This window comes from Amblyomma maculatum, unplaced genomic scaffold, assembly GCF_055883805.1.
Source record: "Amblyomma maculatum isolate TAMU_Amacu unplaced genomic scaffold, ASM5588380v1 scaffold_19, whole genome shotgun sequence".
Lineage (NCBI taxonomy): Eukaryota > Metazoa > Arthropoda > Arachnida > Ixodida > Ixodidae > Amblyomma > Amblyomma maculatum.
In genome coordinates, this window is record NW_028146744.1 from 9,039,002 (window position 1) to 9,108,733 (window position 69,732).

Consider the following 69,732-nt stretch of genomic DNA (forward strand, 5'->3'; position numbering starts at 1 on the left):
TGTGCAAGTGGCAGGTGCTTCCCCTTGAGAAAAAGCTAGAAATACTAAGCACAGTCAACAGGCAGCCAGTGTGGAAAAGGGTCTGCCACCCTCTATGCTTAACATCATCTCTAAGCGCGCTGAAATAGAAGGGAATGTCACACCCTTTGGCCCGAAAGCTAAGCAGGCTTGAGGTGCCAAGTATGCAAACCTCAACAAGGCTCTCGTTAACTGGTTCAAACAAGCTCGCGCTGCCGGTGTCAACTTCGACAGGAGCATTCTGCATGCAAAAGCGATAGAGATCGCCGACAAACTCGGCATAACTAACTTCACGGCGTCAAATGGCTGGATCGACAGTTTCCGGATAAGGCACAACATCGCCTGTAGTGTAAGGAAGGGGGACCGGTTCCAGGGACAGCAGCAACCCATGGGGGAACCAGAGCCAGGGAGAAGCCAAGAGGGTGAGCTTAGCGGCAAATCAAACCCAGGCTGAAATTCAGAGCCATACAGCTAGAGAAAGACAATGAATCACTTAGAAACCCAGTCATACCCTCACTAAGGAAGTTGAAAACCTAACAAGCGTGTCAAACTTACAGGCCTCTCAGGGTGTTTCCGTGAGTAAGGCAATAGCTAAGAACCTCACAGCTGCCAATTCACAAGGCACCGAAGGCGCGGCAGAGGCACAACAGCCAGACCACCCCCACAAAAGAGAAAGACCAATGACATAAATCCAGTAATGACTACGGTGAACACTCTTGAAGGAAAGCTTCAGAACATGGAAACAGCGATAGAAGACATGGTCAAAAATATAACAAATGCTGGAGGCATTAAATAATGAAATGGACACACTGCAGAACCTAGTGACCAGGAGGGTCCCGGGTCAAGAGGGAACAGGAGTTGAAATCCATGCCAGGGAAAAAGCAATCAAATCCGGAAAAAAAGCCAGATAACGTGCTGTGGCACTGGAACTGCAGAAGCCTGAACAGGAAAAGAGCACTACTGTAACGCTTTATAAAATTGCGGGATGAAGCACCAATAGCAACAGCCCTGCAGGAAGTGCCTACTTATAAGGCCGAGCTCACGGGGTACAAAAATTATAACGGAAAGGAGGGATCTAGAGTAGTAACCGTCATTAGCTGTGATCATACAGGAGACGGGGATTGAACAACAAGACCTCACGGAGGTTGTTACAGGCAGAAGAGACAAAAAGCCTCTTCATACTCAACATATACAGTCAGCCTCCGGACAACGGAGACTTTGGGCCCCTTTTCAAAAAGCTAGAAAGATCGCAGATGAAAACCCATTAGTAATAGTAATAGACATGAGGAATAGGGCTATCCAGATTCTAAAACCGAAGGGGAAAAACTGTGGAACGCCATTCAAAGCCAAGCATTTACCCTCCATAACGACCTGGACTCCTTCACCAGGGGTGGACATTCAGGGAGCTTAGACACCTCTCTGAACCTGACAATCACTAAGAACATAGGCAGAACCAGGTGGACTAACACCGGGGAAAACCTAAGAAGCGACAACTACATAATAAGCTTAACTTTGGGTAGACGTTGCAGGCTAAGGAAGATAAAAAACCCAGAAATAACAGAATGGGACCAGTTCAGAACACTCAGGCAATCCGAATGCACAGAAAGCATCAGCCGTATTGAGACCTTGATGGAAAAGTTAAGGGAGCACATAGAAGCCACAACAGTGGAAAAGCATGACAAAAAACCCGTATTGTAGACTCCTGCCTTCTCATACTACTCAGAAAAAAGGAGAAGCTGGAAGAAAAAAGAAAAATGGCAGAGAAACACAGTAAGCTGACAAGCAGAATAAGGAAATTGTGCATAGAGATCAAAAGATACGCCGGAGACTTAGTGGAAGAAAATTGGTTAACAGCATGTGACAAAGCGAATGGCAGCATGGGGGTAGCAAAAACATGGAACATTCTGCGGAATATGCTTGACCCAGAGTCAACAAAACGAGAATCCAACATTAGACACGCTAAAGCCAGGCATATTTTCAAAGGCACAGACAAAAAGCTGTGCAAAAAGTTGGCAGAGACATACACCAGTCAGCACCCAAAAGATAAAGTAAAGGAAAACTACGGGAGCAAAAACAGAGCTTGATCAGCCCTTCACAGAAGCTGAGGTCAGGGCTGTCCTAAGCAACTTGAAAACCAACACAGCGACAGGAATAGATCAAATCGACAACAAAGCACTTAGAAATTTAGACAATATTTCAGTCAGACACCTCAAATACTTCAACGAAGTATGGCAAACCGGAAAAATGCCGAAACCCTGGAAACGGGCGGAGGTTGTCTTCATACCAAAACCAGGTAAACCTATGAAGACAACTTGAGGCCAATATCACTTGCAGCTTGTGTCGGGAAGGCCATACAGCACGTCGTGCTTAACAGGCTTTGCAGAAACATGGAAGAATTTAGAAAATGGCCAGACGGGATGGTGGGTTTTCATACCGGTCTCCGCATACGAGATGTCATGTTAAGACTGAAAAATGATATTATCAAAGGTTACAATAGGAAACGAGAGGGTCATTTTAGGACTAGACGTAAAAAAAAAAAAAAGACCGAAAATATGAAACAAAGCCGTTATGGGGGGCATCAAGGAAGCAGGCCTGGGCAATGCCTACAGATACCTGAAAAGCTACTGGAAGACAGGGAAGTAACTCTCAAATTCCAAAACATCAGATCAGAATCAATCAAGATAGGAGGAGTAGGCAAGAGTAGGAGGAGAGAACTTCAACTACAGCATCTATGCAGATGATATCAATCTATGGGTTAGTGAATTTACCACCTTCATGGCAATGTCAAAATTACAAGAGGTGGCAAACATAACTGTCGAATACAGTTGAACCCGGACATATCGAACTCGAAGGGGATCGCGAAATAGTTCGATTTATCGATATACAGAAATCGGCTTGGGACGGCACTTATGATGCGAAAAAAACGATACTGTATTTGTTGCGTAATCAACTCACTCGCATAATGGACCCACCCTCCCCTTTTGCACTCGAGAATTCGGCAAAAAAAAAAAAAAAGTGTGAAGGCCAGCTCGCTCACATGCAAGTGATCTCAGCGACAGAGAAAAAAAATTTCCAACTTGTTGGAACTGTGTCCCTCTGCCGTACGAGTCACCCCGGCAGCTCAAAACAAGGTTTCTGTGTCGCCGTGGCGGAAATCGCCAACATTATCGCTTGCATGTCGCATTCAGTTTCGGTCGTCTCATCCACAGCTCATTTCTTGGCAGCTTGCCAAGATGCTGCGCAGTGCAGCGATTACATCACGGCGTGTTTATCTTTTGATAGCTCCTGCTGCGGCGGGGAGCGAACTTGGCAGACTGCCCGTGATGGCTTGACTGCACAAGCCTGGTTCGATTTATCCCGCCGCGTTTGGGGCGGGCGTAGTCTACTGCCACAAAATCATTGGAAAGCGTGTTAAAGTAGCTGCAAATGCTGCTTGAAGCGAAAAATGCTAAAAGCCGGTGTCATGATCACAGCTGACTGCATGCTTTCGTTGATTCATACATACGTAAAAAAAAAAAAGAGCCGCTTCGTAACGCCATATCTTACGGTATGCCGCGTGTACAGCACAACGATAAGAACAAACGACTTGCAAAAAAAAAAAGAAAAAAAAAAGATCTGTCACTTTTTAACTTCCGCAGGCGTCATAGCCACGTCAGCCGCCGAGCGCAGAGGGTTCGCAACACACGCTGGAGAAAGCGTCAGACGTTCTGTCTGAAAACGGGCTGAGCTGGCTTGGCGCATGCGTAGCGCGTGCTACTGCGAACGAAGGCCGGGAAGGGGAAGGAGAGAGATAGCTCGGCAAAAGAATGGGCACTTCGCTCTATCGCGTTTTTCCCCCTCTCATTCCCACCGGTTCTCTCTGGTTCATTCACGCACATGGCTTGCAAACGTCACGTGCTGGCGCGCGGGAAACGATAACCGCAGATGCGCGCCTTTGGGGAATGGGCGCGGCGCTGCCCTAGCCGAACTGTACCCTCTCATTCCTTCCACGCGTGGCTTGAAAACATCACGCGGCAAACGGCCGAGGGTGAAGCGATCGACTTTGGGGAAGGCACACTTTCCAGTGCGTGGTGCAGAGTTCAATATATCGAACGACCGGTGAAATTGAGTTCGATATATGACGTGGCTTTCCTATACTTTTACATGGGATTTTCAAGGGGATATTCCGCGAGTTCGATATAACCAAAATTCGATATATCCGGGTTCGACTGTATGCCAAAAAAAAGAAAAAAGAGGACCAGAGTGCTCACCACTCAAGTCTGAACTCCTAATATACGACAAAGGGAGACGTGCCCCACGGCTGCCAATTAGCATAACAGTGGGTGGATGGGAGGTCCCAAAAGTTAGTGAGATCGGAATACTAGGATTCTTTCTCCAGGAAACACAAAAATGCAAACACCCTAAAGAAACTGGAAGCAGGAGCCACTAGAGTCGCAGGCATAGCGAGAAGAATTTCCCTCAAGGGGCATGGCATGAAGGAGAGGAACCTTCTCCGGATCATGCAAGCCTTCGTAATGAGCAGAACCAGCTACACCACCCCATATATGGAATGCAGGTAGAAATTCAAAAACTAGACATAATAATTGGAGATTGTACGAAGAAGGCACTTAAACTCTCGGTCCAAGCATCAACTCAAAGACTAGAGGAGTTAGGAGTCCATAATAGATGGACAGAAATTAGAGAAGAAGATGGAGGCTCAGTAGCATCGAAGCAGGCAGGACCATCCTAAGGATGGTGGGCCCAGAACTGGTCAGAGAAAACAAAAAAGTCGGCCTGGACTTACTCAGGATCCTCCCAATACCTAAAAAGATGCACCCAAAATTTAATAAGCAAAGACAAAATCGAAATCAAAGGGCCAGAACCCTGGAAAAAAAAGATCAGCGCAAATGCCGACAAAAGACATCACTTACATGGATACTACAGTAGGCAAGGACAGAGCTGCTATAGGGGCAGTACGGGGAAGGCAATCCAGTCATCACTGCATCTATCCAGGATGTCGAAATCACAGAAGTTGCAGTGGTGCTGGCCTGTAGAGGAACTCGTGCAAGAGATAATCAGCGACAGCAAAACAGTACTACGAGACTACAGCTAAGGCTGCATCTCTAAGGAGGCAGAATGCACCATGAGAGGTCTGGATAGAGATGGAACCAGAACATGAATATGGGAACATGAAAACGTGAATGAAGCAGAGCACATCCTTGCCCGAGCAACTTACCCCCGGCAACAATGAAGCAACCAGCATGCAAAAATCTAAGAGAAGCACCGGTAACATACCGAGGAATCACGGAGGGCTACAGACTCAATAGAAGAAAATTACCACCCCTCAAACAAATCGCTTTCACTAAAAGAAGCCTGGAGGAAGATGCAAATAAACACCTATTTTTCGCCAGCGATCCTAGGTATATACAATCAGCACAAGGTAGAGGACAGGGTATGTAAATACTGTGAAGCTGAAGGTACTTTAGCATACGTAACTGTACAACTTGTGGTAGCTCCCCTCGGTCTGTGGAGTTCAATAATGAAACAGCCTCGGACGATTTGCTGCAAAGCAAGGATCCCGCTACACAGAGAAAACTCATGAACCTGGCGGCCAAGGCTATGACCGTCCCGGCCCGGTAGCCCAATCCTGGGACTTCGGCTTAGGCAGAGCCCACGGGGGTGCAAGCTACCACCCATTGGCTAAATAAAGTTGATTGACTGACTGCAGAGGTTGTAGCGAATTTGTTCATGAGTGAAGCTGCTGACTGCAATAACGCGGAGCACGAGCTACACGGCTCTGGGGAGTTGGCAGAACTGAGCTTTGGAAAAGCCGTCGCGGCTGTGGGCCTCCTCTACAGGCATGTCTCACCTCAAAGCAATGCTGACACCAATGCAGCCTTCCAGACACGCATGGTGCTTTCCAGCAAGCGAAAGCAACGGTAATCAACTTTTTTTTTATGTTTTTAAGCTCAGTAAATTGCTTCAAGTCAGCTGCACTATTTTCATTCATTTTCGGAACTTTCCTCACTGCTGAGTTTTTCCGGCTGTTATTTGAGTGTACGCAAAGTGAAAGGCAAAAACACTGAACAGATGTAAATTCATTCAAAAGGTTCAGAAACAGTGCAGTTGAAAACAGTAACAAACACTTGGAAAAAGCTGTCATGAAAAGGTTAAAATATATATAAAGCGAACTAGTAGCATGCAATAACTCTATGGAGAGGAGAGCAGTCAATAGCTTATGGTGAATGGTACAATGATTGAGAGGCTGTTCCATTTTCTTACTGTGAGTGGGAAATTAGCCGATTTAAGAGCAGACATCCGACAGGCAATTTCGAGTGTTTTACGGCTATGGTATGTGGGAGGTGCAAGGTAAGCGTCAAGTTCAATGCCAACTTTTTTGTTCAAAACGTTGATAAAGAAGACTAATCTCAGAAGGTATACGATGGAGCTGTAGGGAATCCCATCCTAAATGCTTTTTTAGCATGCTGACAATGCTGTGACGATCATAAGTGTTTAAAATGAGACATGCTGCATGACTCTCTAGTTTTTTTGATAAGGGTTTTAGTAGCTGGACCCCACACTGCCGTTGCCTATTCTAAAACTGAACACACGTTTGAGATATATAAAGCTTCTTTCAGGTCACTTGGTACATTACGAAAATTTCTTTTAATAAAATTAAGTATGCGACCAGCCTTCATTGCTATGTAATTAACATGCTTGTTCCAGGTTAAATTATGGGACAAATAAGCGCCTAGGTACTTTACATCTTGATACGTGGCTATTTAATGACTATTTAAAAAGTAACTATTCGAGATGTTTATCTTTTTTGGCTGAAACGAATATGGCAGCATTTTTTAGGATTTAGTCACATTCCATTTACAGCACCATGCTATAATCCAGTTAAGGTCTGTTTCTGTATCTTTCCCAGTTTTTATGTTTCAATACAGTATGCAATCATTTGAATATAGTATAATTTTAGCAGTTATATCCAAACTGATATCATTTATAAAAGTTAAGAAGCCTAGCACGAACCCCTGCGGTACGGCAGATGTAACCGGTACACAGTGCGACTTTACGCCACTGATGACTACTTTTTGACTGCGGTCGTGAAGGTAGTCTTTTACCCAGTGTAAGATGTACAGCAAACCTAGGCAAGAAAGCGTAAACAGCAGTAAAGAGTGGGACACCGTGTCAAAAGTCTTCTGAAAGTCCAGCAGTATGCAGTCAACCCGTTTGCCACAATCAAGAGAAAAAAATGTGAAAATTTAAAAAGCTGGGTCACACAATTCAGCTCTGAAGCCATGTTGAAAATTGACAAAAAATTGGTGATCCTGCAAATGACGAAATATGAAATATGAAGTGATGAAAAATTTGGGTCAAACAACAATCCAGCTATGAAGCCATATTGAAAATTGACAAAAAATTGGTGGTCTTGCAAATGACGAAATATGAAATATGAAGTGATGAAATACTTGGGTCACACGACAATCCAGCTGTGAAGCCATGTTGGAAATTGACAAAAAAATTGGTGATCCAGCAAATTTCGAATATTCACACACCCCTACTTTAAACACGCTCACAGTCAACCATTCTCAGCAAGGCTACCACAAATGGATTCTCAAGGGCCACACTTCCCAACACACTATTTTATTCAGGAGAACGACTTCTAAGGACACTGCCTCACCATTTTTCAGACACACTGCACTGCTGGTTTCAGAGGCCACTGCCACGACAGCAGCGACTCCTCTCCCAAGCAATTTGGACATCAGGTAAAACAGTCTGCTGCCAGGGCTGCTTGGCCACAAACTTACTCCCCCATCAAGAAAGAGGAGCCCTCAGGAGCCTGGTGAGTGTAGTTGGTTGGCTCTTGCAATGCATGTATGCAAAGCAGGACCCAATGGTCATACAGACACAACTTGTGCAAATTACACATTCCACTACAACCGAAGTAAGCGGGACTGCCATAAATTATTGCAGAACCTCACCTACCCTATTAAAAGGGTGCGCTATCTCTGTCGACACTGCGCTCGTTTGTTGATGATCAAGAGCAGCATTCAGGCCTTCACACTTTAAACAGCAGGAACTGCAAGAGGCTGTCTGCTACATGTGTGGCATATGCAAGCATTGACGACACTTATGTAATGGCTGGGTTAAACTTGCTTAGAACCTTGCGGCCGTACCCTGCTAACTCTCGGCAACTGTGCAAGTTCGCACTGCACGCATGCCCCGTCTTTGTGCACTTAAACAGTCATGCGACTGCTGCCATTACACACATCAGTTGCCATCTGTAAAGTCTAATATAGGTTGTCTGGTTCAGAAGCCACCATCAGTTGCAAAAGAAGCTCGTATCAAAACGAGTCTCCAAAAGGCTCCTCTCGTTTACAATGCCACCAAGTATTTCTAGCTGCAAGGATTATTACAAAGACTATGTGGCCTTGTATGGGCTGCCAGAAGATTCCGTTAGAGATAGGCGGCCCTTGTGCTAATGTTAAATGCTTGAAATGAAAAAAATAAGTTTGTTGCCATCTGCCATAAAGATAACAAGGCGTTTAGCCCTAAAGGCCGGAATACATGCGGCGCTTTTTCCACGATTTTCGCGCGTCGAAAACTGCTGCGCCGATGCGCCGCCCAGCTCAAGATACATGGAACGACGAAGCAGCGTGAGCGCCGCGGCGGATGACTCGATGCGAAAGAAAATATATCAGCGAGCGGAAATAACAGCAGAGCGAGGTACGAGAGAAGCGATGTCGTCCCTTGAGTTAAAATCACGAAAGGGCTCATTCCACGCTACTGTGCTAAATGTAGAAAGCGTACATATGTAGCGCAAGGATTTGGCTGGCTGGAATGAACGAAGGTATACCTCTGAATACCCGCTCGGATACCAGCGGCACGTTTTTTTTTTTTTTTTTTACAAATTTCACTCCAGGGAGCAAACAAACACATAACGATCCGAGAGTAGGTCGTATGCTCACAAAAAAGCGACATTCTGTGCTTGATTAAGCGTTTATTTTTACGATAATCACATTTCTGCGGCCAAACTGCCGCATACCTCGTCAGTCATGGCGGCCATGTTGACATCGGCTGCTCAAACCGGAAATGCCAGCTTTCCGCGCTCCTATTGACTCGCGTCGGCAGTAGCTTCCGGTTCGATAGGACGCTGCGCCGCCCACGCGTCAAATATCTGGCAGGGCCAGATCGGCGACGGCACTCGTTTTTTTATGACGCGGGGCGTCGAGTGCGCGCCGTCGGGCGTAAAACGCCGGTTTGACGTGGTAAAAACGCTCCATGTATTCCGGCCTTTAGAGTGTCAGCAATTTTAAAATAGGCTTTTAAGTTACAGGAGCACTATCTTCAGCATAGCATTGTCAGCAGCCATGTGCGTCAAATACAGCAACATGTTCACTAACATGTTGCTTAACTTTTATTTTAGTAAACCTTTTCACCTATTAAGCTCTTTCTTTACTTATGACAGGCTTGAAGGCTGCGATATCATTTTCCACGCACCTGTTATCACACTGTAGGGCTAGAAATTCTGGGGCCGTACTCGGGTGGCCGCAGACAGCGCCAGCCAAGCCTACAAGCACGCTTCAAACAGCAGTGGGCTGTTCCCGTCTTCTTCCTCAACGCTGTTATTCCAGTGTGCCTATTCAGAGTTCTGTTGAAGCATGTTACAGGTGCATCAATGTGTCACACACATTCACAGGCGTGGCCGGCACTGTCTGTGGCTGCTCGGTTTCCCTTGCCCCCAAGTGCAGTCTCAAAATTCCCAGTGTTCCAGCAGCGACGAGAATGGTGCATTTGAAAACCTAAAAACTGATATGGGCTACAAACCTTTTCATAAACAATGCACGTAACAGTCATAGTTGAACAGTTAACTATGCAATATTAGCTAACCACCCTGCTAGTTAACACCTACGGACTGTATTTGGATGCACGCATGACTGCTGATAACGCTATGGCAGACAATGTGGTCTTCCAAACTCACAAAATCTTATTTTTAAATATTGCTGACAGTGTTGGATGAAACATCCTTAACAATGTAAAACATCAGAACATCAGCCCTACACACACCAGGGTGAGGGCAACAGTGTAGAACATCAGTCCTTTACACACCTGGGTGAGAGCAAAAGTGTAAAACATCGCCCCTTCACACAGGAACTGAAGCTTTGACCAGAAAATTTATGTGGCCATCAAACTGGCTGCACAGATTGGTGACAGGCTTGAAAGCAGTCACCTCCGCCTTGACTTGCCAACCTGCACATTGTTAGACTTGGGTGTATCCAGACGAGAAGCACGCTTGCGTTTGGGTACACCCTCCTGTGGCTCCTCCTTTCCCTGCCTGCCCTTGGCTGCAAAAGAGGAAGCAGAGGAGATTCACAAGACAGCTCAGTATGATGGAAACGGAATCTATATCATTGGACACTCGGTTAAAAGTTTTTGATTTCTTCACCTAAAGCTCTCTAGGCTGCAGCTCAATCTAATGAGACTGCCAGTATGAGCAACAGCTGCCACACTATGTAGTGATGGATGATGCATCTCTCCAATTGGCAACTAGACATTTAGGGAAGAAAGCGTCAGTGTTGAAGTTTTGTACCCGACATTGAAAACTGCCGCCCATAAAATGAAGGCTCAGCCTTTTCAAACGAAATGATGGTTGGCCCAATATTTAATGAACAGAGCAGTGACTGCTCCTCATAAGGTGAGCTACGAAAATAAAAGGGTGGCAGAAAGTTATGACTAAATTTGTGGTGGCCATAACTGCTGCAGGACAGGGCTAATCAGAGATCAATGGGAGAGGATGTCACCATGTGGTAATGATAGGTGTGTGCCACTTCATCATTTCAACGCTGTTAATGCCTTTCAACTGGATGTTTCTGCACATTTTAGTTAAGACAAATTGTCTATGTGCTCAAAACCTCCTGCAGGAGGCTTTACAATTCAACCACGTTTTTCCCGCCACCCTTTGCAATTGCAATAGTGAAGTATGAAATAGCGGCATGAAAAACTACCGGTCGTGCAATTTGGCAGACTCAGCAGGGAGAGGATGTCACCATGTGGTAATGATAAGTGTGTACCACTTCATCATTTCAACACTATCAATCCCTTTGTGTCCACATTAATGGGGTCCACTGCAGTACAAGTAGGGTTGTTCATTTTCGGGTAAAACCCGATTTTACCCGATTTTTGCACCCCGAGCATGTTCCTAAAATATCGGGTAAAACCCGATTTTTCCCAATTTCTGAAACAACTGTGCCCACGGAATTGCTGTGCCTTCAGTTGGTGCGCAACCGAGAAGCGGCCAAAGCGGCCGACAGACAATCGTTAATTGCAGGCCCCGTGGCGCCATCTAACGTTGGAGTCCCGAACACAGCGCCGGTAGCTTGGGTATGCGCAGCGGCGATATTTACACATCGTGCATTCGCAGCACTGCTGGCTAGCGTTCAAGATGGGAAGAAAACGAAAGACATTGGATGATCGGTGCAAAGAACACGAGGATTTGCAGACTACAACAAAAGACTCTGAAGGCAGCCGCGCGCTGGTGTGCAAGTACTGCAACACCGAGATGGTCACCGATCCAGCGAAGAAGCCCTACGACCGAATTCGCGAGCATCTCACGTCATCGCGTCATAAGAAGTTTAAGATGGCGGTCCAAGAAGCTGAAAAGGCGGGAACATCTCAGCCAACGCTCTTCGATGTTTCCTGTAGGCAGCGTGCGAAAGAAAATGAAGCGGATGGCGTGATTCACGACTTCGTTCGTGCCCTGGCGTACAGTGGAATCGGCATGCATCAGGCGGATGGACCTCTGGGGGATTTCGTACACAAATACTGCAAGGCCGTTAAAACTGTGCCGACTGGACAGCGACGTCGGATTAAATACCTGAAAGAGGCTTTTGACAAGGACATGGCGAAAATCCGTGATGATATGCAAGCCGTTAAAGTTAGTGTTATCATCGACGAATCCCCTGACAAAACCGGAGTGCCTACCATTAACACTCTGATGTGCTATTATAGTCAAACAGCAAAAAAGAAGCAGGTTTGTTTAGTCGACGTCGACAGAGTTAATGCTTCGAACAGCTACACAGTGGCCAGGGTAGTCGGCAAGGCTCTCCTTACTGTGGGCAAGACGTGGAAGGATGTTGTAGCCGTCGCCACAGATTCCGCGGAGTACATGCGAAAAATGGTACGCGAGATCTGCGAAGCTGAAGCGATCCACATCTTGCACGCAAAGGACTTAGCCCATTTGATCCATGTGAGCGTTGACCATGCGATTTCGTCACCTTGCGTGTCTGATGTTCGATCTGCAGTGATCAAGTTTGGAGCATTATTTAAGCACGCTAACAAGCTGCACCAAAAGTGCATCGAAATATGTGCCTCTAATAGTGTGTTTGGCGCTGATGCAAATAAGCCTCCTTCTGTAGTTCCGAACAGATGGCAAAGCTTCTACAAAGCACTTGTTGTCGTCATAGAAATGTGGAGCTCATTAACAGAACTTGTTGAATGCTCGCATGATAGCAACAAAGCGGAAGCTATTCGAGCGATACTTTCTGAAAAAGAGGTTCTTTATGCAAAGGCAGTCTTAATGAGAGATGCACTCGAGCCTCTTTTAGATGTCCAGAAAACGCTTGAAAGCGGAGAACTCCTCATGCCAAGCTTCGATCACCTCGTAAACGTCAAGCTACAGCAGACTGTCAACGAGCTTTCCACGACGATCGGTAAAAGTGATCGGGCGAAAGGTGTTTTGTCTATGTTGCCGCAGTGCCATATTAGTAAAAACTTGTTGTGAAGAGTTTTGCGCCAAAATCTCCACAAAATGGGGCTGCACTTTGAAACGGAACGTCTCAGACAAAGAAGAAAACCAGTTGACATTGTGGAAACTGGGAGTCGTACTCGATCCGTTCCAGAAGCGGCTGCTGAGTCAGTCGTTTGATGACTACCGGCTTCTCTCCGTGATGGACAATGTAGGCTCGCTTCGTGAGTTCAACCAGTACTTGCTGGAAGCAAGCCCCACGAATGAAGGGGTTGAAGTGGACTTTTGGAACGACGCAACTGTGCGTTACCCAAGGCTAGCATATGCAGCGTTATCATTGTTGTGCCTAGCTAATGGCAGCTGTGACGTTGAGCGAACATTCTCTCAGCTAAGGTACCTGCAGAGACCAGACAGGTCTCGTATGGAAACCGAGATGTTGCGCATGCAGATGATTATGTATGTTAATAAGGACGTGTAGAACGTCGATGACCAGCCCTCGTGAATAAAATGTTTCTTTTCTCAAAATTGACCGTCGCCTCCCACTGCGAGTAATAATTAATTACCAAAGAAACACCAAATTTTGCAATATTTTCTTGAAAGCAGCCGAAAATCTAGCCCTAATTGTTACCCATCGGTTAGAGCAAATCGAATAAATTATTAGTTTGCAAATTTAACCCGATAAAACCCAAATTGCGGAATTTTCCCACGAAAAACCAGATTTCTCCCCTATTATCAAGCCGAAAAATAACGCCCGATTTTTACACCCCGAATTTGAAAAAATATAAAATCCGAAAACGAATAACTCTAAGTATAAGGCATGAAAGACCACAATATTTAGGTAATAAAACACAATCCGAACCCAGATATTTCGTTGGCATCCTCTCTCCTTTACCATCACATATTAAAATCAGATTAAAACATAACTATGAGTGACGACACTATTCACAGTACTAATCCTCAGCAGTGAACAGAGTATTCACCAAGTTGTTTCTGAAAATGTAGCTTTCTCCTTTTTGCTGATGTGATTTCATCATCTGCAGTTACTCAGCAGAAGTAATCAAGTTGATCAGAATCTGAATAATTTGCTCCCTGCTATCTACAACTTCTGCACTGATCTCTCGTTGCGTGTTTTCTCTGTAATGATGCATAAAGCAACACTCTCACCTCATGTTACTTTCCTAAAAATGCTGAATAATTTATAACAAACTTTCTTTTCTGTTCGATGCAACGCCGGGGGGACACCACTGTTAATTATGCAATACACAGGTTGCACAGACGTCACTTCCGGTGAGTGCGGAAGGCGAGTCGGCCATGCTGGAGAACCGGATCGAACGCTTGTGCACCACTACGCAGCTCGAATTACTCCGTGTTTGAGTCTTTTAGCACCTACGAAATGGTTTTTTACGCTATATTTGGCTGCTTAAACCGAAGTGACAGTTCGAGGCGAAAGAAGAAGCCGACAAACACTTTCGCCTGCCGAGAATCATTGCATACATGTGCAAACAGACTAAGGCGCTGAGCACAAATCAGCACACGGTGTGGCTGGCTCATTAATCGAGCTGATCTGGACCCCAACAAGCCGAATTTACGAGTGTGCGGAGCTCACTTTGATGTGTCTTACATGTACTGTGAACTTGTTTTGCAAAGTGGACAGAAAAAGCTGAATAAATTAATGCTTTCACAGATTACTCTACTAGGACTCTCATAAATTTTGCTACGTTTGGACGCTGTCTGATGCGGCATGGCTTTGTAGGTGAAACAGGGATAGCGTATCTACTTTACATTTGATCCCATTTGAGCGCGCCTACTTTAACAACCGCCACATTTGTTTAACTGCGCAAATAATTTTTTTTTTTTTTTTTTCAGGGACGCTGTTAGGGCTGTCGCTGAGCCTTTGAGAGTGGTCGACTTACAAATAAAATTATTGAGCTTACACAAAGGAGCACTTTTCTTTTTGATCAAAATAGACACATGCACAGCAGATAAACTGGTCGTGGATGAAGCAAGTATCCACTGTCCAATGAAAAACTATCTTACAGAACTTTGCATTCAACATTGGATTTAAACCTCAGTACTTTTTCACAAAATGTTTTGTTAAGAGTAACCCTAAGCAGCTACTGTTTTTAGTCTTTTCCTCTCTCCAAAATCACCCCTGCTTCTTTTATGCTCAAAACTGCACCGAACTGGAACAACCCATCCTCCGTCATCTCCATCGAGGCTCCTCACACATCCAAGGATGCTTGTCTTCATGTACTGTAATTATTTTTTTTTAACGCCTGAGCAGCTTTGAAAGTAATAAATTCAAATAGCTATACAGGCGGACATGCAGGGCTTATATTTGTTAACTGCATGTTTCGCAGCCACAAATTTCGGCTCAAGGACGTCCGATACTTTGATACTTTCTCGTAACAGTAAGTGCTGCCGTCACAGCGAGAACTTTTTTTTTCTTCAAGCAGAGATTCATTCGCGTAAACCATTTCGTGCAATTTAACTTGAAAGCTTACATCTCCGAGCAGAAGCACTTTTTCATCTTGCAGGCGCTTCGCAGTCAGGCTTCTCACTCACACGATGATGAAATAGTTGTGCGCCTCTAATGATTGAATGCCTTCTAAAGTCACAAAGCTGGAGGAATAAACAAAATAGCTGACGATATCACCGTGGGTCACTAATACATCAGCGTCGGCCGTCGTGTCGACTCCCGGTCATAGTGCGTATGGATCCGTACCGCCGCACATTTGCACTTTTTCTTCATAGCGTACAACGCGCACCGATCCAACTAGTTCAGGGTAACAGTCTGCACACAACGGCTCATTACACTGAGGAGGAGGCATTGCGCCCAAAAGAACAAGAAAATAATGCCCCAAGCGCCTGTACAGTGGTCCGGCGTAACAGAGCTACCAGCGCGAAACACACACAGTCGGACGAGTGGTTCGGCAGTGGTTCACCAGCATGGCCGCTCGCGCTGGAAGTGACCTCATGTGCAAGGCATGTATAGCATTTCACACACACAATGTTTTTCACTTCTTTTCCTTTCATTCATTGTAGATTTTTGCGTTACAACTGACAACAATGCCAGCTTTTTTGCGCACACGGGGCCCTTGGGCTCTATCATAAAAAATCTTCCGATTATGATTTCGCCGGGTTGGCACTCAATGTCATTAAATCAGCTTCACTTGGTGATGTTCTGAAGGAGGAGCATCGGGTGTGGGAAATTTCCTTGTTGCTGAAACCCTAGCACAGGCTACTGAGGCCTCTGCAAATGGAAATAAAGCAGTGGGAATGCAGAGTGACCATGGCTCAAGCGCAAGCAGAAATATAAAGTATGCTTTCCTTGGACCACTAGTTGAAACAAGCTGTGATATCAGACTCTCAGCTGAAGTCTGAGCTTGCAAAGCAGTCTTTGCCACTGTTGTCGGCATGGATATGAAGTAGAAGCAGCACGCAAATGGTGTTGAATTCACCGTGTGTCCTACTGACAGCTGAATACCATTTTTGTTGACATTTCAAACCACTCTGCTACAAATAATTATTTCTACAATGCCTGCTGTAAAAAAACTGAACACTGAAACCGAAACTACAATTGCCGTGCTATTCACCTATGTAGGGAGAGAAATCGGCCGTTTCTTTAGGAATAAGCAGCTGGGAAACACAACTCAAGTATGATGGAAATTTAACTACAGCTTGCAACATGCAACCTTATATTCAATCAACAAAATTGCCACAGATGACAGCCTCTCATCTGCCATTGGCATACTTAGTTTTGTATTTTTCATCTTCAATTATGAGAAGCTTCCCTCCACAACTGAAATAGGCAATGAACAAGTTAATTAAGGCCATCCATATGACTGGAAAGTCATTTTTCAAGTTGTGCTAGAGATATTAAAAGGAGTGTGTTAACAAGAGCACAGCGGCAGGTACAGCCGCCCACAGACACGAATTACAAAGCATGGCTTGGACTGCTGCCCACGAGGTGATAGACATCGGATGTGAGATAATGCTCTGGGTATGTTTACGACGGCCAATATTGCGCAGCTCACTTTATTTCTCAACCGAGCACGTAGGCTTTTCTCCGTGTTTTGTTCGCATATGCAGCCGTGCACGCCCAGGCAACCAACGTGTTGCAGCTTGGGACATAATTTCATGCAACTGTATTACTTGTTATCAAACCTTACCGGTAGGTCAAGCTCACTTTTGCTCTGCGGCTTATTTTTTTGCCTTCATTGATTACGGCACAATATGTGTGACTTTCTGTGGAATACACTTGTCAGTGCATGACAATGGTTGTAATATTTACTTGTTTTAGATCCGCAGCTTTCAGACAGAACTCCGAGGCGCACGAGCTGTAGAAGCTAAGCACGCAATTTCGGGTTCTGGCGCTAAGAAAGCTGCAATCTGTTACCCAGGTGAGTGAGGCTACATTCACGAGCAAAATGCGGAAAACGCCTAGGTAACGAGCATGCTGTCTACGCAGCAATCGTGCACCGTAAAAAACGCGGTCAAAGCAAGCTGCAAACCAGCTGTCGTCAGCCATCGTAAACGTACTGAGAGCATTATCTTGCACCCGATGACAGTCACTTCGCGGCGCTGGTGGCAGTCCAAGCCATGCTTTCAATCATTGGTGTCAAGTCCATGGGCGGCTGTACAAACATTTCCCCACAGGGATGTTGATCCTTTCCATCAGCACATTTTTTTTTCCTTCAGGGCACTGTGGAGGAAAGCTTTCTATGGAAATTTGCGAAGTCATAAGGGAAACTGCCGAAATATGCGCAGCGCTCCATCGCCCACATTGCAGCAAAATATTGCTCCCCTGTGCCAAAGCACAGTCTCTCAGAGTGCCCATAAATCCACTCCTGCACTGGACTGACTAAAATGCTTTAAATAAATAATTTCTGGCTGCAAAGCAAGATCGTTTGGATTAATTTATTTTGGTGTATTCCTTTGGTGTTCACTATCAGTATGGGTTGCATTGGTAAATGTGTTTCTGAAACACAAGATCAGATGCACCCCAATTTTTTGTGCTAGTTCAATTTCTTGAAAACATCAGTGCTCTCCATTTGCCATATACTTTTCCTGTAATTTCATTCTTGTGGGTCACTGAAATCAAAAATAGTTTGTTATCCTGGTCCTGCTCTAATTACCTCCCAATTAGGTACTCTTAGAAGGACCAAGTTAAGCGTTAAATTGGATGACTGTGGAGTAGACATTTCTGGCTGGTAATGTAGAATATGTCTTGCACATTTATCATTATGACTTCCTTTATTACCAAATAACAGTGCTTCGACTGCGAACTGGCATAAAGAAAGTTTGATGTACCAATTATCTTTGTACATATGGGCAAAAGTTCTGCGAGAGAAACCGATACTATTGATGAGAGCATAACCCATTTCAGTTACTTACAGGCCAATGATATGGTAGCTAGGCTAACTCAGGTTGGTTTAGCCTTATTACAGAAATTAGACTTACTTTAACAGGGGCTTCTTTTTCGGTCCTTAATGAAGATTATGACCACACCACACATCGGGTCTTTAGGCGGGAACACAATCTTTGAGAGCAAAATAATCGCTAAAAAGTTTATTTCTGGAAGAGTATATATGCCAGTAGTATGCATTATAAATACCCTTTCTCTTATCAAAGCCTAATTTATTGTGACTGGCCATAAGGTTTTCTTGGCAGGAAATACTGGAGTGGGTTGCCATTACCTTCTCCAGTGAATCACATTTTGTCAGAACTCTCTGCCGTGACCTGTCATATCTTTGGTGGCCCTACACAGCAGAGCTCACGACGTCATCGAGTTTCGCAAGCCCCTCCGCCACGACAAGGCAGTGATCCATGAGACTCTTGAGAGTTCCTTGGACTGCCCGAAGATCAAATCAGTCAATATTGTCGACCATAAACCCTGACTGCTCATTGGATGGTCAAATTCTAAAGTTAAAGCTCAGCTACTTTGGTCATCTGATGAGAAGAGAGGAGTCGCTGGAGAAAGATTTGATGTTGGGAAAGGTTGAGGGTCACCGGAGAAGGGGTAGGCAGTGAACGCGATGGTTAGATGGCATCCTCGAGGCGCTGCAGATGAAGTTATGTGATGTTAGGAAGATAGAGACTGGAAAGCGTGGCGTGATATGGTCCACAGGGTCACGAAGAGTCGGACACGACTGAACTGAACTGAATTTATTGTAGAAATACTGGGAACTAATGATATAACAAGCCGCGGCATCCTCAGAGCCGCGAGCAAGAGCTGAAAATGGCCAAACTTGGTGTGCCCGCCAGTCCTATCTGGCTCAACCAAGCACTGCCACCACCAGCGGCAGCGATGGCAGAGCTGACGAAGCATGGCTTGCTGTGCGGGTTTGGCAGTGGCCTTCGAATTGCCTGCTCTCAAATTCAAGACCGTAATTGGACGAAACTCTCGAGAATGTGGGGGATTGGGCTATTGACTGCTCTAACATGGTGGTCTGTACCACCTGCCCCCGTCATCTGCTTTGGATCTTTTATTTGAGTCTCATTTCATACTTCCCCCACCACACCCGACATATCTATCCTATCTGCCATCTTTACGATCTCACATCAAACTCTCAGTTTAGTTTCATGAAATGTGTCTATCAGTGCGTGGTCAGTCATGATGTCTCAAGGTGCAACACATGTTTGGTGCACGCAAGCGTTCTATGAAGGCCGTCCACATGACCAAGCGCGCCGCCAGTGACTGCACCGACACTTAGAAAGCAAAGGAAATTTAGAAAAAGTGCCTCGTCTTGCCCCGACGCAATTATCCATGATTTATTATAATGAATTTCACAACACCAAAACATTTTGCAAATTCTCCAGGTCTGGGATAAAGGACGCATGTGACCAGGGTTCTCCCCACGGTGGACAGCACTGGCTTTGCCGCCCACCTCTCAGTTGCCCCCATTTTCAACTACACGCCCACCATCACCCACCTCTTGGGCCTCAAGTTTGCGTTACTTGGGGGCAACTTTCTGTGACAGTAATGTTTCAGATGCTACAGTGCGCGTCACTCGGGACGGCATCACCTTCTAACACCTACTCATATTTTCTCTTTTGCGTCCACATGCATCCACCGTTCGTCGAATATGCTGAACCATTGTGTTTTGAGGATGCTTGACCACTCACTGTCTATGAAGTGAAGTATCTCCGCGTTACGCAAAGGGGCGTCTGTAACGAGGCACCATTGCTATGGCATCGCACTGCAAAAAAGGCCACGGTGGTACTTGCGATTTTGAAGAAATTCTTCAATATTCCCAAAAATGTGCACAAAACAAGTAAATCCAGAAACAATTGTTGTCGCATAGCTTTCATCTCAAATGTATGCACAACCATATTCCAGGTGTTCACTATAAAATTACTGTGATACAAACAATTTTTCCCAAGGGACAAAAATACCAAGATTTTGCTGTATTCAAAAAGAAGAGCTGCACAGCCATCTGTGCTGTCATTTTATTTTCCTCAAGTCACCTACTGTGTTTCCTATTCATTTTATACTGCCACCCCCCCTCATGCCGTCAAGTGTCAACCTCTCAAAATTTTCTGGGGGAAAATCTGCATGAGAACCATTTTGACATGTTTTACTGCAACTTGAGAACCATCCAACACAGCTCTATAAAACTTGCTAGTAATAGAAATGGCAGTGCTATACACTGAAAATGCCATCAAGATATCTGGCAAAACAAAAAAAAAGCTCTCAACCTTCTAGGGTTGCTTTCTCAAAATCAGTGCAGCTTTTATGCGCCATTCAGCTGTCGAGTCGCGTTGCCATTGGCGCCATTCCCGGTGGAACCGAGCAAAAGCCACGAGACAGTCATGAGCCAAAAAGAATTTCTGGAAAGAGGAGAGAGCAAAGCTCGTGGCTATCCTTTCTCTTCTTCTGAGAAATTCTCTTTGGCTCAGAAGAAAAACAGAGAACTTTGCAACTGCACATACACACAAGCATCTCTCAAATACTATGCCTCTGTATATCACAAAACCCGTGCTCAAATTTTGCATTACAGAGTATCGCAATCGTCCTTTAATTTTTTTTTTTTGCGCCTAGTGGCGCTGCATCTTGGGAGCCGCTTACCAGATTTTCATGAAGTTGTTTTTATTTCATACCTAAATAAATTTACAATCCCATTTTCTCAGGACACTGTCTGGAATCAACAATAGACAATTAAAATTTGGTTCATGCAGATCTAACCAGACAAAATTTGAGACTGTGCTAAAATTTTTAAGGAAGGAAATTAGAAAACTGGACTTTGTCTTGCCCTGAGGTACTAATTATCCAGGAATGGACACACTGACTTCCACAGTGCCAGCACATTTTGCAAATTCTCCAGGCCTGTCCCACGGCACCTACGTAAACCATATTGATATACTTCTCCTCAAACCTGAGAACCAGTGAGCACAGCTCCAAGAAACTTGGTACGTAGTTATTCAAATGTTTGTACTATGAGCCTACCCTAAAAATTGCATCAAATATCTTGTGCTCAACCCCGTTTAATCTGAGACCATTTCCCATCACGCAAAAGCCAGCAGCACTGTCGGATACACAAGATGGCTACAAAAATGCATAACCCGTAGCTGCACAGCAAGAAAAATCAATGACACCATGACACACAAAGCAAGCCAGGCGTTCACAACGCAGCACTTGGAAGCATCCACACCAATTTGCAGCCAAGGCTACCACCACTTCGAATGAGCCCAAGCATGTCATTCGGCCTTATGGGCGAGTTCAGATAAGAACAGTGATCGACTATATTTTGTTTTCAGTGAAATTTTTAAATGTGATGGGCAAATGTGTCTAAACAAAGAAATCAATCTTAGTTTTCTAAGATATGCCTCGGTTCTTACGGGGCAGAAATAATCGCACATCAAAGGAGGTGGAAAGCTTCGTTTTTGCCATTTTGTAAAGTTGCAAGTGTGGAGCCCTGCTGCCCAAATTTTTCTAGCATATCAGCATTTACTCATTTATTCTATGCAACTAATGTTATAAAAATTTTTTTTTTGGTTTTGTTCTTGATTTTTAAAGAAGGAATAGCGAACTTTGTTCTAGGTGCGATAAGCTCCAGAAAAGCCAATTTTTAGCCTTACAAGCTGGCACGATGCACTTTGCACAGATTAATGAGTAAATACTGATGTGCGCAAAATTTTAGTTCTTCCCAAATTGGCAAAAACATTTTCAACCTCTCGTGACAAACTTTTTTTTTTTTTTTTTTCAGAAAACAAAGCCATATCTTACAAAACTAGGGTGCCTTCCTTAGCGCCGACATACCTGCCCGTAACAAAAATTTAATTGAAAACAAAAGATGGTTGCCATGCAACCTCAATTTCTGTCCTTTTCTGAACATGGCCATATATATATATATACATGTGGAACCAGTTTTCCCTACTCCCTCCCTAGATTTGGTTCTATAGGGTTTAATGTCCCAGTGACTCAGGCTATGAGGAATGCCGCCATGGAAGACCCTGGAAATTTCGACCACCTGCTGTTCTTTAATGTGCGCTAATCAGGGGGTGAAAGCAGGCTGAGCAGCTTTGAAGAAATCAAATGAGTTTTGGAGCATGTTTATAAATTCACACGCTTATAGTAATTGCGTTTTTCTCTTCCCAAGATGCAAAAAAGCATGCTTTTAGTTCTTTACATATTCAACAATTAATGCTCTGCATGCACCTCTGAAAAGACAAACAGCAAAAAACATGTACAGATGTTTAAAATAACACAGGTAACTTGAGCAACAATTCGGAACAGACTAGCAGCAAATCATATGCTTGATCCTTCACTTTGTATCCGAACATCAGGCCATCTAAAAGCATCTGCCCATTTTGATCTGCCACTTTGATGCACTCAAGTGCCGCCACTAGTTTGGAGCTCACATCAATAAGCAGCACATTTCTGCTCTCTTGCGCATGTCCCTTTCGATCATAAGCATATGCTTAACAGTTCCTGGGTACTAGACTGACAGAAGGGCAGCCTTTTCTTCAAGTTTGCTCCCGCCTGCCTCCTCATGTTTTTGCTTGAGCCATGCTGGGGCTCCCTCAGTTTCAACATGACGGCAATAGGCCCTGTTTGACTTTCCAACATCCTTGACAAGGTTTCTAGTATGTGGCACCATCAGTGCATCACCCCCCAAACACTTCAGGTATGCTTTCGTTTGAGGCAGGCATAACATGCCTGTTGTCAAGCCTATTACTGACAATGAGGCTTGACAGTGCAGCACCTGCTTGTTTTCAGAGCAGAAGCATTAGAGCAACCCCGCGTTCTCGTGAAGCGCATGCTTTGCTCAATCACAACCTTGAATTTAAGCGCGGGAAACTCAAAAACCGCTGCAAGACTCTCAATCGGAAGCAAGCCACGCCTGGACCGCGGTGCCTTTACCGCCGCCGAGGGTCGCAAAAGAAAGCTCAAGAATTCACAAACAAAACAAGATTAAGATGGCGGTGCTCAGTTCGGCGGGAGAGGAATGGCGCACACGAAGTTTGAGAATTTTCGGCGCTTGCTCGCTGCTCCGTTGCTGCCGCAGCTTGTTATATAATTAATTTCCAGTATTTCTATCGTGATTAGGGCATTGATAATTACGGACAGGGTAGTTCATAAGACATACTACCGGAATATATAATCTTCCAAAAATCGACTGCTTCACGATTTTTCGGTTTTCAAAGGTCGCGTCCCCCCTTAATCAAACTGCACTGAATCACACTTTTGTAGGCAATATTCTTAATGGCCCAGTGTGTGGCAAAAACACTGTTCTGCTAAATTTGCTGGCAATACACTGAGGCAGCAAACTTGGAGCAGTTTTGGAGCAATATTGCATTTTGTAGCAGGAAAGAGCAGGGAAGGAGCAAAATGGACTAGCACTTCCACCCCTGACTGACACTGCACAGCACACAGTCGCCATCAAAAAAGCAGCCGCCGTGGCCACAATCGAACCTCCATCCTTGAGCTCAGTAGTCGAGTGCCCTGAGCGGGTGTACCACAATTCTGATGCTTGTCGCACAGAATTCATGGTGGCACTGCACAATTTCTCGTTGCACATGCGCTAGCCGGAGGCTAGCTCACGACAGGGATTTGAGCCATTGACATTTGTACAGGGTCGTCCACTATAAGGTGACTATGCAAGAATGTGGTAGTTCTCGCAGTGTCGGTGCGTCCTGCCTGACTGTGCTGTAGCAGCCCACGCCAAGAAGCACCACCTACAGGTCCATCTGTGCCCGCGCTACCACATGCTTTCAAACTGAGGCTTTGGCAAATATGGTTCACAGGTTCTGCATGAAGCATGACAGTCTACGTGGAATATGCACACACACACAGTGAGTACAGTCCAAGAAGAAAGAACTCAGATGTCGAAGACCGTGCTTGAAAATATTTCACCCACTGCACCATAATGCTTTTGCATTCAGTGTTAAATACCGTATGTCAAATTTATTTCAAATCTTCCTACTTGGAAATGATCATAAGACAAACCAAGCCCAGCTTGCTGGGCGAGTTGCTTCGTACAACCCATCACTATAGCACAAGAAGCTGAGAAAAAGAATCAGCACTGTGTCTCATCTGCTACTGTGTGTACCGCCTGGAGTTCTGTAGCCATGGTTTGTCATTAGGGGAAATTTCTGTAGAAACAAACCATGCTTATAAATTACACCACATCAGTAAATCCAACCTCTCTCTCTAGAGCAGCCAGGCCATTGAACAGAACATTTGTCTACATCCATGCACAGAGGAACAATATTCACGCACAAACCCCCCCACAATCTTGTACTTCTTCAAAAATAAAATGGTTGCAATTTTTGTGCGGCCATTTTTTTTTCACCATTTCTGAATTAGAGCCACAGTCGAACCAGAATATATCGAACCCGGATATTTTTAATTTCGGTTCTATCAAAAAAGGAAAGTTGCGTCGTATATCGAACTCTAATTTCACCGGTCGTTCGATATATCGAACTTCGCATCACACACTGGAAGGTGTGGCTTCCCCAAAGACTATCACATCACTTTCGGCCATTTGCCACGCGACATTTTCAAGCTACGCATGGAAGGAATGTGAGAGAACAGTGCGGCAACGGCTGGTCTAAAGCAGCACCGCGCCCTTTTCCCAAAGGCGCACGCATCTGCAGCGATCGTTTGCCGTGCGCCGGCACTTGATGTTTGCAAGCCATGCACGTGATGAAACCAAAGGCAACCAGTCTGGCAACGGCCGGTACGGAGCAGATGCAGCCAATGAAGCAGTGGTGTTCAGGAGAGGGGAAACAATGCGATAGAGCAAATCGCAAGGGTGCGCCCATTCTTTCTCTCTTCCCTTCCTACGCATGCGCCGACACGCAGCCCGTGGCAGACTGAACGTCAGACGCTTTCTCCAGTGTGTGCTGCGGGTGACATGCCAAGCGCATCTTGTGTCGTGCTGAACGTGCGGCATAGCTTAAGCTATGGCGGCTGCGGAGGAGTGGCAAGTTTGTTTTTTGTTTGTTTGTTGTTGCTTTTTTTTGCGAGAGTCGTCCGCCCTTGTCGTCATGCTGAACGTGTGCTATAGTGTAAGCTATGGCGACTGCGGACTTTAAGAAGTGGCAGATTTTTTTTGTTTTTTTGTTCGTTAGTTAGTTATATGGAGTTTTTTGGCGCATAAGCAACTGTGGCTATCATGCGCCAACCGCAAGGTTAGACGATCAAGTGGCTACAGTAATGATGCTCAGATTTGGTTTAAAACATTGGCTTCCTTTAAAAATCCATAAACAAGTGAAAAATCAACAAGTGCTTCTTGGCCTAAAAGCAATGCGGGATGAAATGGGATGTGTTCTTTGTAAAATACAGTAAAATATTTTTTCCTGTGCTCCTCAAGTTGTGAGCATGAGATTAAAATATGATTTACTGTTAGCTCATGTCCACACATTTCACATACAGGTTTGCCTTTTTTCGTTAGTAGGAAGTTATGTGTTATGTGTGTATGGCCTATGCGCAGACGACATAAAATTACCTCAATGAAACGTTTCTGATGTTCACATGATTGCCACTCTCCTAATATGGGCTTTATGGAGTGAAGCTTGTTCTCTGCTTCGCTTCCCCATCAGCCTGCCATTTAGCTCGTAATTTCGTACGTACTAAGTTCATTCCGTCTCTGTGTGGCATGTTGATTTGCTTTATTTGTAAATTTTTCGCACTTGCTGCGCATACATCTGCTCGTTCATTACCCTTTATCCCAACATGACTGGGTACCCAGCAGAATTTGATAGTATGTTTTCTTCCTGTGATATTTACTATGTTGTGTACAATGTTTTCTATCAGTGGTTGAACAGCATTTTTGGAGCTTATTGCACTGATGACACTTAATGAATCTGTGTAGATGATGCTGTTTTTGATGTTCTTATCCAATATTTTCTCCACAGCAACACAGACAGCGTAGCATTCGGCTGTAAAAACTGATGCACACTGGGGTAGTCGTGTTATTTTCTCTGTGTTATTTTGTACTATTGCACTGCCAACATAGTCTTTAGTTTTTGAGCCGTCTGTAAAAAATGCAATGCAATTTTTATATTTTTCTTTTAATGCAAGGTATTCTTGTGATATATGCTCATGTGGTGTGCGTGTTTTTTGAAACTGCGTTAGCGTGAGGTCGAAAACTGCTGGGAGGGTGTACCATGGTGGGAGTGGTTTATTTCTTGGGGCAATACTTGGCAATTCACTAATGTCTAAATCTTGGCACATTTGTTCGAAGCGCATGAGAAGCGGCTTAATCAACCGGGGCTTGTTGTTGAAGACTGTCCTAGAGGGACATTCCGTGACTACTGAATGACATAGATGTTTTGGTTGAGAACGAAGTTTCAGGATGTATGCACATGTTAGGGCGCATCGTCTGTCCTTTAATGCAGGTTCATCTGTTTCTACATAGAGGCTGGTTATTGGGGATGTTCTGTACGCGCCAACTGCTAACCGTAATCCAAGATTGTGTATCGGGTCTAGTCGTTTTAAATAGGATGTCCTAGCTGAACCATATACTATACAACCGTAATCTAACTTAGAGCGCACCACGGAGCAGTAGATTTGCAGAAGGCATGCTCGGTCGGACCCCCACCGTTTTCGCGACAGCACCTTTAGGACGTTAAGTGATTGGGCTGCTTTCTTTTTCAGATTGTTTATGTGGGGAAGAAATGAAAGTTTCTTGTCGAATGTGATACCCAGAAATTGTTCATGCTTCACTGGTAGTATGGTTTGGTTGAGGTATAACGTGGGATAATTCTGTAAGCCTCGTCTCAATGAAAACACAACAGCCACTGTCTTTTGAGGAGAGAACTTAAATCCATTGATGTCTGCCCAGGTAGCTAGTTTATTTAGTGTCAGTTGTAGTTGTCTCTCACAGGTGGATATGTTGGAGGAAGTGCATGCTACTTGCAGGTCATCTACGTAGACGGAGTACATTATGGACTTTGGGATTATTGCAGGTAACGAGTTCATTTTCACTATAAAGAGAGTTGTGCTTAGAATACACCCCTGCGGCACGCCGTTTTCTTGTGCAAAAGTCGTGGAGAATACTGTGCCTAAACAGACTTGAAATGTACGGTTCGTCAGGAAGTCATTCAGGCAGCTCAGCATCCTGCCCCGGATACCTAGATCTGCTAGGTCGCGGAGGATACCGAACCTCCACGTGGTGTCGTAGGCCTTCTCCAGGTCGAAGAAGACCCCGACACAGTGCTGCCTGTGGCTGAACGCCTCCCGGATTGTGTTCTCGAAGCGGACAAGGTGATCGGTTGTTGATGATGCCTTTTTGAAGCCGCATTGATGTATATCGAGAAGATGCCGGGATTCAAGAAAAAAGGTTAGTCTGATGTTTACGATGCTTTCAAAAGATTTCGCAATGCAGCTGGTTAGGGCTATTGGTCTGTAACTGCTAGGACATGTGGGGGGTTTGCCTGATTTCAAAAAGGGTACTATTATGGCTTTTTTCCAAGCTTCTGGTATCTTGCCAGTCGTCCATATTTTATTTAAAAAATTCAGCAATGCTTCTACAGCGGCTTGTGAGAGATGGGCGAGCATTTGGTAGTGTACATTGTCAAGTCCCGGTGCTGTTTTTTTGCCAGAAGATAAGGCTCTGTTTAATTCATGTATTGTTACAAGTGCATTGTAGTCGTCATTTACACCTGTCCGAAGGGGGAGCTTTTGCTTTTCTGCTGTTGTTTTATGCTTTTGAAATGTGCGAGTGTAGTTAGATGAGCTTCACACATTGGCAAAGTGTTCGGCTAAAATGTTCGCTTGTTCTTCTAATGTTGTTTGTGTTCGGGGTGATGTCAGCATAGGATATGTATAAGGGGTGAAATCTCCTGTAAATTTTCGGACCTGTTCCCACATTTTTTTGGAGGGCAACGAGCTGTTTATCGAGGACACATATTTTTGCCACGAAGTTTTCTCCGCGTTTCTCGGACATACCGCGCTCTGGCTTTAGCTTTCTTGTAGTTAATCAGGTTCTCATGTGCCGGATATCTGCGGAGGATGCCCCATGCTTTGTTTTGTTCTTTTTTGGCTAATTTGCATGCCTCCGTCCACCATACTTTGTGTTTCTTTCTTGCGTGTTGTGACGTTTGTGGAATGGATAATAGTGCTGCTGAAATTATGCACGCGATAAACCTTTCATTTATTTCTTCTACGCTCAAATCTTCAGAATATACTTTTTCTAGCGCAGCGTTCGTTCTAAAAACCGACCAATCGGGGAGGTGGAGTTTCCAGTGCCGTGGCCTCGATGGGATGATGGGTGTGGATGATGATAACTTTAAAACTGTCGGTAAGTGATCGCTTCCCAGAGGGTCATTTAAAACATCCCAATTAAAATCATTAAAAAGTGATGGAGATGTGAAGGCTAAATCAATGCAGCTCATTTTTCCAGAGCTGGGGCAACAATACGTCGCCTTCCCGGTGTTTAAAAGGCATATATTATTTGAAAGTATAAAGTCTTCTAAGATCTGTACTCTGGTATCAGTATGGTCACTTCCCCAGAAGTGGGAGTGCCCATTTAAATCCCCAACAATCAAGAATGGTTCTGTCAACTGCTCAGTCAAGTCTTCTAATTCATGTAATGTAATTGAGAGTTGTGGTGGTATGTAGAGGGAACATATTGTTATCGTTTTGTGGCTTATGATGGTTACGGCGACTGCTTCAAGGTTTGTTTTGAGTGGTATTTGTCTGGCAGGGACATCAGGTTGTATTATTATGGCGACACCTCCTGACAGCCTACCAGCATGCGTTCGATCTTTTCGGAAAGTTTTGAACTTTTTAAAGATATTTGTGTGCTGAGGCCCAAGGTTTGTTTCTTGAAGACACACAGCTGTGGGTGTCATGGTTGTGAGGATATCTGTAATGTCTGCGTAATTTCTCAATAAACCTCTACAATTCCACTGTACTATGTAAGCCATTATGATATGTTGGGGATTAAGAAAAGTTACTTCAGGAGGGGTTATACGTGGTTTTCCCTTTTTTTCAAGTGAGTGCCTCCTCCCCTGCAGCCCAGAAGTGCTGGGGGAGAAGTCCATCGCCTCACCCGAGGCGCTGGAGGTCCGTGGTGAAGGCACGGACGACCGATTCTTAGGTCTCCCCCTGGTAGGGGAAACCTTGCGGGCTACCGACTCCGTGGTCGGCAAGCCCTCTTTTGAAACTGGCAGAGCAGCCTTTGCTGCTTCTGCCTGGGGCGAGCAGGATGGCCCTGCCTCAGGTTCCAAAGACACCTTGGCAGACGCCTGATTGCGGTGTAGTGCCTCGCCCTTGGACGCTACAACCGCATAGTCTGGTTTTCCAGTGAATAGAAAAAGATTAGTTTGTGCAAGTCGTTTTCTGGCCTCTGTAAATGAAATGTTCTCTTTAGTTTTGATAGTGATGATCTCTTTTTCTTTCTTCCAACTTGGGCATGATCTAGAATAGGCAGGATGATCCCCCTCGCAGTTCACGCAGTGTGGCGATGAGGCATCACAGTTTTCAGACTGGTGTTCTTTCGAAGCACATTTTGCGCATGTTTTGCGATTGCGACAACTTTGTGATCCGTGGCCGTATCGTTGGCAGTTAAAACATCTTCGGGGGTTCGGTATATAATGTCGGACTTCAACTTTCAGGTATCCTACTTCGATCTTTTCTGGCAGTACGCTTGAGCTGAATGTGAGAATGAGATGTTTAGTAGGTATCTCTTTATCATCTCTTCGGATTATTATCCTGTGCACATTTATAACAATTTGTTCTGCAAGACCTTCTAGCATTTCTTGCTCGCTTATGTGGAGGAAGTCATTATCGGAGATTACACCACGCACGGTGTTCAAAGATCTATGGGCGGTGATGGTCACATTGACATCCCCAATGCAGTGGGGGTTTGGAAGCTTTGCCTACTGTGTTTCGTCGTTTAATTCAAGCAGTAGGTCTCCGTTTGCTATTTTTGTGACTTTGTATTTCGGACCAAGGACAGCTGAGAAACATTTTGACACTAGAAATGGGGACAAAGTTCGGGCCGGCTTTCCTTCAACTTCGGAGTGCACGACGTGATATTTGGGGAAGCTTTTCTTAGGTTTTTGCAGGAATTCTGCAATTTCTTCCGTGCGCCTTTTTTTGTTTAGGCGATCAGTTTTTACAGTAGAAAAAGCCATGTAATATGTGTGTTCGGCCAAGGTGCCAGCCGCCCACCATGGAGCCCAACAAGGGGGCAGGACAGGAACTTGCAACCAAGTCCAGTCCATGCCAGCTGTACACCCCAGCTATAACCAAATATGACGGTACTCAGGGTGGTACGCCACACAAGGTTAACCCTAGCCGCCTGGAAAAAGAAAAACCAAGAAGAGAGGAGAGGATAGGACAGTTGTAGAAAAGGAGATAGGAAAGTGAAAGATGGAGGGGAGGACAGGAAAAGACGACTGCCGATTTCCCCCGGGTGGGTCAGCCCGGAGGTGCCGTCTACGTGAAGCTGGGGCCAAAGTGGTGTGTTGCCTCCGCCGAGGGGCCTTAAAGGTCCGAACACTCGGCATCGGCTACACCGCCAGGATCCCCTTTTCCCCGGACACGGCGATGCCACGCACGGCTAAGCGTGGGTGCTGGGGTCCGTGGTGTCGCACAGTACACGCAAATACCTGCTTTAACAGGTGCCCCCTGCGGGGTTGTTTTTTTGTTTTGGAGTCTTCCATCCTTGTCATCATGCTGAACGTGCGTGGAGCGTAGCGCTACGGACGTTAAGAAATGGGCAATTTTTTTTTTTGCAAGAGTCACCCATCCTTGCATCTATGAATCAACAAAAGCACGCGGTCAGCTGCGATCATGAAACCGGCTTTTAGCATTGTTCGCTTCAAAAGGCATTTGCAGCTATCACGCTTTCCAATGATTTTGTGGCAGTGGACTCCGCTCACCCCAAGCGCGGTGTGATAAATGGAGCCAGGCTTGTGCAATCAAGCCATCACGGCACTCTACCAAGTTTGCTCCCCACCACTGCAGGAGCTAACATCAAAAGTATAGTCAAAATCGAACTATTTTGCGGCCCCCTTTGAGTTCAATATATCCAGGTTCGAATGTATGTGTTTGATTTCAGAAAAATACTACTACTGGGTAATTATGAGCTCACAACCCACCATCTCCATAAATATGGGGGCAACTCATAGCATCCAGACTTCCACACCAACAGACTGCTTCTGAGAATTTCGGTGTACTTAAGACATGCATGTCATCTCCAACGCTTCAGATCACCACAGGTTGAGAACTTGAAGAAGAGGGGGGGGGGGGGGGGGGGGGCGGATACATAATGAGGCAGGGGTACAGCAACAGCCACATATGCTAGGTCAGTGCCCCTCGTCGATGGCGCCCTATGCAACTGCAATCTGGTCGCCCAACTTTAAGGCTGGGGGGACACCCCTCTTAAAACTTTTTTCCTTATTTATGGGTGGATCTGATTGAAACTTGCACGGTTAATATATCTTTGCATGCTGATTTCAAATATCTGATTAGTTTTCTTGTAGACAAAATAGTTTTCTAAATATTACCTAATTCATGTTTTTTATTTGGAGGTGAGTTAATTACTAAACACTTTATGGCATGATGAGAATAGACCTGCCAGAGTGATCTAGAAGGATCATAGAGTGCCGCTAGCCATGAATTAACGTGCTAGAAGAATTTGAACCAAAGTTACACAAAGTCAAACTTTTATGACTAAAAGCTCAAGTTGGCACCTAAAATTGATAATTAATTCTGTAAATGTTGCCGCATAATAACTATACATATTTTAGTCCTATTGCACTGTCCAAGAGCTTTTCTTTCTAACAAGACAGGAATGAGAGCTGCATCACAAATAGTTTAAGAGATATCTCTCCTCCAAAATTGCAGTTTTGAGAAAATGAGGAGAAACATTTCACGGTATGTAGGTATAAATTATGTCAATGACTGATATGCCAACAAGATCAGAAACAAGTGGGAAGTGATCTAAAGCTAAAATTAATGGCCTATGCCAATTTGAGCCAAAGTTGTGCAATAGCAAACGTCTGAAAGAAAAGGTCCATTTGGGTGCCCAAGATAACCTACTCAGTAAATTTTCCTTTGTGGTCACTGCATTTACCTTGGTTTCATGAGAGTGGCAGGATTCCCTTTCTTAGAAAAGTTATAGCAATAGCAAGAACAGGACCGGAGATATTGATCTCCTCTAAAATTGCAGCACCCTCAAAAATGCTTTTTTTGAGAAAACAAGGACAAACATTTCAGAACATGTAGATTTAAATTACGGCAAGGTCTGACATATCAGTGTATGATCAGGAATGGTTGGAAAGTAAATTAAAACAAAAATTAATGCTCTATCCCAATTTGAGTCTAAGTTCACCATAAAAAAAAACTCAAAATAAAGGCGGTCCATTTTGGTGCCAAGACAATCTTTTCAGTAAATTTTCCCCTACTGTTATTACATTTACCTTTGTGTCAAAAGATACACGAGGTTAGCTTTCTAGCAAAAGAAAAAAACTGTAGCAAGACCAGGACCAGAAATAATGATCTGCTGACTGTGTCCAAATTCAATTTTGAGAAATCTGCGAAAAACATTTTGGGCATATTTTTGAATTACTAAGACTAACAGAAACTCGATAAAATGAGTTATGACTGGTTTTTGGTGTGAATGCACCGTTTTCCATCGAGATAATTGCCCTGCAACTCAGACGCAATTTTATTTCGACAAAGTTTGCTATTCCGCATGCCGTGCGCGATGCCGTTACGCGATTGCCGTTGCCGCCGCGCCACCAACTTTTCCGAGTGTTCGATCTTTCGCGCCCATGAAAATTGCTTAGGTATCACTTTTACATCTGCATCGTCGTGATCACGATGTTCTCACGCCGCAGGAATCGTTCCCTCTTCTATCTGTCGTGCCCAGCACTATCGGCTTCGCCCTTATCGGCCCATCACGGAGAGTCGGTGCTTCGTCGCTGATTGCTGATAACAGGATGCCGCGTCACCCGCGCGCCTCTTTTCTCTACCTTGCTTCGGTTTTTAGGCTAGTATGACACTCAAACCTAAATTTTCATTTTACGCCGTGGTCATGACAACGGAATGTCTCTAAACCAGCTAAGCCTAACTACGCAACCTTTTCAAAATGGTGCCAAGCCGCAAGCAGCAGACGCCGGCAGCCAACCAAAAGTGGTCGTTTGGGTCACGTGCTTTCGGAGCCCAATAGCAGCGCGCGTTTCGCGCAAATTTGTCGCCTTGTTTTCCGCTTCGGGTGTTCGCTCGCGGACACCAATCGTGGCATGGAAATAGCCTGAATCGCGATCTTTCTAACGAGACCAAACGATGCCGGTGGAGCGCGCATTTCTCTATCTGCGGCCAATCAAAACTGGGTGCGATTTGACCTCAATTTAAAGGGGCAAACGTTCTGATTCGCAACTTTGGAGCGCTGTAACGTGCGAAAGAAGCGGTATTTTTGAACCTAAATTTGCAGGTAGTTGTGGAAACGTCTCGGGACCGTGAAAATGAAGAAATAAAAAAATCGATTTTTAGACCGATTTTCGGCCGCAAAGAGCCATGTCCCCTTAAGGCTGGCAATGATACCGACCGCTCTATGCTTTTGTAATTTGTATGGCAGACAGTGCACCAGCATCATTACTTCTCCCAACCTCAATTTGGGACACTACTTCCCTGGTCAGTGTGGGGAGTAGTGAGCCTCTGTTTTAGAGCACACCTCTTAATTTACCTTCAAGTGGTTAAAACGCGTCGCCACTGGTGCCGGTGCAACCAAGCAAAAGAGCCATGAGCCAAAAAAGAATCTCTGAGAAGAGAAAGAAGAGCCACGATGAAGCGTCTTTCCCTACTGAAAAATCTGTCTCGTGAGATAAAAAAAAGAGTTTTGTAACTTCACGTGGATATTTACAAGCATTCTCACATTCTTTGCCTGAATATAACATAGAAACACTTAAATAGCTGCATTCAAATTTTGCTTTAAGGAGTACCGTAACAGTCCTTATAATTTTTTTTCTTCTAGCAACATTGACCGCAGGCGCATTTAAACGACATGTGCAGTAATTATGCGAGCGTCCTACAGGACTAGACGTCACCTGACACTGCTCTCACTTCAAGCAAAAGGCCTAATGTTGGCAGCATAACAAGTCGCACAAGAAAGGCACCTTACCTGGGACAGAAGCGCCGTCCTCCTCCGCTTTACCGCCTCGCCCTTCAGCTTTGCGGCCTGATTCCTTCCCCTTCGAGGGTTCGTTTCGCTTAGTTGTGCTGCTCTCGCCTTTGGAGCCTCCTGCACCCTTCGGTTCCACCTTCGGATGGTCTCCCTTTGTCTCTGTCTTGGATTCAGCCTTGGATTCTGCCTTGAGATTGCCTTCTGCTTTGCCATCCACCTTAGAGCCCTTTGAAGAGTCCCTGGACTGCTTGTGCTTCTCTGTCCCTGCATCCTGGTTCTTGTTCTCAGACTTTGTTTCGGACACTTTGGATGACTTGGTGTCCGATTTGGATGACTTGCTGCTGCTGTTGCTTTCAGTTCTATGTGGCTTGCCAGGTCCCGAAGCGGGAGACTCAAGTCGAGACTTGTGGCTAGGCGTACTGTCATTCTTGACCTTCCCATGGGCATGTTCTGGCTTCACCCTGCTAGTTGTTGCCTGGTTCTGCTTGGCCAGGCCCGTGTCAGTTTTGCGGGATGACGTGGCAGGCGCCTCTGTTTTGGACTTGCCTCCTGCAGACCTACATTTCCCATTGTTCCAAATTAATACGTATCCAGCAAGAGAAGGCACATTCACAGCTTTCAATATGCACGCAACCACACTGCAGAGCTGGTCCAAACAAATCACTAATAAAACATCACGCAAATGCCAAAATAGAGCAAACAAATTTACGATGTTTCGAGTGCATAAAAAATCAAGTTTTAAGTTCTTATACAGTACAGTGAAAGCTTGTTACTACGAACACCACATTAACAAATTTTTCAAATTGACAAATTCTTTAAGAATCCCCGGCACATTTGCTGTTTTCAATGTAAAACTATTTCAAAATTACGAATTTCAAAATAGCGTATATTTCAGAATAACGAACATATTTTATTTCTTTTTCTATAATTCTGGAACATCAGTACAGTCGCCGACCGATAAATCGGACGCTGATAATTCGGACATGCTCGTTTATTCGGACAGCTCTGCGGCACCGCCACTGGCCCCATAAACATGATGTGTAAGGACGACCGATATTTCGGACAGCCTCCGGCTCTATATTCGATAATCCGGACTCTAAACAGGGTGCCTCGATGCGCGCGCTTCCCCCGCCGCCGTTCCTAGTTAAAAAAAAAAAGAAAGAAAGAAAGGAGACGAGCGCCTTCCTTTGGCGCCTACTCGCAATAAGCGACTGTGGCCTCCGTGATCGGCGAACGGTGCGCCGTCGGCATTGCTGGAGCTGATCACGGAGGCGGCGGTGCGACAGGACAGTTGCAACGGGAGAGCAGCAGGCGGCGCTCCACTCCGCATGACTGGCCCTCGGGCATGTTTGGCCTCCCCGCGTCTTCGCCATCGGCCACCAGTTTGTGCTCGTTTGTTCGGTGCCTCGTGCGTGAGTAGCGTTAGGCTAGGTTCTTTCAAGTGACCATACGACAACGTTTCTCTTGAGTTTGACAACGATAGGCCACGGCAAATGGCGCCAACGGTGCCTTCGCGGTCCGTGCCGACGGCGGCGAAACGTGGGAAATACACGACGCTGACAATGGCGAAGAAAGCAGCCATAATACAGCAAGTGCTGAGCGGCCGTTCTCAAGTCGAAGTTGCCCGTGAGTTCAACATCTCCAAGCAAACGATATCGGACTATATGAAGAATAGGTCCAAGATTCTTGAGGCCACGGAGAAGACAACAACAGCTGAACAGAAAAGGCTGCGACAAGGCCTTTACCCGAAGTTGGAAGAAGCGTTGAACATCTGGCTTAACGCTACTGTCGCCCAGCGTGTTCCTGTTTCTGGCCACCTTTTGAAGCATAAGGCTGAGACACTCGCACTGCGGCTTGGCATCGAAGGATTTCAGTTCAGCGACGGTTGGCTCAGGAATTTTAAAAAGCGGTTCGACCTCGCCTTCAAAAAAATGTGCGGTGAAAGTGGTGCAGTGAGTTGCACGTAAGCGGAAGTGCGTGCAGCAACGCATCGACAAATTCTTCCCGAAACAGGCACCCTAAAATGTAAATAAACAGGTATTTTTTGCTTCATTCGTTTTTTCGGACATTCGATATTTCGGACTGGTTTACATTCCCCGTGGAGTCCGAATTATCGGTCGTTGACTGTATTACGAATTCAGCTAAAATTAATAGTGCCGGAGCTTGCAATTCTCGCGAGAAACAGAAACCGCCGTTTCTGTGTGTATGGTCCGTGGGCTGTAGCTATCAAAATCAGCACATCTAGTACCAGCCCCTAGCGCCACCATGTTATTACGCAGTAGCCAGCAGGCCTAGCCGCATGAGTTTTTTTCTTGTGTGTCATTCGTGGGTCGATCGTTTGTGCGTTTGAGCGTGCTGGAAGTTTTTTCTTTTTTTTTTTGCCGCGGATTATCTTATTGCAAAGTTTGTGCGAGAGCGATGATATTAGCCAGTGAATTGCCAAGAAGATATGAACGCAGCCGCTTTCACTGCAAGAAATTGACACAAGGAAAAAGCAATTCGGCCTTAACAGACAGGTAGCATTGTCCCATCGACTGCCGCAATCATTTTGAAAGACCGAGAAAAGATTTTCAAACTTCAGGGAGCATTGAAGATGAGGTCATATCGAACTCTTATGTTTTTATTGCTTTTTTTATTTTTTGCACATGGACAAAGTCTGTACTTTCATCGCTCGGTGCAATCACGCATGCGATGAGGTGTGCAGCAAAGTGGAAGGTGTATGTGCTGTAGTGTTTGCAGCACGCGGCAGAAGAAAATAATTGATTTCTTCAAATAAATCAGCTTTGGAGTTAGTGCAACATTTTCATTTGAGCTTTTGCTTGTCGACACACGCCCACTGCCCACTGCCAAGGTATGTCATTTGCATACGTAGGCTTGACCACTAGCTTATAATTGCAAATTTTTCATTACGATATTTCAAAATAACGAATGATTTTTTTGCGGTCCCGCAGGATTTGTTATATCGAAATTTGACTGTATGACTAAAGGATGCCGGCGCCCAGTACTTAGACTGATCATGCTTGCATACAGCAGTGTAAACAAAATTTGCAGTACTTGCAATAAGTAATACCAAGGGGGAGGAATAGCAACATTTTGCTTGAACACTACTCCGGCTTGTGCCTTATTTCACCTGTACAGGGTATGGAAAAAGATCTGGCGGCATCTCATCACCTTTGAGTCTTTCCACCAGTAGTCTCGGGCTTTTTGGGTGCAGTAGAGTCATCCACACGAGATTTCCCGCCTGTGGAAGACCTGCGAGAAACCAGAAAATATGCTAGGTTCTCAATAACTCTTTCCATACCAAAGAACCACTGTACACTCCTCTTACTGTGCTCCATATTGAAACTGTAAGCTTGCATCAAACTTGTGCACCAGGAATGTAATGCATTTAGTGCCATTTGTGGGACAACAAACAGTAGCTAGAATATACGTTTTTACCTCTTCAGCACAAACTGTTTAAGGGGGACCTCCTGGGCAAGAGGAAATGACAAAGCCCCTTGAGAGCAAGAGTAGAAGCATGCCATCACACAAAGCACAAGTAGATCCAGGTAAAAGAAAACAGTTGAAAACAATACCACCCAACACTCTGCAACTGCACTAAGTTTATTGTTTCCTGCTGCACTCACATTAGACCAGTTCATTTTTCGAAGAGCGCAACTTGGCAAAAAGTATGACGACAAATTGGCATTAAAATCGCAAACCATCGGATATGGTTCTGGCAGCTGTTCTAAAAGCTCCTCCAAGACCAGAAAGGTTATGATTAAGTGTCGCTGAAGATTCTATAGAAAGCATATTGCCATCGTTTGTAAAATGAAGAGCGGTAACTGCAATGGCTTCAAGTTTAGTTTTGAAGCTGATTCACTGAATGCAACCCCATTCTGGACTACAATAGCAATGCTTCCAGTGAGCCTACTTGGCAGCCCTCGGGACGACCACACACCTTTCCAACCACCTGCCCACCGCTTTGGCTGGGCTTCAAGTCTGCTACACTCTGAGGCAACTTTCTGTGACCGTGGCCAGTCACACCGTTTAAGACACTGCAGTGCGTGCCACCGGCCTTTTAGTCTCATTTCGGGATGGTGTAGAGCCATTCAAATGCCTGCTCATATTTTTCTCTCTTGCATCCACGTGCCTCCTCTCCTCTTAAGAGTAGACTGAATTGTTGAGGATGCTTCCCCGCATGGTCACAGTCCATGCAATGAAGCACCCCTATAAAACAAAGGAGACACTTGTAACGAGGCACCACTGCTTCCCCCTGAGGCCACAGTGGCATTAGGCGATTGTGGAGAAACACTAGACAGGGTGCGTAAAACAAAGCACTCGACAAATCCGGGAAAAAGCATCACTGCTGCCTAGCTTCCATGACAAGTGTACACACAACTGTATTCCAAGCAAAAATAGTTTTTTTTTAGAATTATTCGATAATTCAAACCTTCGGGTAATTCAAGAATTTTTCCTGAAGGCCAAATTAATGACATTTTACTGTATTAGAAAACAAAACCTGACAGGCATAGTTTGACTTTGCTGTGAACACAAATGTGCCTTCTGCCAGAAGGTATGTTTTCGTGCCTCTTTCAGATTTATTCTTTCCTTTGTCTTTATAGCTAATATCATTTCTTTTCCTCCATCTGACATGTCAGCAAGTATGGAGCATGGTACCCTTCACAGTTAGAGCAGTGTAGTATTCAACAGATTGACGGCTGTTTGCAGTCCATTGTGTACATGTTTGCCGGCCACAGCAACTCTGGGAGCCATGGCCAAGTTTTAGGCACCTGAAATGCCACCTGGGTTCGGGATGTACAGTCATACGATTACTTCAATGTAACCTACATCGATGGAGTCCAAGAGCTTACTGGTATTGAACATTACAACTAAATATTAGAACTATGCGCCTCATGGTTATCTTTGTTGCCCTTTCAGATTTTGATCTTGTGTACAGTGATCCCATTTTGTTCCGAAAGTACTAGTATTTCTTCAGTGAGAAAGAGAATGTCATACCCCAGTATAACACCATGGACAGTGTTTAAAGGTCTGTGGGCACTGACAGTTATTGGAATGCGGCCGAATCTTGCAGAAGGCTCTTGAAGTTTAATAATAATAAATTAATAAATTGGTTCACAGGAAGGGAAAGGCGCAGTAACTGTCACACTTGCTCTGTGGACACCCGAACCGCGCCGTAAGGGAAGGGAGGAAGGTGGGAATGAAAGTGGAAAGAGAGAAAGAGGAGCCGTAGTGGAGGGCTACGGAGTAATTTCGACCACCTGGGGATCTTTAACGTGCGCTGACATCGCACAGCACACGACGCCTCTTCGTTTCGCCTCCATCGAAACGCAGCCGCCGAGGTCGGGTTCGAACCCGGGAACTCCGGCACAGTAGTCGGGCGTCTTACCACTGCACCACCCCGGCGGGGCAACTCTTGAAGTTTGAAGTGCTGGTCTCTGTTTTGGAGTCCCGGCAGAAGACTCCCGCTGACCAGCTCAGTTACTCTGTATCCAGAGCCTCATGGCCTAGGACATTTGTGAAGAACTAAGAAACTGCAAACTTCAAAAAAAAAGACTACAAAGGGTGGCATTGAGCTTCTCACTGCGAGTCATGTGATACTTGGGGAAGGTTTCTTGTTTTGAGGAAAAAAATTGAGATGCTGCTTTGGTCTGCATTTTTTGTTTTGTTGAGAAGAGGACTTCATACATACTGCCGTTGCTAGGCCATGCTGCCAGCCACCCACCGTGAAATCCAGAAAGGGGATAGGACTTGAGCACAGAAGGAAGCCAGGACAGCTGTATACTGTACGTATGAGCCAACATGGCATAACTCAGGGTATGAAGGAAAAAAGCCGACAGTCGGCGAGGCCAAGGAAAGCATTGGGGATTGTACTTTGTCTTTGTTTTTATTTTTTACTTCATAATCACGTAAATTAGTAATGTAATGTGTTTAGGGAAAGGATAAATAAACACAAAGTAGAAAGAAAAACAATGTGCCGATGGTGGGAACAGAACCAATGCTTTCCTTGGCCTCGCCGACTGTCGGCTTCTTTCCTTCATGTATTATAACGAGTACCCTCATTTATCTGCTTATAACTCAGGGTAGTTATACCAAAGGCAACTCGTGCCACCAATTAAAAAAAAGACAAAAAGAAAACATGAAAGCAGGAGGAGAAAGGACAGTGCTGAGAAAGGAGATAAACCAAAATACGGAGGGGAGGACAGGAAAAGGCAACTGCCAATTTTCCCCTGTAGTGGTCAGCCCAGTTAGAACTATTAGAACTACCTATCTGTTGTCCTGTCCCCATTCTGGACTCCATGGTGGGTGGCTCACAAAATGGCCTAACAACATCAGTAGTGTCTTGCTCTCTCCTCTCAACAAAGTGACTGCCTTAACAAAAGAAAAAAAAAAGCGAAGCAGTATCTGAATTCTTTTCCCCATAACAGGAAACCTTCCCCAAGTACATGCGACTCACAGTGAGAATTCCGGAAATGAAGCTGAGATAATACCACCCTCTGTAGTCCCTCAAAGTGTCCTATGCCATGAGAGGCCCTCGATACAGAGTAACTAAGCTGAACAGTGGGACTCTAAAACAGAGACCAGCACTTCAACCTTCAAAAGCAGGGGGCCAAAGTAGCTTAGAAATTTCAGACAGATATGTCAAGTTAAGCACTTGACGTCGGCATGAAAAAAATCGCTGCTGCCGCACAGTTTTCATTGCAGAAGCAAACAACCAGTGGCCAGTTTTTTTATCAAATAAATCTCGCATGATGCAAATCATTTTTGGCAACTTTCTGGGAGAATTTTCAAAATAAACATTCCGATAATTCTGGCCTGTTTTTCCTGTCACTCAAAGTCCAGGTAAAGGAGTTTTTAGTACAACAAATTGCCCAGGATTCGAAACTTTTGAAACGCCCCTTGCAGCCCTCTTCCTTGTGCACAATTAACTCTGGCTTGTCTCATTATCCCCAAAAAGGATAGCAGTGCAGGTACACACTGCACTTCTCAATTCCACTATGTCATACATAAAAAATGAGGCTCGCATTCAGAACTGTTTGCAAAGATGAAGTTCAAGATGAAGAACACAAGCTATGCGAGTGTTTATACTTGATCTCACAAAAACAGCTCTAAGCACAAACCCCTGACAGACATTTTGCACAGCTTGTTGGCAGCGGACCACCAGAGGTTGCAAAACTTTAAGAACAAGCTAATTAATGCTGCAGGATTTAGGACAGGCAGCAAAGACAAAGGACAGGCTAGTAGTCACTAATCTCTCAACATTCACTCGATTTCCATCTTCATTTCATTCAAAATATTGGTGCTGGTAAATAGCTGCAAATGTGACATACTGATAAACAGAGTTCTTTTTTGTACATGAGGAAATGTACACTCTTGATATCCAATGCAGCTCCCTCAAAGTGAATACAGCCACGTGCTGCATAAATGTGGAATCTATGAATGCAGCTTTTTAACAAGGTCAGTGGTAGCAAAACTGCATGTGAAAGCTGTGAATAAAAAATATCTGCAAATACCTGGGCGCTACACATAAAAAAAATAAACGCAACTGACAAATTTAATGTCTATACTACCGCTCCCGAGAATTCCAAACTATTTCCCCTAGTCATGTAAAACCTCTTTATATTGTGCTACAAGGAACCTGAGGGGCTTAGTACACAATACCAGGCATCTTTTCAGAGGGTCCAAAATTTTCATAGGAAAAGAACTTGCTTCAGCTTTATTTTAGCTCTAGGGTAGTATTGGGGGCTACATTGGGCACCAGATAAGAGGCGTAGCACTCTAGTTTGCTAATTAACAGTGTTAATTTTTCACATTTATGTTTAGGGGGCATGCCGTGTTTGCGGAATTGGAACTTGTCCTCTAAATACAAAGCAGTGAAAAAAAATTCAAATGAAAACGTTTATGCACACATTCAGAGGCACACATATATCACCCCGATGGGCAGTTTTGCACCATGACACAGCGACAGTGAGCACATCTTAAAGCAGATCGCTCCACCCAGCATTTTGCGTCGCACTGTTGGTGTGGTCAGAGGCCCAGAGAGGCACGCAGCCGGACCATTGTCAGTTCCACTTCGTACACCGCCTCGTTGATTTGAGGCCAGATTGAAAGTGCAACCAGTGTGCACATTGGGAACGAACGTTGCAGCAGTCAGCAAGGCCGTGCGCGAAGCAAAACTGAAAACTAAGACACCACGCGCCCATCAAGTGACACCGACAGTGTACAACTCAAAAGCGCTGGGCGGAGCTGTCTACATCAGATGCGCTCGCAGCTGCTGCATTATGATGTGAGGCCACCTACCAGCGATGTTTGTACACCTCTTGAAACATGTCCTGCAAATGGTTGATAATTTATTTTTTCTCTTGGCTATACTTTTCTTTTTGTTTATTCAAATACCTTAAGAGGTATGTTAGCACATAAACCAGTACACAATTCTTTGAAAAACAAAACAAAAAGCAAACAATGGTGATGAAATGGCACTCAGCTACATACAACACGTTCAGAAACGCCACAACTCGATTTTCTTCGAAATATGCACAGTTAGTACAGTCAAATCTCGATATACCGAATCCCGCAGGACCTCAAAAAATCATTCGTTCTTTTGAAATATCGTTGTAACAAAAAATCTGCAATTATATGCCAGTGGGCACGTGTCTAGACAAGCAAAACCTCAAATGAAAATGTTGCACTAACTCCAAAGCTGATTTATTTGAAGAAATCAGTTATTTTCTTTTGCCGCGTGCAGCAAACACGACCGTGCAATACATTACACCACTACAGCACATACACCTTCCACTTTGCAGAACATCTCGTCACATGTGTGATTTCACCGAGCGATGAAAGTCCATGTGATATGACCTCATCTACAATGCTCCCTGAAGTTTGAAAATCTTGTCTAGGTCTTTCAAAATGATTGCGGCAGTCGATGGGGCAATGCTACCTGTCTGTAGAGGCCGAATTGCTTTTTCCTTGCGTCGATTTCTTGCAGTGAAAGCGGCTGCGTTCTTATCTCCTTGGCACTTCACTGGCTAATATCATCGCTCTCGCACAAACTTCGCAATAAGATAATCCGCGGCATATATAAAAATAAAAAAGAACTTCCAGCACACTCGAACGCACAAACGACCGACCCACGAACGACACACAACAAAACAACGCAGGCGGCTAGGCCTGCTGGCTACTGCGTAATAAACCATAGCTTCATGGTGGCGCTAGGAGCTGGTACTAGATAGGGTGCCTCGATACCAGCGCCGCCGTACAGGGTGGCGACACCCTTTGGCATGCCCCCCGCCGCTGCTTTCGCCACGCTCGCCATCTTGGGGCAAGTCCCTTCGTGCCGTTGGTGCGGAGTGTGCGAAGCAGTTGCGCTGTGCGCTGGGCAATTGAACTGTGTTTAGTCGCGAAAACTAGCATGCCAGGCTGTTGTGTTCCATTGTGTGCTGGCTCAGAAAAAGAAAAAGAGGAGCCAGATATTTTCGTTTTCAATGGGCTAAGAGACGGGGAAATGTATGGGACGCAAAAGTGAAGCGTGAAGACTGGACGGCGAATGGCAACGCGAAGATCTGCGAAGTAAGCCACAATACCTGTGCTGCTTTTCTGCATCCATAAGATTTCTTTTGAGCGAATAGGTGCATTCAGATTGTGTAGAAAGGTCTAGCGCAGACACAGACCACTAGAAAGATGACAAACACACACAAGCGCTTGCGTATGTGCACGTGTAGTCTTTCTTGTCGGTCTGTATGTGTTTATACGAAAGAGTTTTAAAAGATATTTTTGTATTCGTCTAACGCAGTTACGCACTTCTGTTTGGAATGACATTATCTCGCGCCGCTTCACCCATCTGCTTGTAATCACGAGCTTTTTGCGGTTTTTGGCTTCCCCACATAGCACTGTGTGCGCACCAGATTTTGATCTGCCTTCTTCAACATTGAAGCAGGCGAAAGCGTCGCATTGCTTGGCATCGGGAGTAGCGCGCTGTGTTTTAAGTGTAAATTTTTTAATTTTCAGCGTACGTGAGGGCTTATAAACTAAATATATGGACAATTGCGTCTGCTATGTTGTAGTCGGGGAAATTTAGTGTAACTGTCAGTGAGTGACACTCGACTTTAATATCATTCGCGTAGTGTCACACAATAATATCTGTTGTTGAGGATCTGCCTTTCTCTGTTCATAGCCGCACCAAGAACATGTGGAGAAGGTCGAGCCTGGTATTTGTCAAAGGAATGCACCATTGTGCCCTTTCGATCGCTCCCCTTTACACACTATCTTGAAATCTGGTGGCAACCGCCGAGGCTTCAGATTCACATAGATTACCATTCTCTCTCTCCTTCACGGGAAATAATACAATAGAGAGCGACGGATGGCATATCATCTCGCGACAGAGTAGGAAGTAAAACGCAGTTTGTAACAATTATTTTGGTCGTAAAAAAAAAAAAAAAAAAACATCCCGTGAGTTGGCCGCACTGGAATTTGGCAAGTGTGCTTATCGCTAGTACAACATTTCACGAAACAGATAACAGGTCCTCTGAAGCTGTTCTTTTTTTTTTAATTATACACAGGAGCAGGTTTACGCGAGATTTTTGAGATTCGCAATAATATAAAAAGTTGGGTTCTCATGAAAATTACAGTAAAAGCTCGTAAATTCGAACTTCACGGGACCGGGGAAAAAGTTCGAATTATCCGATGTTCGAATTATCGAATGGCCTCGAAAAAACTGACAAGGACCATTTGTATTACAGTAAATGTACCGTATTTAGGGTATTTAGGTATTTAGTTGTGTAAGGAACTCCTCGCATAATGAACCCACTCAGCCCCGATTTTTGTGCCTACGAATCTGAAAAAAAAAAAAAAAAAAAAAAGTGTCAGCTCATCCCTCCATTTCGCACGGTCACTGTCCACATTTCTTGGCAGTGCGCCAAGATGCTGGGCAGCAATAACGGCGTGTTTATCTTTTGACTTTAGCTCCAGCAGGGGGGAGGGTGGGGAGGAAGCGAACTTGGCAAAGTGCCAGCGCTTGTCCGGTTGTGCAAGCCGCCTTTTCAGTATGTTTGCGTTATCATGCTATGAGCTACTGGGGCGGGCGCTGTCTACTGCCACTCCACTCACTGGAACGTGCATAGCAGCAAGGGGCTTTTGAAGCGAACGAACGGCGCTAAAAGCTGCTGCCGTCACGAACGAGACTGACTCGCGTGCTTCTGTTGACAACTGATAGGTGGAAGGATAAATGGCTATCGAAAAAAAAAAATTAACCCATAGTGCCCGTCCGAGATCATAGCCTTTTATGACAGTACTTATCCCTATTTCCAAGTTAACAGGGTTGGAATACGAGTATTTAGTTGCGAGCTACGGAGGTTGCGCAGAAGTGAGAGCTGGCAGCCGCCGCCGCGGCCGCCTTCCCCTCCCTCCAACGCCGCCAGTCATGGCGCCATTTAAGTTTTACCCACTCTTCCATGGTTTTACCTGGTTCCATCTGTCCCGTTTTGGACGTGCGCAACCTCTAATTATGCCTTCCAATCGCGGAGGCGTTTTCTTTTTTGTCGCGCGATGTGTGCTAAGCCACCCAGACGCGGCGGCGCGTAATTCGAATTAACGGGTTTTTTTATACACATATCTCCAAGCTTGACCGGACCAAGTAGTCTAGTTCGAATTATCTGAAAATTCGAATTATCGAGGTTCGAATTAACGAGCTTTCACTGTAGGTCGTTTTAAGCATTGGCAGCTCAACAAGTCTCAAACTGCTCTCATGAGCTGGAAGGTGTAGCGGCATCATCTTGTGAAAGCGGTCGTGAGAAAGCAAGGTTCTTGCGCAGTACAAAAGTTCATCTCGAATGCAGCTTTTCCTTCCCTGTATAATTACGCATCGCGAGGCGATGTTCACATCCTGTTGTCCCCGCAAGTACTCATCTGAGGTTAAGCCAAATTTAGGTGAAGCTAAATTGACCGCCTGACACCCGAATTAGTGCTGTCGCTTGTTTGGCATCCATGGAAAAATTTTGCAATCGTACATGTAAACATCGCATTGCTTCCATAAAATTTTTATAAATTCATTCATTTGCGTGCACACTACAAAATACGCAAAATGACTGTTTCGTCGCCTATCTCATTTCAACGCCAGTTCGAGGGCAAACACAATGCATGGACGGTGGCTCCTCAAGTCAATGGCTGTCCCGACATTGTTTGATTGTGTGTAAAAATTTATCGAAACAAAACGACATCTTCCATTTGAAGAGTCGAGTAAAATCCTATAAATACCTTATCGAACAAACCGTAATTCCATTTCCAGTGGTTGATTGCGTGGAACACCCAAAGCTTATGAACAGACTGTTAGAGCGGTTTAGGACGATGCGCTTGCGCATTTACTTCAGTTGGCTAAGTCAGCCAGAAAAATCGAATGATGAGTACGGCAGCAAAACTGTAGCTGGCGCCAACTTTTATTAAAAGATGTCTCCTAGGCGTGCATCCAAAATCAGCTTCAAAGTCTTAATGAGGATTGTTTTGGAATAAAATGCTGTGTGCATCAGCATGCGACACGTGTCAAAAGTTGATTACGCATCGTTTTTTGCTGTGTCTTTTGTACGGTTTATGATGGGCCATTGCAATACAAATTATTTTCGATATACGGCTCCCTGAAACGTACATATGGTTGTTGATCTATAGCAATAGACGCAACTGAATGTTATGCACCTCATAAACTCATTCATGTCCTGCAATGCAAAATGCATTGCTTTATAAAAACAGCCAGTCATCAAAATCACCGCATTTGAACATCCGAGACAGCGAAAGACATTTCCTCTTAAACTACGCATGCTAGCAAGCAGTAGTAGCTTTCACTTTTTTTTTTCGAGCAAAAAAGCGCTCAGGATTGCGAGTATGTGTGTAAAAACGGTACACAGCTGAGCCTGCTAGTGCAAGCGCGTGCTGAATAAGAAATCGGGCCGCAGCTCCATAGCCCGGCCTATCTGAGCATGCCCCAACATGGCGACGTCAAAGGTGGTGTCTCCACCATGTACGGTAAAAGGCGGTGTCTCCACCATGTTTTCTATGGCAAAATAACCTGCTTACTACAATGCCCCCTTGCCACATTATCGGTTATAACAATTAAGTCTCGCTCCCGAGTTCTTGTGCCAAAAGGTAGTTGAATGCGAAATCCTTGAAAAGAAAAAAAGAAAATTCCAGCTGCTGCACCCTCTGTGCCAAAAGGTAGTTGAATGCGAAATCCTTGAAAAGAAAAAAAAAAAAAATCCCAGCTGCTGCACCCTCCCCGCCGTGCGCTCATACAGTAGAACCTGTTAATGCGGCAGCGTTAAGGAGCTCGTGTCGCAGAAAAGCCAGTGTCGTTGGCGGCGTTGGCCGTGAGCGATAAATCCCGGCATGCACTTCATAAATAAAAAGCAACTTCCAAGATGGGCTGGGTGGGAATCGAACCAGGGTCTCCGGAGTGTGAGACGGAGACGCTACCACTTAGCCACGAATTCGATGCTTGAAAGCGGTACAAAAGCGCTTCTAGTGAATGCGGTGTTGCCTTAGAAACGTGCCGTAGAATGTTATACTGTGGTGTATATTGGTAATCCACCTTTTGCGCGAGTTTTCTGCGCATGCGCGAAGCCCCAGTGGCGACTGATGAAAACACACTGAGCGGCGTCGACGGCGCTTCTCGTCACCCCACTCATAGCCAACGCACGGGGGCTGGAGGTCACGTTCACAGCCTCGGTAAAACGATGCCTGTGCCGCTTACGGCTGCCACTCTCGAGGCTAGACGCGTTTTGTTAGCTTTCCTTCGGCGACCTGCAACGGCGTCAAGCTTGGATTAGGGCAAGACGTGAATGGGCGACCTAGGCAGCCGACTGCGTGCTCGTGCGAAAAACACTTCGTTACAGGTATGTATGCATCTAAAGGAAATGTGCATGATGAAAAGTATCTACCGGAGTTAGCACCAAGCCTGTAACCCATCAGTGATAGCTGCAATGAGCATTTGTTCGGCGCGTCTGATGGCGATGTATTTTGTCGTTTGTTTTATTTATGTGCGAAGGGGCCGGGTAGCGCAGATATCACAGGTGGCTGTATGCGCTAGACCGTAATATTTAGCATGTTTTATCCCGACTGCCGCCTGACTAAAAAGAAGAAAAAAAGGGTGTTTGTTGTGATGCACCGCCGTTAGCGAGCAGAGTGGTTGAGCTGGTCATGAGGCTGGCGAACGGCAGTGCATTAAAACGGCGTATTTTTTTTTTTTCTTGTTAGTGAGGTGGCAGTCACGATAAAACATGCTAAATATTACGGCCTAGCGCACACAGCTGCCTGTGATATCTAAGCTACCTAGCCCTTTCGCACATAAAGATAAGAAGGGACAAAATACATCGCCTTCAGGCCCCGGTGCAACTGAAGCAATCATGCACCGAAGAAATCCTCATTGCAGCTATCACTGGTGCGCTACAGCCTGGGTGAAAACTCCAGTAGGTACTTTTCATCATGCCTATTTCGCTTAGATGCATACATACCTGTAGTATCTGTGTTTTTGCCACTCGGAGCATATGACGCACTTGACACTTGCACGACGCACAGTATTTTTTTTTTGATTAAAGGCTCGCCTTCGTGCACGCCAAAGCATCCGGACTTTGTTCCTTTAATGTACGCAATCAGATGCACTTCGTTAGGGAGCTTGATAATCGTCTTCGTCCAACCGTTTGCAACGGCAAGGAAACCGCCCGGCACAATAAATGAGTCTCCTGGAGGGTTCATGCTCGTTCACTTGCAGAGTGGATCGCTCTGGACGTAGAACAGGGTTGGTTCCCGACCGAGATGCGCATCCGATATGTAGGAGATTCACATGTGTCACCAAGTTGTTGATTCCGCAGAAATCGCGGCGGAGGCAGAAATGAACGTTGGAGATCCTTTCACAACAGAATGACCATTCTCTGCGCACCGAGAACCTTTTCACCACTGCGACCACATCCGTTCTGACTCCTGAGGCCAGAAACCGGCTACAGCTCTGAATCATCCATTGCCAGAAAAATGCAGCGCGTTTCCTGCAGGTGTGCATTCCGGCCGGGACAATGCCCTTTTCACGGGGTGTGTACATGTGACTCTCTGCCGATCTTCGTGGATGAAATCCTATAGCTGCACGGTTGTAGATGACGCGAGGAGGAAGCGACGCCCATTGCACCATGCCGGCGCCGCGGTGACCGCATTGTGCTCGGTAACTCAAGACACTCCGCGCATATGCGCCGCTCAAAGTCACAGGAGACGATTCCACCTAGCTCTGCAGCATCAACAAACCCCTGGCTGCTTTGCCCTTTGAGATCCCTCCCTCTCTCTCTCTCTGCCCCCACGCTCTCCTGTCTGCCGAAAACCTGCACGCTGAGAGCGTCTCTCACGTCGAACACGACCCGCGCTACACGCTCTTACAATACGAAGATAGTATATGCGTACGTGCGTTATGAGTGGATTGTGAAAACACTCTACCTTCCCCCATACTGCGTGAACATGACATGCTGCAATCACTGTCACTACTTTCCGCTCCGAGGCCAAAAAAGGGGGGAAGCTTTCACTTTCTACCAGCGTTGGCGTGGCCATTTCGTATGGTGTGCTTTCGCGTCGTCTGCTACACTGCCGCTCAATGTGTTTCCCGCCCGCTCCCGCATAATGGCGCCACATCCTCGCGCAAAAGGCGCATTATGAGCATGTTACTTACAGAAGTCGCAGTTACACAAGTAGCGAAGTACGTTTCCGCTACATTTCTTCTGCGCTCTGCGCACATGCAGAGCCATCTTGCGGCAAACACAGAAGAACCCCTCCTCGCAATGTGCGGCACTGCCCCGACACGTGGCGCGCCATTCGCCCCTGACGTTTCGCCGTGCACCCTCACGGGTTGTAGAATCAAGCGTCTTTCCTTTCTTTAGATCACTATCTTCGCTCATCCGCTTCTCCCCTTCGGGCCGCGCGGGTACCGGTGCAAGGATGCCCCAATACCCTTGCGTTTAACAAGTTTTCTCGACGAGGTGCAATAACGCTATCGCGTTCCACTCTTGAAGGCGAAGCTTAAGCGTCCTCCAAATTTTTTTCTGGCCTACTCCCCTGCGCCTTTCTCCCCTTCCACCCCTCGGAACACAAACGGACTGTGCCCATAGCTCTGAGCTGCGCCACCCTGATCTGCTCACTCACCCACTCGCCCGTCATTTTGCACAGTTCTGCAAACGGATTTGGTTGTTTGTGCAAGTTGATTGCGTCGAAGTCGTTCCTGGCCACGCGCTTTCTTCGTCTCGTTTGAATCGCCGCCGAAACGTAAGATGGCTGATCCATCAGCTGATTATCGGACAACGTTGCCGGTGAAAAGAAAGTGCACGACACGGCTATCGATTTGGAGACGACAAGTGCAGTATCGCGAAGAAGTACGCACTATCGCAACCGACGGTGTCGACGATCCAAGATGGCTGATCCATCCGCTGATTATCGGACAACGTTGCCGGTGAAAAGAAAGTGCACGGCACGGCTATCGATTTGGAGACAACAAGTGCAGTATCGCGAAGAAGTACGCACTATCGCAGCCGACGGTGTCGACGATCCATCCGCTCCTCTGAGAAGTTCGACAAAGAAAAGTCCTCGCTTGACAGTGGGCGCAAACGCATTCGACAAGGCGCCTGACAACGACAGTGACGGCGACGTGATAGGGCAGGCTGCCTTAACGTTGTTCTCGCAAGAGGCCCTGCAGTTGATTCAGTCCCTCTGGGGCTTTGTTTTCGCGAGGGACCTTCAGCTGCACTACTTGGTGTACCTAGATGCCATGGAGAAGGATGTCGACACGCTTCGTGTGAGGCAAGCAAGGTTAACGGACATGGGGTTTTCTCGTGCAAGCCAGTGAGATGTACGTGGCGAGATACTTGCGGCGATTTCACCCCAGGGGCCTGCGTGCTCCGATCTCCTCTGCTTTTAAATAAAAGCTTCGTCTTTCTCTCCCTCTCTGAGGGGCAGCCGCGGCAACCTTCTCATATTTTTTACAAGACCCCTTTGGGGCCACCAAAACGATGTCTTGGCGGAGCTCGCATGTCACTTGCCGTCCGTAACCCCTCTCTGCAGTTATGCTTTTTTTCGTATAAACAGTTTATAACAATGGAAATTCTGTGGCACTTGAATATTGTTATAAGTGGGCTCGACTGTATTCCTCTATATATTTCACCTGGTCTCAAAATAAGTACCAGTTGGCATTACTTGTACGGCTCACGAAGGCCGACCGAAACTTCGCTAAAAAGCTTTGTAGCACGTGCTTCATTTTCTCCAGTATCTGTACACACAGGTTAAGTGAATGAACAATGCACAGCCCTGAAGAGAGCTGATTCAGGATCTCTGAACACTTGAACCCCACTGTGCCCTTATGCAGAATTCTGGCAGCAAATGTCTCAGCCAGAAGAACATCGTTAGTTTGTGAAGCACAGTGATCGGGTCTGCCTTGAAGAAGCAGATGCTATAGCTCCTCTTCGTTATACGGTAGAATCTCCTTGATACAACCCTGTTGTTTTCGAAATTAGAAGCAAAAGTATAGTCCCGGCTGACAGCCATGTAAGTTAATTCAGACATGGGTGGGCTCGCACCATCTAATCTGGACAGGGTTCATGCCGAAGTACATCCCCCAAATCCAGCAATCGTCCAAAACAGACCTCCCCTGCATTGCATGGAACAACGGTGACTGCACACTCTGTGGCAGGCATGACGATGGCCACAAGTCCCCCAAATGCAGAAATATAGCCCCGCAGTACAGTTTGTTTCGCTTAACATTCATGCCATCTCTCCGACAGCATTGGCCAGTCGTCGCGCAGGTTCAGACACTGCTTTGCAAGTCACTGGTGTTTCAGTTTGGGATGGCATCAAGAACACCTACACACATTTCTCTATCAACATAAAAGTGCTTCCTCCACTCTTCAAGTACGCTGAACTTTAGCATTTTAAGGATGCTCCACAGGCAGAGAGAGCATCCTCAAAATCCCTGCTACTACGTCGCACTGCAGACCTTACAATTTTAGAGCAATTCTTTGACATTACAGAGTGCACAAAGCAAACGAATTGATGAAGCCACAAAAAAAAATTGCTGTTTAGTTTTCATAGGCAACTATATTCGTTTAGTATATAAATTGCTAATCAGATGCAAACAGTTTATTTGAGCCATTCAACAATGTGTGCTTTTAGATCATTCAAACCTGGTCCCTTTACTCTAGCTCTGCTCAATTGCATACCTTCTAAAAGAGAAAACTGGACAGCCACTGTCTTAGTTCAGCTAGGAGAGGAATGGATGAGGCCGACGTCTGTGGATTCACATCCCCCTGGCACCATGTGGTTGCTTTTTCTTTTAACTAATTACATTTCGGGTTAAAAAAAGTGCACTAAAAATTCCCAACTATCACTGGTTGAAGCAGGCTCTAGCATTTTGGAGCAGCTCAGGGAGTAGTAATAATGCCATTTTGGAGCACTTTTGGAGCACTTGCGTTATGTTTTGGAGCATGTATCTAAGGTCAAATGCCTTGATTATTCGCAATTTTATATACCTGACATACAAAGACAAGCAATTTATATCCCTTTTATTCAAAGTCCAACTATGCATGCGTGCCTGACAACACAAATCGCCAAAACATGCATAACGTCTAAAATAACAGCTGATCTGAGCAACGATTCCAAACAGACTAGTAGCAAACGCAATGCTTGCTTGTCCACTTTATAATTAGCTGGCTGAAAAGAATTGACTTTTGTTTACTTGGCTTGACAGAGAAATGAATCTGCCACTCTGATCCCATTCCTGAGCCAATAAATTCCTGGACACTGGTCAGTAGTGTCTCCAAGAAGGATAGTCGGCACTCAAGGGTAGCCTTTTTCCACCAGCCATCGGCTTCAGACTTTTTTTTTTTCTTTTTAAAAGACACTGGCACTTCCTCAATTTCCGCATGTTGGTGATAAGCCCTATACGGCTTCCCAACTCTCTTGAGAAGATTTCTAGTGATGGGCACCTTCGGTGCATCACCCCCAAAACGACTCATGCTTTTGTTTGATGTAGGCTTTGCAGAATTGTTACTGATAAACAGGCTCAATGGTGTTGTACCTTCCTGCTTTCATAGCAGAAGCACTAGAACTCATAGTTTTATGCAACTATACAAGTTTCCTAACAGCTCGTGCTAATTTGCGGTAACTGCATCACTTCTCTCTCCACATGCGATTGAAAAGGCTGGGAGGAGAGGCTACGTCACATGAACAGCATTTTTTTCACTATTCCCTCCAATTGCTTGCGCCTCATATTAAATTCACTTGCAAACAATTATTATTGCTCCTAATATGCTTCTCTAGATTATAAAAATTTGTACCAGGCACAGCATGTGGTGCGTTATACCTCTGCCGCTCCCAAATCAAGGATGCACAACATGCCATCAGCCTGCTGCGATTGAATCACATTCAGGCAGTACAATGGTTCACTGTGCAGTAAAAACCAGCCTTCGTGACGTCGCTATAACTGCTGGTCTGGAGCAGAATGGAGCAAACAGAGCAGCGCTTCCACCCCTGTACTATTCAAATCTACAAATAAAAACATTTCCTTACGCTTTCCCACTTTCCTCTATTCCAGTGACTGCTGGCGTTAACATTCTGACTAGATCAGCAAAGCATCCACATACAGTGCACCGAAGTTAAGCGCATGACCGTCGAACTGAACCAGGTGAGAACAGTATCGCTTTACCTGGCAGCGGGTGACGGAGCCCTCTTGGTGCATTCCTTGTCTGTTGGGGTCTTCTCGCTCTTCTTGGCCAAGAGGTCCCCGAAATCCCTTTCGGGCAGCGAGAACTCACACTCATTGTTGGGAAATGGCAGGATCTCGGACTCATGCTGCAAGACAGTCGTCACAAGGAGCACAATGTTTTGTGAAAACGCACAGTCCATTTGGGCATCCCTGGCTTTGCCCAGCTTTTCTCAACAGATGTTTTTCTAGCCTATCAGAGAGAAATGCGGATTTCTACAAAAACCTTTGGGGTACATTAGAGAGCACTGCATCCAGTGAGAGCCGACATTAGTGAAGAGTCTGTGGACATACCTGCCATGCAGCACAACATCCCAGACTCGGGGATGCTGGTGAACCATGTATGCCTAGCATTGCGCTTAATTATTGTCCCCCAGTATGCTGCATTGCTGGTCAAGCAGAAACACTGATCACCGAAGAAGCATGCACGGATTGGTTCATTCACTGTCAGCAAACATGCAAACCATGTTCACATCTGCTAGAAATAAATCGGCAAGAAGGCTTTCCCGCTGGTAGACTTTGCTATGCCCACAAATGATTCTATGGAACAGCATTTAGGAAAGAAAATGCTATTCTACATGTATGCTCAAAGGCCTCACCTCAAGGCCTTGCACTGCTTACAGAAAAACTTAAAAAGAGTGCCACACACCAAAGCTGCCATGTCATACATAGTGTCCAAGTGGTCCCATATTACTTGCGAAGATACCTCCTTGTTCAGAGATGCACTAAACTTCTCTTGAATGCAGGCCATCTGGAAGTGTCGGTTGACACCTGCAAAGTGCAACAGGATTTTGGTGTTAGGAAAGCAACACTGAGCTGCTGCTTCAAAGCAGTAGCTCGAGCAGCACCACTGCATCTGCGCCACTGTGTCCCCAGTCAGACTGCATGCACCAGTACAGGTGATGTTACAGTTACTCGACAGTGCAGCACTTCCATTTCACTCCATGCTGCACAAGTGCGCCAGCTCTCGTGTAAGCAGGAGACGACTTCACGGTCACGCTTTAGCAAGCAGTGCTTCCAGTGTTTGACACGTGCTATACAACCATGGTGGCCACATGTAGCATGATGGAGCTTAACTGTGTAATGGACAGAAAGCAAGCGCCTTTTTTTGTTTTTTCTATTACTTGGGTGATCATGACACCTGTGATCGCTAACAGCGTGCGACAGATTCTTTTTTTCCTTTAAGCCGTATCACACCTAATTTTTGGGTTTCATGTTTATCATTTGTAATGATGCGTGAGACATTGCTATATACGGTCCACCACGCGATACTCAGCTACATCAACTGAATAATTTATAATCTAATTTCTTTTCTTATCTGCTTCAGTTTCAACAGCCAAGTGATGGTTGTGATGTAAAAACCAAGTCCAGGTAATATGATCGTTCCTGCCTCGTTTGAATTCACTAAGGCGAGCCTGCCACAAGAACAGGAATCGCAAGCAAAGGGTCAGCAATTATATTGTTACTTTTTCATGCCTCGTACAACTTCCTTGCGACGTCACAGTCATCTTTCGGCTGCTGAAACCGAAGTTGGTGAGAAAAGAAAATTAAATTAAAAATTATTTAGTTAGCTGCATGGTGATCCATTTACAGGGATGTCTTATGCATCACTAATGAGAAGAAAAATGGCACCAAAATTTGGTGTCTATACTACCTTAAGTAGCCGCCGCATTGGCATTCAACATGTGCAGTGTGAGCGGCACCTGTGCTTACTGTAATGTCTGGTTTCAAGGTCATAGGTCAGCCCATCTAAGCCTTTAGTCTATGACAGTCACTCCACGACCGCAGCCCACACAAGTCAGCACAATTCAGACGAGTCCAACCAAGTCGAAGCTCAAAATAAGGTAACTCTTTTTGGGAACACTGCAGCTGGTGGACATCTGGTGACACATTTTGGGTTGAATGGCAATAGCCTCATGCACGAACTAAGGATTCGCACGACAATCGTAATAACCGAGACTTCGACAGTCGGCCAATGTCACTTTGCTGAACATAACACAAAGAGTGGAGCCAAATTCTTGATTCATCATTTCTGGAAGTGTCATACAGCCGGTGCCAACTGATGTTGCACAGCATTAGTGTGCACATGTCAAGCCACGTTTCTGCCCTTTTGCCCTCAATTTGGCTACTGAATCAAGAGCATTAATGGCAGGAGCAGAGGACGAAACATTTGTGGACAAGAGCAGAAAGTGTCACCAAATCAAGGAGACTATGAGAAAAGAACAACACCGGAGAAAGCATCAGTCTTGAGTTGTGCTAAAGCCTGCCAAAAGTCTCTGAGCAAAATATTGTGTTGTGTAGGGCTGGGTCGTTTGGTCGTGCATAAGCTACCAAAGTTATCATGCACCAAGAACAAAGTTGAAATGTATTTGTGTAACAACAGACGAAATAAATGCGTTAAAGGATATAGTTTCTAAACAAATTTCCTTAACTAAAAACACACAAAAAGTCTATGATTGTATTTCCTCCAAAGATTAAAGTGAATTGGAATGAGACGACATAATTAAAAAAAGAAAAACAGTAAAATGCTTCCTCTGTAATATCCTGAGCTTTGAGTACCTTATTACAATATGGTTGACTGTGAACATCTCTCTGCATCCTGGATTCATGTTCACCTCTTCAGAGGTGCTAGATGTTCGTGCACAATAGATGTGCATGTTTGATACTGTCCTTCCTTTGTTCATAAAGGAGGTCCCCTGCTTACTAGCTTTGTGACTTTGTAGGCTGAGCCTAAGGCACCTGTGAGGCATTTATACAAAAAAAAAAAAAACGACTGGACATTTTCTTGTTGGCTTTTCTTTTTGCAGACTATGGATTATATGGTACTTGGGGATTGTTTCTTTCAACAAAAAAACTGAGAAATTGCTTCGGCCTGTACTCGTTTGCTTGGAGGGTGATCCCCGCAAGGTAGAGAAGCAGCCACAAAAAAAAAAATTTATTTGACCACGGCGGCAGCCACCCATCACTGAGGCCAACATAAGGGCGGGAATGGAACCTGCCAGCAAGTGCTGGCCATACCAGCTGTACATCATAATAACCAAATAGTGACAGAATTCCGTGTAGTTTGCCACAGAAGGTTAATTCTCGCTGCCTGGAAAGAGAAAACCAAGAAAGAAGGAGAAGACAGCAAAGTTGCGAGACAGAGATAAGAAAAAATTACTGCAGATTTTCTCAGGTCAGCCCGAGGTGCTGTCTACAGGAAGAAGGAGTCAAAGTGGTGCATTGCCTCTGCCAAGGGGCCTTTTAAAAGTACAAACACTCAGCTCAACCCCCAGGATCCCCTTTTCTCCGGACTTGGCAATGCCATGCATGCTTTGTGGTGTTGCACAGCACACCAAACATCATGGCCCCCAACCGGGTGAGGATATCGGTGTCGCACTGCAGGTCATGGCAAAAAAAAAGAAGAAGAAGAAAAAAAAGAAGCACAATGAGTTGGAAGCTAGCTAGCGGAAAGTCGCAACAAAAGTCCAAACCTGCAGTTTGCGGGAGTCGCAGGCTATGCTCGTTTCACACCATCGCAATCCAGTCATGTGCAAGAGAGAACGAAAGAAATGACCAGCACCTTTCAACGGCTGATGCAATATCAGGCCAGCAACCAAGCTTTGGGAGTGGTACTCACCCAGGATGAAGCACTAACCGTATGTGGCAACAACTCATGGCACACACCACACAATGGGCCAAGGACTGCAAAGACAATGCTGCTTATCGCAGAAAATTTAGCTCATTGCCAGGGAAACAGCTCACAAGACTATGAAAATCACTGAAGGCTTTGCAGGCTTGTATTTTCCAATGCAGTTTTTCTAGTGCAGTTCCAGCAAAAAATGCTATAGATGCTCGCATCTCCTGAGCCACGCATCAAAATAGTTCCTCTGCACTGCAAAAGGGAGTTCGGCACCCTGTCCAGCAGAAACTCTACGTATGATCACAATTTTAATTAGTTATTTTATTGTACTTAATGCTAGTATGGTCTTAAAAAACGGGGTCTGGCACAATTATACTTCCTAGATGGGGCAGTGAGTAGACAGCAAGGAGGCAGCAGCCAAGCATCCTGTATACATGAGCTCAACAGACTCGGGTCGAATAAGGCAAAAAAAATCTTGGGTTCATGTATACGCAGTCAGGTTGAATAAAGTAGGCGGTGGAGCGGGTCAAGTTAACTCGCTTGCAGGGAGTAGATTAACTAACTTGCCTAAAAGCATGTGGAGACACTGTCGAGTCAGGGAATCGCAATAGAGGGAACTCTGGCATCAAAAAGCTTATGATAATAAAAAAATAATCCAAGCTCTCGATAATAAACGGCAATAGAATGGGCACAAGCAGGAAGCTCGCATAATAACTTTGAATCTCAAAGCTGGGCGCCGCTGCTACGCTTAGTTCCTAAAAGCAAGCTCATGTAGACGCCAAGCAGGTCGAGTAAGGTTGATCTCACTTATTCGACCTGGTGCTGTCGAGTCCATGTATACAGGGCTACTGAAAGTGCGCCGCTCTACCGTCAAATCGCTTCGTGCTGCGTGCCAGTGGCAAGCATTAAGTAATGGCGCATTATCGAACCGTGCATTGCGGTAACCGCTTGACAAAGGAAACAAGTGCTCGGTCTGTGTTCTGGCCAGCAGGAAACTGGCAGGGCACCAGAACGTCTGCGCACTCCACAAACTGTATTACAGCTCCACTTAATACCAAGTACTGCCCTTGTCGATCACAGATGCCCGGAAAAACATGCTGCTAGGATGAAGCATGGCAATTATACCCCTGTCATACAAACACTTTCGATCCTCATTGAACTCCATTCAACTCAATGCAGATCGAGGTTGTCACACGGCAACTTTCAAGTGCAATTGAGCCCGAGTCTGCTCGGCTCGAAGCCACTTTCTCAAGCGATCTTCAAGCACATTCGAGGGCAGGTGTCACCGCTCTCGACATCACCTAACACACGTAAAGGAAACTTCTCAATAGTCATTTAAAATGGCCGTGTAGCCCCAGAAGCTTCAATCCTTGAAAACCTCAATGCAGATCGAGTTCAATGAGGATAGAAAGTGTCGCCGCGCTACCCTTTGCAACGAGCCTTTTCTATATAATCAAGACTCAAGAAAATGTCATCGTCAAGTTATAAACCGATCACTTTAACAGACCAACAGTGTCCATAGCTCACAGCAACAACGCGCACCCCTCTTGCACGATTCAGGAATATGCAGCGCTCTCCTGTATACTATTGAAACTTGTAGCTGTCTTTCATTTTCTCGCCTTGTGACAGCAGAAAACTGGTGTAATTTCACGAATCTATGCTTGCTAGCGCACGGCGGCGAAGGGTTGCGCGGCGCCGCCGCCATTTTTCGACGCTCTTCAGGAATCAGCCCCAAGCATGTAGGTACAGTCAAAATTTATGAGCGTGAACACGGCAAAGCGTGCCGCGCAATACAGTCAGCGCAGCCTAGCAGTGAATGAGCGGACGCTCTCCCTGCCAGCTCCGGCTTGCTGTCGAACGCACAGCGCTAACTGAAAACGAAAGCGCCAGAACTGAACGGCCTTTCGCATACGTACGTAAAGCGATAATCTGATGCGATAAATGGAACACAGGAATTCGAAAGTTGGACAGCACATCGGAATTCTTACGGCTGCGCAATCGGCATGTAGCATACAGAAGCGTGCGCTTTTCTTGAACGGTTATCGCCACGTGTTGTAGGTTAACTAACGCGGACTGCACGCCTAGACGACCGCATTGATACCAGGGAGTGCATCCGCTCATTTAAAAGGCTTTTAACTGCACGTATCTCGCACGTGAACTCCCTGCCAGCGCTCGCTATGCGCTGATTGTACAGTGCGGCACGCTTTGCCATGTTCACGCTCAAATTTGATAACTGTACATTTTCATGAATTGGCAAATGAAGGCTGCAAATTCACGGGCTAAACCGGGTCTTGACCATTAAAACGGCAACTAACAAAGATAATGAGCTACCCAGAGGGAGTTCAACAACGTCCAGCGTCTATCGGAAACGCTGCGCTTGCGATGTGTGCGGTGCTGGATTATACTCAAACTTCCGGGCTTTACACTTGGACTGCTTGCTTTGCCGATGGCTGTGGACCCTATATGAAGTTCGCAAAAATTCTTCAGCCGCGCAATATAGGTTACCTCCGAAAAACTCTATTTGCAAGAATCTAAAGACATGACCGTAGGAGAGGGTAATGTCTGAGACGCTCTCCTACGGTTCCAACGTGAATAATCCAGTTTTTGCATTAAAACCCAAAACTGTCCTCTGGACAAACGAGGTTACTAGACGAAACACGTATGTGCAACTTTTACTACGAGACTAGTTGCAACAATGCAACGGCGGCGTGACAATGCAGGCGTCCGCAGTTGCTTTGTGCGACTACGCCTGCAAGCACATGTGAGCAATTCGCGACTTACCCACTGGCTTGTGCCCTCTCATCGCATGAAATAATTGCACTTCTGTATCGGCATTCCAGTCAAACGCTTCAGACACTCTCTCAGCGGCTCCGTCCATCGCTCTTCGCTGTATAAACGGCGGGAATCGTTAGAGAAAATGCAGATAATGCCGAAACCCCGCTGCCGCCGCTACAATGCCGCCGGACGCCGGTGCCTGAACTGAGCCGGCTCCGTGAACTGCGCATGCGCGCCCAAGAACAAAGTGGAAAGGAGAATATGTTGCTCTTCTGGACGGATGTGACGTCAAATAACTTTTAGTGCTTGTTTTGCTTGTTTTTTTCTACAAGTAAGCCTCAAACCCAGATGCTCAAAGAAGGAAGGCTGGCGCGCTTTTCAGACGAGCATTTGCGCTTTGCGAGCCCTAGGCACCCTAGGTTGTCTTTCATGCGTCGGTCTGCTGCAGTTTGCGGGCCATCATCCCGGTAGATGCAAACTCGGTGATATGCGGATTCAGTTCGTGGATTATAGCCTTAAATTCAAGGGCGCAGCCCTCGGTGCAGTCCTACTTGCAGCCTTCTGACTGCGGTGAGTCGTATACATACATGCCCGCGAACTCTAAGTAAAGCATTTGTCGTCTTTCTGCCATCGCCTTCCTTGCAGCTTCTTTAACGAGTTTTTGCACGGCAGCTCAAGCTGTGCACCGATCGGTCGCCGGTTGCTGTTGTCTTCCGGATGCACTGGAGTATTGGGACATATGAGGCGACTAAAAGATAACGTAAAACTACTTCTGAGTTCGCTTATATTTGTTTGGGCAGTATAAGGCATTTTTGCGTGCGCCAGCGTGAACGCGCTGGTTTATAATCGGGATGTTTTATTGCCTTCCTCGCAGCTTCAACCGATGGAGCGGCTCGGCCCATAGAAAATGTCGGGCTTCATTCGGAAAACTGTTGGAAGGTAAGTGGCACTCATCTGTACAGACCATACGTGGTAGTGCTGCAATACATGAGTGATATCTGCGGACTGCTAAAAGGGGGGTGGCCAGCTGAGAGATGGTTTAAACGTAAGTTGGCCCTGTGCGGAATGAGCCTCGAAGTGCAACAAGCCTGCTGCACAGCATGAAATGGCTACAAAAGTATGGTTATATACATGACCGAATTCATGTGCTTATTTGCTCAGACCTTCCACTGTCAAGTACTCACTTATTTCGTTGTATGCAGCAATGAGGGTGACTTCATTACTCCTCAGCTAGCATAGGTTCATGCCTGTGACAATATCTGTCCTTTTACAGCCGAAATAACTGCATTGGTGGAACTCACTGAGCTTGTTTATATAGATTTAACATTTTGGATGCATGTTGCTACCGCAGAGTTCCCTAATATATATATATATATATCTTTTGCCTGCTCCAACATAAATAATTGGCAGTGCTTGGCTTCAAGCTGCTGCCTAGGCCATTGACAGCTTATTTGAAAACAGAGCAATAATTAATCTGAGCTGGCATGTTTTGTGGGAGAGTAAGGCACCATTGCTAGTACCGCATAATCCTGTCAAAGAGCTTGGCAGTTGCTGCTATAAGTACTCTCCATTGCAGTTCCATGCAAGCCGCAGCATATTGGGCACTTATGCACAAGTGATTTAACTTAGATTCTCTTTGTTGCTATTTCAGTGTTTTGTAAGTGTGATAAATATTTGTATTTGTGCTAGCATTGACAGCCAGTCTCGTTACTACCTGTTTCCTTCTGCAGCAGGCACTCTCACTTGCTTTACTCAAACCAAATTCTACTGTGAGTGAGTTTGCTGAATTTATGCAAACTAAATGTAATTTCAACATTACTTTCGCTTATTTACATTTGCAGAGGCAAGGAATTCTTGGTGCCGACGAACGAGTTCCTTCCGCCAGTTCGATTACACCGCCACCTCGGTAGTGCAGTGAGCTGCGACTGATGTGACCAAATGGATACTCTCACTGCTTCCACAGGTTTAGAGCGTGTTCCCAGTTAAGTTTAAAACACCTTGCTTGCAATGTATTTAATCTTGTTGTATATTGTCACCCTTTCATTTGCTGATATGCTATTATTTGAAAATCATTCTGGGTGGTTTGAAACACATGATTTGCAGTGGGGGGAGGTGGGAAGCACAAATGTGTGACGGCAATTTTTTGCCAATCTAGCTTCTAGCCTTGCGAATTAAAGTAACAGATTAATACCTGAACAGGCCCGACATTTATTGGAGAGTTTGTCATATAGAAGAAAACTTGATCCCTTGTGGATGTGGTTCTCCGAGAAAAAGTTATCCGTGTGTGATGGTGTCTAAAACATGGCATTGTCTTAGGTAACTTGGCACGGAATCGGCCACTTCTTGTACTCTCTTGACAGCATCTATTGTACTATGTGCTAGGTGACATGCCTTCAGGGATAAGGGTAGATGGAGAATACCTCAGTAATCTGCAATTTGCTGATGACATTGCCCTGAAGCAGTCACAGCAGCAGCTAAAGCAGTCAGGATGACGGGCAGTAATGTGAGCAGGTTGTACGTGATGCTTGTCATGGAGGAAGTAAAAAAGCCTTAAAAGCAATGCAAAGGGGGAAATCGGCTGGTATGGGTAGGCAACTGCAGATCTTTGAAGAGTGGTAGGGAGATTGTGCTAGAAAAACTGCTTGCTTTGTGTGTGTAGTGCCTCACGACCTCAAGCGTATTGAAATCTTGGAAGGATCCTAACAGTACCATAATCTATAAGAAAGGGGCTGTCAAGCACTTGCAAACTTAAACTGATCGGGTTACTGTCCATTGCCTACAAGATAATAGAATTGGGAAAATCTTGGACTTTCTATCAGCTGAAGGAGCAGCTGGCTTTCGTAAGGGCTGCCATGTTTTTTAATGTGTCTGCCCTGCCGCTGTTGTGTGCTGGATTGTAGCCTACATCCACATCGGATAGGAGGCTGTGCAAACAAACTGCTCTTTACAGAAGGGACATAATTTGAACTGCCCATATCATACAATGCAGCAGCAGTAGTGAAAAGTGCTCCACAAGAACCGACTTATTGTAGAATGGTTGCTTTATTGTGGTAACGTAAAAGGCGTCACCCTTGAGAAAAATCACAACCATGCCTTTGGCAGGTGACATGGCCATGCACTGATTGGTTGTCTGGTTCTGCGATGTCATGAGGCCACATGATATGGCCGAGCTGGCTGGAGCTCATATTGTGGAAAAGTGCAAAAGAGACAAAGGATCGAGAAAAGAGAGGACGACGCTATCTGGAGCTGCTAACTCAGGCAGCTCCTTTGAGGTGAGAGGGTGAGGTAGAATAGAACCCTCCGAGACCCTTGAATCTAGTATCAGACATGCTACTCCACATTCATACAGCTTGGTTAAAACAGAGCTTTATACCCATGTTGGGTGGTCTTGGGCACAATGTGGTAGATTATGGTTGTATGCTGATGATTATGTGTGAGATAATACCGGCACAAATTAAGGGATTAGGGCTTATACCTTTCAGGACCGCTTTAAGCCAATCGTTCATATATGAATGATGGTTCTCACACACTGGCAGACGTAAATTTTCGTGTTTGGAACATGTAGCCCCATTTAGGCAGATAGTATGACAAAAGTAATTATAGTAACTAGTTCACGGGAATGGAAAGGCACAGAATCTGTCACTTCTTTCTGTGGGCACCTGAACTGTGCTGTAAGGGAAGGGAGGAGGGAGTCAAACTGGAAAGACAGAAATGGGTGCCGTAGTGGAGGTCTATGGAGTAATTTTGACCACCTAGGGATCTTTAACGCGCGCTGGCATCACACAGCACACGGGTGCCACTTCGTTTGCATCGAAAGCAGCCGCCAGCGATCGGGTTCGGACATGGGTACTCCGGCACAGTAATCTAGCATCTTAACCACCGCACTACCGCAGTGAGGCTTTTGTGACAACCATAGTTTGTTTGTGTGCAGCTTGTTTTTTTTGTTGTTGTTGTTGTTTTTGTTCTTTCTGGCACAGTATGACATTTAAAAAATTATTCGAAATAAAGAGGTCTTTGGCGCCATTCACACGATTCTGCTGCTTCTACTATAGTTTTCTTTTTATGAGAGCAGTAGCGAAGTCTCTTGAAGACAATTTTACTAGCTCTCAGTTCAGCTCAGATGATGAATCAGTCAAATGTCAGCCTCGAACTTCAGCTAGTGGCCAAGAAAAGCTTAGTTTCAATCTCTGATCACTCTTGGTCAGTTACATGTGCTCATTTTGTGTTCCCACTGTTCTGTTTCCATTCGCTGGGTTTCAGCAGCAATGAAAGCTTGGTACTACTTGATATGGCTTCTCCAGAACTTCAAGTGTGGAACTTCTTCAAGCAAATCGAGTGGAGTTTGAACACCGAGCTCCTATTGCAGATTTTCAAATTTGATGGCAAACTCTCCCACCTTCTGGAAAACATGTCACCAAATAATCCAGTCATAAATCCTGAAAGGTTTTGTAAAATGAGCAGAGGAAGGCTGAGCTTAAAAATGGGTGTTTTCAGCAACTTAGCTATATTTCTGAGAGAACAGCACACCTTCAAAATAAACTTCAGAATGTAAATTATTACTTCCTTGGCAGTTGGGCTTCGCTGCATTTTGTTAGTGTGATTTGGAGAATAGGTACATGAGACTCTCAACAACTGCTGCAGGAAGACGAGAATGACCACTGCTTTCAAACAGCACTACGAAAAAAAGAAATCTGCCGATAGGTGCACCATATCTTTACTAGTAATAAAAGAGGCAGTGTAGCATATTTTTAGTACTCTGAATTATTTTTCTTGCTGTCTTATTTTGATATTCATGCCCCCTTTTCTTTCACTTTTTGAATTTTTTGTACAAATTTCGGAGAAAAAGTTTTTTATGTTATGTATAAAGCCAAAACAAAAACATGGGCATTTATTTAATTGAGCATCTAGATACCCGCATTTTAGTATTATCTAATAGCAAGATTGTGTAAATATTTCATTTAATAAACAAATTACATGGTGCTAAAGGAGTTGAGGTAAAAAAAAAAAACTTCATTTGCAAGCTGTAGTTTAAGAAATTAGCATTTTTCTGCCTTTTGTATATCCTCATGATTTTATTACAATTTCTTGTTTTTATATTCATGTTTGACAATACTTTGTGAATATTTTACCCAGTGCTGAGAATTTATCTTATGTATTATGCTTATATTCATAATATTCACGTGTTTAGAGGGCATTTAAATAGCTGTATTTTAATTGGCTCATGTGCGTCATGTACAGAAAGTGTGATCAGAAATTGTCATCAAAAAACGTCCTTCATACTGGAACTTGCGTGTGAAGAGCTCTGGCAGGTGCGTGCTCTGTTGCCGCGTTGGAGAGTGGAGGAAAGGAGGCATCCTGGCTGTGCAAACCGCCGCGGAGAGGTAACAAAGAGGGTAATGGCAACCCCATGCATACTCAGGCCACTTATGCGCTTATTCACGGGACCTCGGAGGATGGGCGTGTGGTATTCGATTTGTCATTTGACGAGCGTAACTATAAGGCTGCATTCCCTGCACCATATCTATTAGTCACATATTCTAATTCTGGTGCCGGGTTGTGTTCGCCTTAGCGATCTTAGAGCTCTTAAGCACTTCCTACATTTTATTTATTTTTTTTTTTTGTAGGTTGCAGCAAAGTTCTTTAAAGACTTCATTTATAAAATAGCAAGGTGCATGTATGCGATCAAGGATCCACAAGGGAAGCTGCAGACGGGAGCTGTCGACGCTGGTATGCTATACTCTTAAAGACAGATCTCAAGTGTCTCCTAAATTTTTATAACAAAACGAACATCCGCACAGTGCTTGCTGGAGATGCTTACAACCCTGCTGTCCTGTCCGAAGACAGGGGTACATGCATTACTGCCCGCCATATGCAAGGCCAGCCACAATTCAACATTCGTTACCAGAGTAACACGATCGCCTGGCTTTTTTGTGTGTTCACTTCCTTAGCATACTGTAGCATAGTCATAGTAGTGTGCACCTTTCCAATAAGTGGTCACGGGGTGTCACCATAATACCTGCTGGACTGCTTTGTGCATTTGGCGCTAGCACAGTGGAAGCAGAGCCGGTTTGCAGCAGTCCAGAAAGGAGGAGCGAACAATATGGTGGCACCGAGTAACACTTATTGGAAAGGTGTATATAAATTGCTTGTTCCTGCAAGATGTGAGTTAAACCGCTCTCATACGAACAGTTTCGATCCTCATTGAACTGGATCTACATTCAACTCATTGTAGATCGAGGTTGTCACACGGCAACTGTCAAGTGCAGTCGAGCTCGAGCCTGCTTGACTCAAGGTTTCTTCCTCAATTGCTCTCGAGATTTCAAGCACACTCAAAAGCGGTCATTGACACCCTCATCATCAACGAGCTCTAAAACTTGAAAACGAATAAATGCAATAGAACTGCACATAATAACACATAAATGTATTAAAAGGCACGATAGAACATTCGTAGAACGGCTAATTTTATAATATTGACACCGTAGTCCACCGCCAGTGGAAGCTAAGGTGGCGTTCTCTTCGACTGCGTCAGCGTGGAAACTGCGGAGCGGAAGAGAAACTGCACTGTAGCATTTGACCGCTGGAAAGATAGGTTAGGTGACCTGAGGCGCCAAAAGCGGAATGCTGCTGTGCACACTGAAATCTTGCAATCATTACACCAATCTTAAATTTCCTTTTGAGACTCATTGCAACTGACAGCAGACGATGGACCATGTAGGAATCAATGCTCACTGAAAACGCCCGTGTAGCACCGGATGCTTCAATCCTTCTTGAAAGCCTGAATGCAGATTGAGTTCAATGAGGATCGGAAGTGTTTGTGTGACAGGGGGATTAGTGTAGCGCAGCTAAAGCTTTGTGTTAGCTGGTGTGCACAAGTTGGGTGGCCAAGTTGTGTTAAATGGTAATACAATGCATATTTAGAAAACAAAACAGGGCACCCCAAACGGTTTATTCAACTTCTCAGATTATTTGGCATTACACTCATTGTCTTGAAAGCAGTCCACAATATGGCTAGCACAACTTATGTCCTTGCTTATTTCAGATTGTTCATTTAAGAGAGCTAACATATTCAAGGGCTACTGACCAGGCTGACATTTTAACCAAGCCCGATAAGGCGTTGGACATGATCTCTGCGAAATACTGCAGCGATACACACACTGGAAAGCAACAAAATGCAAACCAAAGCTCTCATGGTCCTTTTCAGACAGCCAAACCTCTTCATCCTTTGCACTGGCCATCGAACTTTGTTGACGAGGTACCAACAGATACTGCATCCATTGGTGTCTCTCTGGCTGATGGGCGAGGGGTGTCACTTGGTCTGCTGATGTCACGCACTTTTTTGTCTTGCATTTCGTTTTCACTCATGCATACATTCACACAAGAAATTAGGCTTTTAGTTTCTTGCCCTTGTCTATGCATGCTTCAGAGTGTTCTGTGCACTGTGCTATTCATACACCAACGGCTGGACTCAAGTGGCAGTGGCGCGCGCTTTCATACAGCCTGCGCATTCGCCACAGATATAATGGCAGCTCTTCTAGGCAAGCAGTGCTCTCTTCCCTGTGAAGGGTGTGCAGGATTTACCCAACCCTGGTCACTCGCTTCTGTGGCGGCGCCCGGTGCGCACCTGCGTTCGCGCCTTCAAGCGTTCAAGTGTTCAGTTTACGGAGTGAGCGAAATACTTAGAGAAATTATGTAGTCTCAATTTTGTGTGCGCAAAAGCGGTGCAGTGTAGGCTCAGGCAACAGTGTTATTTAGCACCTTTTGATCGTAGTAATACTTACTTAGTCATATTTCTTACAGTGCGCAACATGTGCTAATTACCACCTGAATACAACAGTAATTTGGATTATCAGTCTGCAGTAAGGCAAGTAGCAGCATACTATTGTAAGGTCAGTCCCATTATGCTGCACAAAAGCTGATTTTTTTCTTCCTGCTGTAACTTTGTTTCCTTCATGATATGAGGGGAACTGTCAAAAATGCATTGACATGGCTACAGAAGCACAGAATTTATCACATGCGCATTTTTGGCCTCTCGGGACTGTTCTGCCAGGTCTGTTACAATTAGTGGCCGAGCAAGAAGGAGTACCTGTTTTGCCTACATGCATTATTTCAAATGATATGCCAGTGTGACGGCATCTTTTCGCTTTTGGGCACATTTCTGTCTGCTTCTGCACATGTACCGAAATTTCGAGCGGCTTCACGTGTCTGCAAGTCAGGCTGGTCGTTGACCTGTTTTAAGTTGTTAGTGCAAATTAAAAAAAAAAAGGTAACCTGCTCTTATTGCACTTTTTGTGCACTTTGAACAGCGCATTCACTGTAACTGCTTTTCCTGTTCTGAGGCGTGCGCAACATCACCTGGAAATAACAGGAGACATTCATCAACATCCTCATATAAGGATAGTAGGAAAGCCTTCCGACCCTTGTCTTTGCCTGCCACCTATGTTGCTAAACTCTGCGGCTAGTTTGTAACGAAGCTAACTTCATGACAATAGTTGAGCTTCTCGGCCGCAGTGTGCTTTTGGTATTTCCTTCGGTCCGGACCCACACGTATGTTTTCTGCCACACATTTGAACTTTATTTCCTCTGAACAACGTGCACACGCCTGGAAGTTTGAAAAACTTGCGGTGTTTCCTTTCATCAATTTTCGAGAACTCTGTTCCAATAATTTAGCTATATTTTATGAGAGTTTTTCCCTGGTTTTGGCTCTTCGGCAAGATGCTGATCACAGCCAGAGCCTGTAAGGATGGCTCACGGATGACTCTCAGTACAGCGGCAAAAATCACTGCAAGTCGCTCTGAACGCTCAAGTTTATGACATCTCGTTGGCAAGAATCACAACCGGGTGAAAGTGCAGGCTTGCAGCCGCAGGCTTGGCCAGCCTCCGCTTTTTTTTTTTCCAGCTTGTTGCACACCAAATGACGGCATCACTGAGTAGACGCGTCAATGCCACACACTGCCACGATTTCGCAGCTGTAGCAGACAGGAAGCACCCTCCATGCGTAGGTCGTAAAGAGCGCACCGTCGCCACTCGAATCCAGCCATGGTACACCATGCATAACCATGAATACAGAAAACACAACATCCATACATGCACAGGCTTGGTTTCCTAAGAAAGGCCAGAGGCCCCACACCTATGCTTCGGCCACCCATTGAGCTCAGCCTCTCCCCCCCCTCCTCCTTATTGGCATTGTAGCTGGATGGGCCAAAGCTCACTTCTCAACCTTCAAACAAAGGTTACTGGT

At 45.3% G+C, this 69,732-nt stretch overlaps 1 protein-coding gene across 1 annotated transcript; it reads right to left on the reverse strand.

The window, feature by feature from the left end:
- Nucleotides 1-10,156: 10,156 nt before the first annotated feature.
- LOC146171647 (uncharacterized) lies at nucleotides 10,157-60,730 on the reverse strand. The gene is made up of 6 exons (XM_084586438.1): nucleotides 60,501-60,730; nucleotides 54,747-54,868; nucleotides 54,041-54,186; nucleotides 37,507-37,587; nucleotides 34,333-34,892; nucleotides 10,157-10,346 (listed from the first exon to the last, which is right to left on the reverse strand). Exons 1-6 carry the CDS (start codon nucleotides 60,595-60,597, stop codon nucleotides 10,228-10,230), a joined length of 1,125 nt encoding a protein of 374 aa, XP_084442564.1. The 5' UTR covers nucleotides 60,598-60,730; the 3' UTR covers nucleotides 10,157-10,227.
- Nucleotides 60,731-69,732: the final 9,002 nt, after the last annotated feature.

What these genes read in the sequence shown, in the direction of transcription:
- LOC146171647 (XM_084586438.1), bottom strand. Translation starts at nt 60,597, where the DNA reads ATGGACGGAGCCGCTGAGAGAGTGTCTGAAGCGTTTGACTGGAATGCC. An exon ending in GCTCCGTCACCCGCTGCCAG is followed by an intron (nt 37,588 to 54,040) that starts GTAAAGCGATAC and finishes GGTTTCTCGCAG; the next exon opens with GTCTTCCACAGGCGGGAAAT. An exon ending in ACTGGTGGAAAGACTCAAAG is followed by an intron (nt 34,893 to 37,506) that starts GTGATGAGATGC and finishes TGGGAAATGTAG; the next exon opens with GTCTGCAGGAGGCAAGTCCA.